This window comes from Stegodyphus dumicola, chromosome 2 (assembly GCF_044657685.1).
Source record: "Stegodyphus dumicola isolate Sdum_Otavi_A_Nest chromosome 2, ASM4465768v1".
NCBI classification, from domain to species: Eukaryota; Metazoa; Arthropoda; class Arachnida; order Araneae; family Eresidae; genus Stegodyphus; species Stegodyphus dumicola.
The window spans coordinates 146,336,015-146,399,712 of record NC_140769.1 but is presented as its reverse complement, the minus strand read 5'-3'; the positions used below and the strand labels follow the sequence as shown (position 1 = coordinate 146,399,712).

Below are 63,698 nucleotides of genomic sequence, written 5' to 3'. Positions count from 1 at the left end.
AATTTCCTTTTAACTGCTTCTCAACATCATTTAAGAGTTTTAGGTGCTTGGCAGTGACGGTAACTCCTTTGGCTACATTAAGTTTCTTAATTTTTTCCTTCTTCAGAATAGTACAGATCATCGATGTCGAACGGCCGTAAGTCTTCGCCAATTCTGTTACTCTTACATCATGCTTATGTTTATCTATGATTTCTTTCTTAATTTCAACGGTTATGGCTTCCTTCTTTTTCTTTGCAGGACTATCTGAGGCAACAATCTTTTTGGGAGCCATTGTAAAATAATCATTTTCACATTAAATGTAAAAAACAATTAACTCACAAGCGGACAAACACATAGATCAAAGAAAACTGAGTGATCTGACGAGGGGATACTGAGTCGAGCCGGATCGGGAAATGGAGCCACTCGTACCAACAGCCTGCGGGTCCTTGCTCGTTACTTGGGTCGATGCTCATATTTAGAGATGAATTTTTCGATTGTACTTTCTTTGTATCTCGAATTTCTCATATATAGATAGAGGTGCTCTTATCTTGAGGTTCCACTGTAAATAAACTGATCTCAAGCTGGATTAACCATTAAGCAAAATAGGCACATGCTTGGGGCACCAATGCTACAGAAAGATTGTTAGGGACCCAGGAAAAGGGGATAACACAAAAATTTCCTGCTACCAGTTTTACCGTGAAATGCTAATGAAAAGCTAATCCAGACAGAGAAAAGCTGATTTAGCTGACTGAGAGGTCAGTTAAAAATCAAGATAGAGAGAAAAGGAATAAAGAACATTTGGCTAAAGTAAGTGGCCTTGATTGATCTTATTTAAAACAAAACAAATATGGTGCAAATTTCGAAATTTGGCATCATTGGGAGGTTGGGGATTCTAATTTTGGAAATTTCAGGACAATAGATCATTTTAAATTTAGTAAGTTGACATGTATAAATCATAATTTACACAACATAATAATGAGGCATTTATGACATTAAGGGAATTAAAATTTACAAAAAATAAGATTTTTTTGTCTTAATAGACATTTTTTACACTATAGGTTATTTAAGCTGTTTGTTTTTTGTGCTGATACTGCCTCTTTAATTTTATATACAGATGTAATTTCTTGTTCAGTTCAAAATCCCATTGCTCAAGTCCTGTAACTGCTCTCAAGTATTCTTGTTAAACTGTCGGTCGAAATCTTTTCTTTCTAAACAATAACTTGATTACTTTCTTCATTATAATTTCTAGATTTGAAATCATGTTAAAGATTTCTGCGGATTTTTATCTTCTCTTTGGCATATGATTTCAAGTCTGAGATCCGAACCTCCAACATCCGGAATGATCTAAAATCCAGACCTTAACCTCTCGAAGCCGGCTGGTACAGCAGTTGTACCAGGAGAATGAATTTCTCAGACGCCGGCATTGCTACAACTGTCATACCATCCATGCCCTCCCCATTTTAGAGAATCTCCTATCTGTAGATCTTTGGGTGGTCCATTGTCGCTGCTCAGAGTAGCCGCTGGCTACGTAGTATTTCCCTCTTCTTATCAGTTTGGCAAAAACCGCAGTTTTCGTCTCGCGCCAATATACTTGAAAATTAAATAGAGGCCATCTCTTTCTCAATCTGTCTCATAATTTTAATGCTAATTTTTTTAGTACTGACTTTTGCTATGATTAAAACGTCAGCGATTTTGCACGCTCTTTAAGCTTACTATATTTAATGTTTTTTAATCATAACAAATAAGAATAGATTAATATTTTAGAAAAAAAACCGCTTTTATCATTTACTTCCTTTTCATACTTATGAATAATAAGATTTTATTTTGACATTTTTTTGTGGAGTGCATAAAACCCTTAAGAACTGTTAACTCTTTCAAATTGCTTCTATTATGCAGGCAATAAATAAGAGACAATTGTATGCATAATAGTTTTTGTGATTTTCATTCATTCAGTGATTGCTTTCAATGATTTTCATTGATTGTAAATTAAATAAAATCAATTTATCTTTAAACCCTCTTTTAGGATAAGATCTGCCAAAGAGTATTTAAATATCAGTAAAGCTCACGTTACTTCTAAATTGAATCAAAACATCAGTTACATTTTATAAAATTTCGGCCAGTTTTATTTGCTGAAATTCTTATACTCCTCAAGAGATAAAGAGAATTCAAACAAGTTGATAAAACAAAATATCTTTAAAAAAGGTTGTTATTTTATCTGTAATAAGGTGTATGTCAACTTACTATTAAATGTATGAAAATTAGGATTGGATTACGGAAAAGCACGCAAACGCTATCTGCTTAAGGGGATGGATTCTTTCGTGTAAACCTTTTTAAGAGAAAATTGCTCGCATTTACGTTCCTGGTGGAAAACTCCACATGTAATCAACCCGTTCTTCGGTATTGATTGGATTAATTTTGTTCGCTTACTGAATTACATCAAAGCACACAACAATTACCTGTATAAGCGGAGTTATGCCTTCGCGGAGGACTTTCTAAGAGAAGCTGGCTTGCATTTACGTTACACAAAAACCGTGAATCCAACTATTTAGCCGGGATTCAAACCCAAGCCAGCTACAAGTGTTCAGCCACCTTTACTGCTCTACTGAAGAGCCCGTAAAAATATTGATAAAGGAAAAGTATCGAAATTTAATTTACTAACCTATATTTCTCAATCGACAGTACATAAATTACGCATATGAGGGGGATTATTTGTGAATAAATAAACTGTATTGCACTTTTCTCCACTATTTCATATTACAATGGAATTATTGTATTTCAAAGTTATTTCTCATGAATTAATTTTGCTCTTTATGATTCTTGATATTTTCAAAGAGAAAATTCCACACTTTAAATAAAAAAATACACGAGAAGATACTTTATGCAAAATTTGGCGTAAACGGTTTTCTTAATTTTGCTTTGAAAATATTCCAGGGTAATCATTTTCATTACTGGAAGAAATATGAAAAACAGATTTACTACATTGTGTCAACAGCCAATATTTCCTTATTCTTTTGAAAACGTGAAAGATTACTCTTTCTAAAATAAATCAGAAAATATATTATGTGCAAATAGAATATTCGTTGAAAATGAAATAGACTTCAACTTTTGGATATAACGATGGTTTTAGACGAAATTTCTGCCTATGAAAAGAAATTGATGTATAATTAATTCTTCATGAACATTTAAAACTGTTCTCAAAATTCTTTTGATGATTGCATGTATAAGTCACGGATTTTTTTCTCTGCTAACATAAACAAAAGCCAATTTTACAAAGAAAAATTCTCGTTAAAGATATACCTTCTTTGCCTGATAGTCCAATGTAATATTTGTTAAAGTTAAATGATTAAACGCAACCAATGTATCTCGGATTTTGATTTTTATATTATAATAACAAAATTATCGAAAAAAGCAGATTTAAATCTCTGTTATTGTTATGTAAAGCTTTATTATTGCTGTAAGTTCATCTCAAAATCTAATTGTATTGAATCTCATTTTAATCATCTAATGGTAATAAATATTATTTCATTAAATTAGTCATTACCATTATTTTATTAATGAAAATATGTTATTAAAAATTGCATTCCAGCCTGCAGACTTACAAATCTAGTTCGTATTTACTATATTTTGTTAAATTTTGTTCTCGCTTTCTAATTTCTAATACGAAAATACGCGAATATAAATGAAGAGTGAAAACAAATTTAAAAATTCACAAATTATTAACGAGATTGATTAGAAATAGTGAGTGAAATATAAACATTGCATACATTTTGTTCTAAATAAAGTGTGCACTGGATATGCATCCAGTACTGCATATTTATTTAGAACTTCATTTAAATGAAAGCAAAATAATCATCGAAAAAATTGCAAATCTAGCAACCCCTCTACTATGGGACGTAAGCGTCTGACAAACATGTAAATTTTACTTCATCCATGGAGGGGAACTAACGACTTTTCTCATTAGGAAAATGTCAAAAAGGGGGCAAAATTGTTTCGGATCGCGCCGGTCTGAAGGTTATATTATGAGAATTTCGGCCCGGTTTTAGAAGGTTAAAGCCACCAATAAAAATTTGCTTAGCAATATGCTTTATGCATGCGTATTTGATTTTTTACCCCCCATAAGAAAGCATGTGGAGAATCTCGATTCTTAATTTCACTTCAGTACCAAATAAAATACCTAATTATTGAAGAAACAATTATTTTAGCATAAATTTGTGCGATCAATAATTTGGCTCCATAGTTGAATATCTCCTTTTTCGATTGATGGATTTTGTAAAGAAATGTGGAGAAGTGGTAATAAGTGAAGATGATATAACAGAAGTTTTTCATTGTGATGGCAATGTTCCAATCATCAGTCAATTAGCGAACGATTAAATCTGTAGTATGATTCTAGATTTAGAAAATACTGTTACTGATAATGAAGAAAGTAACGAGAGGATATTGAAAACAAAAAAATTTCGATTGACAAGTTAGTCAGAATTCTTGATGCAGCAACTACAGGACTTGAACAGTGGAACCTTGTAACTGAACAAGAAATTATGTCTGTCTACAGAATTTGAAGAGAAAGTATCACAAAAAAATGAAGCGGTTTAAACAATTTACATTCAAAGAAATGTTTATTAATAAAGTAAATAAATATTAAGGTTTTTTTTGGGGGGTAAATTTTGATACCCTTTAGATCATAGATGCTTCATTATTTAACAAATCACGATTTCATGTTTTTAATTTTATAATTTCTGCATGCCATCTCACTAGGTTTAAACTGATGATCTAATATCTGTAAAAAATCCCAAATCCGGATATCAGATTTTGTAGTGTATTTAATCAATAGCTGTATTTTTTCCAAATTCAGTTTAATTCCTTATAACTAAAACTATCTGATAATGAGGATTTTGAAATTGTAGGACCATTTCTTACACACAGACATTATTAGATTTGATTTAAAAAAAAAAAAAAAAAAAAAAAACTTTGAAATATTAACAGCTTAATAAATATTTTATTCAGGCATTTCAACACAAGAGATTTTAATGTTATTTACTATGGAAATATGTATATAATTTACTTTAAAAAACATATAAATCGTTTAATTAGACATAGTAACTTTTTTTAATTTAAAAAATAGCATAAGACATACACATTATTTATCTTATTGGTTAATAACATTCTAATTCTCCATAAGGGTCATTCAATTTGGAAATTTTACATAAAAATAATGACAAATATTTAATCACTTCCGCTGCAATGTAAGAACTGATTTGCAGGATTAAAAAAGACACCAAAGGAAGTTTAAAAACTTAATTTTTTAACAATAACTGTTATAATAAATGAAATCATTCTATATATTTTGAAAAATTTAATTTCATTTTCTGCTTCCACTGATGAAGACAGACATGACAATGAAGCATAGATTTTCAAGAGAAGATAACATCAAAAATCAAAGAGAAATGCAATTAAACTTAGTAAACTGAAAAGAAGCATCTAACTCCCATCTACGGAGAAAAAAGGAAAGCGAAAATGAAGTGCATTTCATTGCAATGCGATAAATATGACAACTTGTTTAATGTTAAGTAACTAAATGTTAAATGCAATAGAACATAAATAATTTTATCTAAGCTGCTGGGAATTCATCCCATCTAAAACAAACATGAACCAGTTTTCCTTAGAAAGTTTTCCAAAAAGCCATTCTTCCCAAGGCAAATAGTCCTCTAGTGCTTTTTTACAAAATTAACTAATCACATAACCCACGATATACAATTTTAGCATAAAATGGATTTTTAGATGTCTTCTGAAAAATATAGAATAATGTTTGAACATATAATTTTTATTAGCTGTTAGAGATATTAGCACATTTATTTCCCTTCTGACTTTAAAAAAAAAAAAAAAAAAGGTTACAATATATAAAGCTTCTTTTGTCTGATACAATAATAGTAATTACTGTATCAACTTTACCACATTTTTGTAACATTTGTAAGCCAGGTGAGTGCTTAAACAAACAGTGATAACAAATATATTAATTATATTATATATACTAGCACAAGCAATCAAATTATAATTTTCACTTTTTAAGTTCTTCATATCTTACACATCAATAACATATTCACAGTAAATTCTTTTTTCACACATTTTAAACCCAAATTTCTGAAAATATTGCTTTATTTTAACAAAGGTATCACTAGATTACTATTCTTTAATTACATATGTATCAATTGAAATTTTCCAAGGTCTTGAAAACTGCTACCGCAGTACATACTATACAGGACATTAAATTTAATGGAGAAAAAAAAAGGTTTCGAAAACTTTCAGATTTTATATTACGCCCGGGGAGCATTTTTTTTTTTTACACATATATACGTTTCGAAAACATTTGGGCTAAAAATGTTTAAAAATAGCATTTTTTAAGAATTTTGAGTCTTGTGCACTGTAGATAGAAATATTTAATTCTGTACAATGTGTTAACAATGCTCGGTTTGAAATCCTTGAGTTTCTTAATAGAAAATTTGATAAAATTTTAAAAATATGAAATAGATAATGAAACAATTTCAAAATTTAAGATTTGGGCTTACAGGTACCCATATTCAGATACAGGACTATGTTATTCAAAATTTGATTGCTCTAGGTATCATTTTTTCACATTGCAAAAAACATGCATACATTCATGCAGATTTTTTATTATTTAATTTATTTAATTACAATGCAGGGTGGTAAAATTTGGTAGCAGCAATCTGAAAAGTGGTACAGCTGTTTATAGTGATTCAACGTAAAATGCCGGTTTTAACACTAATATAACCCTTCTGGGCCAACACCTCTTCGGGCTAATAATAAAAATGAATCAGGAAAAATTACATGAAACAAGCTAAAGAAATAATGTAGAGTAAAAAATACATAATTATACAACGATATAAACATACAATGTATAGAGTAAAAAAATGATTAAAAGAAAATGCAGAACAGCAGATCAAAAACACATTTAACTTTATTTAACAAATATTAATCACTTTGTCACTAATAAATTAGAAAAAAAATCACCGAAAAAAACATAGAATAAATAAAGAAGGTATTAAAAGAGCCATTCAGTAAGTTTTGAAGATACATAAGTGCCGGAGGGGAGAAAAGAAAGCACTTCCCAAACTTTTAAAACATTTTTACCTTAAAATACAACTATACACAAACATTTTACTACATGAGCATGTTAATCAAGATATGCATGACGAGCACACTGGATTTACATCAATTAGTACCATTCTTTAAGCATTGCCCAGCAATTAGGATTAGCCTAGTCTGTTTGGTATTATTAACATTATATTTTAATTAGTTGATCAACTGATACTGATACTTGTCAATGGATGCCTATATGGAATTTAATAGCTTAATTCTTGCAACATCATATTTTTTTTTCTAATTTATTTTATAATTAAGCGTAAAGTACAATCTGTTAAAACAAATGTAAAAAATATATGTAGCTTGGCATCATTTACTAATGTAACTAGATAGAATAGCTTTATTTTAGTTACATCTAAAGAGCTGCCATTTACTAGTTTTGAATAGGATTCAAGTAACAATATTTACAATGCATTTTTCAGTCAGTCGTTTAATAATATAAATTACATTTAAGTATAACATTTCTAGCTGAGATATTTTCCGTTTATTAAAAGAGTGAAATTAAATATTTACAAATACAAAAGACAAAAATACATGTATTTTTCAAAGAAATGGAGTTATTACATACATGGGTTAGTATCAGTATTTTAACAGACATAACAAATTTCTTGAAGAAATGTCCCTATATTTATATATATATATGTGTGTGTGTAAGCTTATCTGTTAATAACCCCTACATTTAAATATATTGTAAAAAAAATTGGATTTAAATTAATCATTTTTCTTCCAATGTGAAAAAATTCAGTTACAATTTTCAAAATTTTATTAAGTCTGATTTTTCTCATCAATTAATCCTTATTTTTCATATTTAGATTTTAAATATATATACATATGTATTGGGAGTACAAATAAGTCTCTGCCATTTGAAAAAAAACTAACACCACCAGTAAGTTATAGTTAAAATTGTCTGATGTTGAACCTTATATCATAAGGTTCAACTCAACGTTTGCCGGGAATCAAACCGCTGACCTCTGGAATATGCGCCCAGCGTGCAGACCACCACCACCATGAAGGCATGCCAAGAAGGCGGGAGAAATACCTTCAAGTCACTGGTGATGAAAAATGGATCCACTATGATAACACAAGGAGGGAATTATGGAGACCACTTGGCCATGCTTCAACATCGATAGCCAAGTTGAATATTATGGAAAAAAAACATGCTGTATATATGGTGAGATAAACTTAGTGTCATGTATTTATAAGTTGCTCAAACCACTATTGGGACTCTCTGCCGGACATAATTGATGATAATGAGCTGAGCATTTAAAGAAAAATGTATCCACTACTACTCCACATATAACAGACTTATTCTTCAGCACGATAACGCTCATCCACATGTTGCCGCATCGATCATCATGTGTTCCTACGCAGTATCCGTATGCTGCCAGCAAGATGGGAAAAAGTAGTGGCTAGTGATGGACAATACTTTGAATAAAACATAACATACCATTCTTTCACAATAAATGCCAAATTTTTCATAAAAAACGGTGGAGACTTATTTGTACTCCTGATATATATATATATTTATATATACATGCAATTTGAAACATTTCCATTTTTTCTTCACTGTAGTACCTTTGTTTAACAATCAAACTTTTAAATTACCACTATTACATATATTTGAAAGAGAAAAACAAAAATTGAATGTTAACAATATTATAAAAGAGATAATAAAACAAAAATACCTCTAACATAAGAAGATGTAAAAGTTACACAACTTATGACTAGAAAGTATTTTATATCAATAGGAGAATCTTGGGCATCTACATCTACACAACAACAAAAATTAGTATGATTCTATATACAACATATATACATCAAACATTTAGTAGAAACTCATCAATCTGACAACACTAAAAATGTATTATGATTATTAAATAATTTCTTTTAAGATATAATTTCAACATTAAAATATTAATGTGTATTTTAAAATATTTTATGTGTATAATATATTTAATATAAAGCTATACAATAAAAAACACAGAAGATTATAGCTTTTTAAAACATGAAAGTTTTAAAAGAAAAATGTGAACGCTAAAAAACTCCAGTTTTGAAGAGCACGAAAATGATGATAAAATCCTACAGCAAATTTATCTTTTCTCTATTTTAAAAATTTTTTGGTACTTTCTGATTATGTCTGTTTTGACAGTGCAAAAAAACAAAAGTTACACAACCAGTGGTCTGAAACTTAAATTGCATGAATTAAAAAACAGCTAATGGTTCCTTTTTTTTAAGGAGAATAAAAAAAAAAGTTACTAACAAAATAAAAAACATGTTAACTAAATTTTGCTTGCTAAATATTTATCAAAACATACATAAAACAATAACAACACAACGGAAAAAATTCAAATTTGTTTTCTGTCTGAAAGTTTGATACCTGCAAGATATTTTTGTTTGTTATACTTTGTAATTGATATATTGATAGTTAAACAGACAATAAATAATGACAACCTAGCCTCTTTCTCTTCTTTAATAAATTTTTCTTCAATACATAAATTAAAATACATATATTTGTATGTTAATAATTATAAATTTTGTATGTAAATATAAAATTTAGTTGTATAATGTCTGCACACTGGAAAAAAATTACTAGAGATTATCATCATCACGGATGCCCATCAGTCAACCGGGTTCTTTTATTTTGTTAATTTTCAAGTCTGAAAAAAAGCTGTTCATGTATAATGTGTATTCCCAAACAAAAAGATTATTCTTAATGTAAAAAAACGTAACTGAAAACATTTATTTTCTGACAATTGCGAATAAGAGTTAATCAAATCTTTGAATATGATTTTTATCACATTATAAATTAACTAGCTTCATTTATACATACATTTTCTAGTGCAATATTTACATTCCTTTTTTTGATTATGATGAAAATAATATAAATTAATACTTCAAATAACTAAAAGTCTCGAAATCGTTTCAACAAGGAAAAAAAGATTGCCAGGTACATGAAGTGCAACAATGCAAAAAAGAAGTGTTTCATTGCCAATCCTTTTTGTTTTTTAAATTTTATTGATTGAATGCTAAAATACGGACTTCTAGCACGCTGCTATCTAATAATAGCATAAATGTTGATCTGACATTGATCTAATGATGATATGAATGTTGGTGACTTTTTGTTGGGGGGTGTAAATAATCAGAAAGTACCAATTTTACTCTTATTAAATAAAATAAACTGTACCTTTAATTAATATAAAAGTTGCCTTATTTAATAAAATAACAGTAAAAATTTATATCACAAACTAACAAACAAATGATATGCATTTCTGAATAAGCATATATTAGGAAATTATGCAAAATTTACAAAGCAATTTAACATTTTGAAATTTAATAAAAAAAAGTAGTATACATTATCTTTTTTCTACACACACTCAATACTACATGGGATTTTGATTAATGAATAAAACAATTTTCTCAAAATATATAAATTTGATTATAAATAAAACTTCATATTACACAATTATGAAAATGCATTAGATTCTGAACCCAACATCCAAGATTTATGATTTTAGTATATTAAATTTTAATCAATAAATTTATGTGAAAGAAAGAAACTGCTTTTGATATTTTACAAATGCATTAACATAACTGCCAACCTTGAAATATGAAAAATCGATCATTTCTAGGAGGTTTCTGCAGTGCAATATTCTGATATAAAACATATTTCTAAATTTTACATTCTTATACGCTTTATATAAGCAGAAGCTGTTTCATCGCTGTATGAAAAATGAAAAACTAAGTAAATAACAAAATGCCATTCGACAAGTAAAAAAAAGATTTGAATTTTCAGTTTGGCTAACTTCATCTTTGTACGCTTTCATATTGTGAAAGTCCCGACTGGGGACTTAAAACTTTTATTTACCAAAGTATGAAAATAAAATTAATAATTAATGTACATATTATTATGTGGATACACTTTATAATATGCATTTACATAAAGCAAAATTAAACATAGCTATTTACTGATTAAACATTGGTTGAATCTTCATAAAAAGTCCTCCAAATGTCTACAGTAGTTTTAGACAATTCAGATAAAATAAAATTTAATAAGAAACATTTTGCTGAATGGAACTAGCACATTTTAAGTTTCATTCATTACATACATTTTATTTACTGCTGGAAAACAATTTCCTTACAAAAGCTAAAAATTAAAAACCGGGAGTTTTTGCAATTGACCAGGAAATGTGACGAAAATTATCCGGTCTTCCAGTGAACTGGGACAGTTGGCAATTATGCATTAGCATTTTCATTTTGCAATGTTTGGAGCAATCAGCCAATTCAATTCAATTATGCAACACAATGTTACACATTTTACACGAAATTTTATAAAATAAGGATGACATGGTTCGTTGTGTTAAAATAGGCAATTTGACATTACAGCGACCTTCCCATCATTTACGATAGCATGATCCCATATAGAGAATTAGGTAATTTTAGCAAATTAGAGGATTCCAATCTTTTTTGGCAATAGTCATTACCATGGTTATATTTCTTGACTTGGGGGCAAAATGGCCTTGAGGGTTCTATTCTAAAGTAACAGTAACCCTGCCTGGTAATATTTGTTCAAAGCCAAGCAAATCTTTCATCTTCAGACTTTTTTCTAAGAAATTTATACAATACCTCAGAGCAAAAGCTCTTACTATATACACAAAATATCAAGATTCTTTTATCACATTTTGTTTTGGAATTACTTTAATACTGTCAAATATTATGAATTACAAAAATTGTATAAATTATGAAAAAAATAATTTATTATTTTTTAAATAATAATTTATTATTCAAAAAAATAATTTATTTTCTTTTAAAATATGTAAACAGATAACTGGCTTCAGTGCTTTTCTACTGGCAACATACAATATTCTTTTACATTAATATGGGAAGCAGAACAGTCATGTTGGAAGTTTATTAATATCTTACATTATATTAACAAATTTCCTGCATGATTGAGAATTACAAGAATTTTAGATCTGTAGCATAGGCAATCTGATGCATAACTCAATTGAATATATGTATCAACTACTTTAAAATACATCATGAATGGCAAACAATACATATTTTAAACATTTCAGTATGTGTAATGCAGTATATATATGCTTGAATATGAAATTTGAGATGGAAAGATTATATGGCTACAATATACAGAAAATTATTAAAATAAACAGCTTAAAGTTTTTACAGCTATATAGTTAGAAAGAGCGAAAATATCTTGGTAGAAGTCACCAAAAGACACACAAAACAATGATTACCAGACAAACCATATTTCACATCTTGCTGCCTTTCCAAGAGAATGCTATGAATGGGAAAAATAACTTTCCCGTAAAACAACTTATTTGATGTTAATAATACACTTTCACATATCATATTTTTTATATTTTAAAAAACAGTAACATTACCGCTTATTTTAAATTTCTTCATAAACTTCAACAATTTTGATATTTTTAAAATATGCATTTTGTATTTAATTGACATTTTTTAAAAAACGGTTATTTGATAATGTTAATTTTTAAATAACTTATGATAAAACTCCACAAATTATGAATCTTATAGCCAAATAATCAATGATCGAAGTAACATGAAACATGGTTACAGCTAAAATCCATATCTTATCCAACTAATTTAATATAAATACGTACAACCACAAATATAAATACTTTCATACCATTTTAATTAGGAAAAGGCAAAAGTTTGTTTATGTATTGTTTGTTATGTTTTTAATGCAAAAGTTCAGATATGAAATGTTCACAGCATTTCTGGAAATTATTTAATTAGAGCCGAATCCCTAATTTGAATACTTGGACAGTATCCCTCACTGTAAGACAATATGCCCAATGTAAAATTTAAAACTAGGCAAAACAGCAACCTTACTTCAGTGTAGATATTTTTAGGAATTTTTTTTTCAGGAAAACTAAAATTCTACAGATATTTTTCTTTGTTTTGTTTGTTTTTGATTAAGAGTGACCTGTGTCTGATTCTTTCAGTATGTATAGAGTTATTGAAATGTAATATAACATATTAAAAAAGCTCTAAATTATGTTTTTTTGGCTTTATTTTAAATTGTTGACTAAATCAAAAGCAAGATGTTTGGCAACATTTCTGCAGGAGCTTGGCAAATTGTATAATGTATTTTAAACTTACTTAGTTTTATTCTTATAACTTACTTATTTACATCATTTAACAAAAATATTTTATAGTATTTTGATTATATTAATGGAATTGCTGATCATACTAAGTAATGTATTTTCCATGTTTTTTTATATAAAAGGTTTAAATAATTCAATAGCAATATCTGAAAGATAACATTAACTGTGATCACATTAAGCAGTATCTACTGTGCAACAATTTTAAAAATTTTGTTTTAATATTGACATTACCTTATAAGTATACTATGCAAAAAAAAAGGGGAACTGTTCTATATATCCCATTCTATTGGGCCAATTGGCGAAATTCAAATTGCGTTTTTCATGTCTCGAAAGAGTGAGGATATATATTATATTTATATATAGCATTGTTCAAACATACATATTTTGATGCAAAATCAGGCTTTTTCTGAAATCAAATGCTAAGTTTTTTCCATATTTCAATTCTACAACTCAAATTACGCCTAGATATTAAATTTTGTAATTTTTGGTGAGAAATTTAAAAATTAATCTTGGCGCGTTTTTTTTCAGTTTGCACCAAGAATAATTCATTTTGCAAACTTCTTAATTTATAGCAACATATTTTCCTTTAATTTTTTTCGTTGTACATGGGGGGGGGGTCGTCGTCACATCTTAAGAAATTTTTAATAAAAAATTATAATTTTTTGCAGCTATAATTAGAAATACATTTACTTTAAGATAACGGCAAAAATTTTATTGATTATAATAAAAAAAATTTCAAAAAATTTATAAAAAATAATTTAAAATATAAATTTTAAAAATAAATTATAAAAAATGTACAAATTATATTTGGATTAAGCCTAAATTTCAAATTCTACAAGAAGGAATCAAGTTTAATAAAAAAAGAGAGATTAATAAATTGAGGAGCTAAAATTTTTAAATACTCGTGCGATTTTTACAAAACTTGGCAGTTTGACATAATTTGATTTGTAGATTCGAAATATGGAATAAAACTGGTATGTCATTTCACACATACACACACACAAGGAAAAAAAAAACAGATTTTTGCGGCAAAATACCTATATTAGAACAACACTACATATAAATTTAATACATAGCCTAAGACATGAAAAACGCAAGTTGAATTTCGTCAACTGGCCCAGTAGAATGAGAGATTATAGAACTATCTCATTCTTTTTTTTTTTTTTGCAGTGTACGTAAGTGCTACTTCACAGAGTTTAAAAAATTAGCATTGCGAACCATTACTAAAATATTTCCCCAATTCGTAATAAGAGGGGGCTAGGACATCCAAGATTTTGTATTACAGCTGCATTGGAGTTTTTTTGAAATACAGTGTGAACAATATAGCAAAAATAAGCATAATGACTGAAGTAGAGTAATTATTTATAACAGAACAATTAGGATTTAGTAGAATTTACTGCATATCGACATCTGTGCCATTATTGTAAAAAGGCATATTAACATTTTCAAAATTTTAAGAAAAGTATTTCATGACATACATTTTATGTGATCCTGCCACATTAAAGAATGTTTCAGATAAAATAAATCTAAAAATCAGTTGCAATGCAATCCTTCAGATTAAAATTCAACACTTGAAAACTGTAAAACTGATACTTTTCCGGTATGAAATATGGAAGTACACTGAAACTGAATATTGCTTTTGCAATGAAAAATATTTATAATCATTTCTGATCCATACAGATTAATGATGATGTCCATATAATCAATGATCGAACATATATAAACATAAGCTATAGCTGCCAATTTTGAAATCCTAAATATTGAAAGAAACTGGGAAGTTTTTACGCTGCACAACGACATCATTTAAAAGGAACTCCAAACTGACTTTATAATGCATGATTGAGCTTATTAAATTATTTGTAATACAGATCTGAAGTATAACATATTTGCATTTAATTTGATTTATAAATTTTATGTCTTTGGCTGATATCATTTTCTAATTTCCTAACACTTTTTACTGAGAAAATTCTGAGTACTGAAGGAAAACTTTAATTTTTCATCAAAGTACGTTTAAATATGATGAAAATAAAAGTAATTAACATACATAGCACTTGTGGGGATAAATTTGGTAATGTACCATATAGTGAAGTAAAATAAAATTAAATGCAAATATTAACTGATTACGCATTACCTCAATCTTCGTATAAAAACCTATAAAAAATATGTACAACAGATTAAGACAACTAAGATCAAACAAAATTTAATACAATCAATGAAATGTAACAAAATATAATCCAGATCGAATAAACCTTAATAATATTCTAAAAATCATTAGAAGTGGGAGAATGGAATCCGCCTAGTTGGTTTAACATGGAAGGTTCATCAATTGAATAAATTTTATTTATCACTCGAAATTTTCCTTAGTAACTCATGGTAGTTGAAAGGGGGGGGGGAAAGGAGTTAAAAAACCATCTTATAATTAGCAGAAAAATATCATTAGCAATTTACCTTGAAAATTATAATCTTTTAATTTAGAGAAAAGCTTGCATAAATTAAATTAGTATTTAAAATAGAAAGAACATATTTAAATAACGAAAGAATAAACATCATTAGAATTATAAATGGCACTAAAAAACAATAGTTGTAAGAGAATCATAATGATATCATAAGTTCAAACTTGTATTGTACCATGTTTATACATTTCAGAAAATGTACAATTAAATTAAGTACTGTTCTAGTTAAAAATAACTCCCAAACAGTACCAATATAAATACCAGCAAAATACAACACAGAAAGACGAATACTTTCTTGTGAAAGCGGCTATCTCAGCCAGGCACCAAAATCAGATTAGTCATCAGACTTGCCAGATTTAACTCTCGGATTTTTTAACCTGCAACAGATTCGATTATGATGTTGATCGCGTAATTAACATCATTTCAGTATTTGTTTTCCATAATTCATTCTACCAAAAACTATAAAAAACACAAATTTATATAATTTTCTCTACATATATTAAACAACTTGTATTACATAGATATTGGACGAATTGCTGATTTATCATTTACCATGGTCAATTTTGTTTCGTTTATTCGTATTGAATTTAAAAATGCAGGGTGAAAAGCTACAAGAAACTATATAAATTAATAAAGAAAAAGGTCTCTGTGGTGAAAACTTGTTTCATGGGTTCAGTATTCTTTCTTTCTTTTTTTGCTTTATATAAGAACTAACTTTCATCATATTGTGCAACAGACAGTTAAAATATGATTAAGAATGCATTCATTTTAACTACTTGAGAATAATACGTTGCTTGTTTCTGAAATAAAAATAATAAAAAAAAAAAAAAAAAAAAAAACACTTAAAAGGTAAAATATAAATAAATTGTCCAAATCAATGAGCATTTGTCAATGAAATGTCATACACAAAATTTTGCCAAAATATTGGATTTTTGGAAGAATATGCAGAGAAATGAACAAATATATCTTCAAAAGTTGAAGATAGATGCTGATTCCTTTCAATTCTGGTATGGATTTCTAAGAATTTTTACCAATTCTTTCTAAAAAGCCTATATGGCCATTCATAGTGTTTTTATTAAATAGGGCACAACTGCACTGCTCACATTAAGGCAAAAATAAAGTTCATGAGTTTGAATCAGGCAATTTTGCTGGGGTGGAAAGTCAAGCTGGTTGTAAACATTTAAAGTTTGTAATTTGAGGATAAAAGCACTGCAGCAATTGAGTAAGAGCATTAATCTTGGATTCACTTATAGTATTATATAAATTCTTTCATCTTGGGCAAAAAATATTTTAGTGAACTGAGAGAATTCAAAAGGTTGTCATGTGATGTTATCAGGCGAATTATAATTTTGGGCCACCGTGGTAAACATGAGGAATTGAAAATTAGTGCAAATACACTTGATAATAATAAAATGAGATAGTAAAACTGAAATAAAATAATAATTGTAAGATCAGTAGAGTCCTTAACCTGCTCTATCAGGCACATAAGAGGTGCCAAAACTTTCAATCGAGATGATAAAACAACATGTAAATGAAAGAAGTAAATTATGTTCAGATTGCTAACATGCTCATCAAAGCTAGGAACTAGAAAAGATCACTTTTCACCATTTCACACTGAATCATATATACACTTTTGTAGATTCAACATCTGGAGCACATGCACAGAAAATTGAACTTCTGCGTTGTGGCTGAATGGTGAAACAATTTTCAACATTTCACACTGAATCATAAATACAACTTTGTCGACTCAACATATGGCACATACACACAGAAAATGGAAGGATTCTGCATAGTGGTTGAATGGTGAAACAAAAGACAAAGCTGAAAAGATCCTGAACACTGGATTCATATTTAGAACTTACATGGGGCACCTGTTTGTTGATGACTTTTGGTAATATTTAATGACAAGAAAAAAAAAAAAAATGTTCTTCAAAATAGCAATGGAAATCAATTAATCTCTACATATAATAAAAGAGTCTGTGTGTCTTTTGTCCGTGCTGCGAGTAAGCTAATAAACCCAGCCTTATGAAATTTGGTATGCAGGTGCATCTAGACAACAGTGCACCTTGAAGTGATTTTTTTCAAAACTTGTATCAGATTCTTTTTTTATTTTATCTGATTTTATCGCATCATTTTGATTAGTTCCATTCATTTAGAAATGTGGTTTTGGCAACAGTTTTTTATTCAATTGTATACTGCACTGCTGACTGTTGAAAATCAGCACTGTTGCCACTTGGAAAAATGAAGGCGATAATTCTGTGCAGTTTTAGATTTAATGTTTCTCTTGGATACTGGACGTTTGTTGAGAGATGACAACAGGTAGTTGGTTAATTTATTTATTAGGATAATTAATATTTGTATTAAGGGATATTGCTTATTTCATTGTAATTTTGTTATACGTTATACATTAAGAAAAAAATTTTTTTTGTTTTGTTTTTTAATGAAGTTGTTTTGCAGAATAAAATTCTGCGCTGATTTTAAATTTAACGTTTGATGTTCCCTTCAAGCACTTTTATGGTACATTTAAAAGCCAGACGATGGCTGGCCACATAGCTGCTAGTTTAATATAAATATAACCAGAAACATATACAGTCAAAAGTCGTTAATCTGGACTCGTCGGGACTTCGGCGATTCTGGATTATCGATCATCAGTTTAAATCTGGTAAGATGGCATGCAGAAATTATAAAATTAAAAATATGAAACCGTAATTTATAAAATAAAGAACAATTAAGATCTAAAGGGTATCAAAATTTACAAAAAAAAAAAAAAAAAAAAAAAAGCTTAATATTTATTTGTTTACTTTATTAAACATTTCTTTTAATGTAAGTTGTTTAAGTTGATTCGTTTTTTATGTGATAATACATTCTCTTTAATTCTATAAACAGATATAATTTCTTGTTCAGTTACAAAGTTCTGCTGTTCAAGTCCTATAATTGCTGTGTCTACCGACTAATTTGTCAATCGAAATTTTTTCGTTTTCAATAACCTCTGTCACTTTCTTCGCTATCGGAAGCGAATTATAATGACGAGGAATTTGATTTAAATCATATCAAAGACAGAGTACATCGAGATGAAATACTGCATTTAGTAAGGAATTATAAGCCAAATAAAATAAAAACATCTGCCCTGAAGATAAGGATAGTGCTGACAGATCAACTTCCAATTCATTGCGCGCCGCGGCGTTAAAGATAAACAAAGGATATGCCTTTACCTATTTTTTGTATAATGAACTTCGAAACATACTTTCGCTTTGTAGATCCTTTACATATTAATAAATATATATCAGAAATTCTATTTGACATAATCGAAAGTTCAAGCTTACTTTTATAAAATTGCTCTAACAGTCTGCAAAAAATAATAAGCCGGATCCAATTCGAAGATTAAGGAACAACGCAATCTGCAACATTAACTAAAATAAATAATTAGATAATTTTAGCTTAGCTTATACTATCCGTTATACATTAAATGTGCACTCGTAAACGTATTTTGCGCACGCACACAAGCATATTCGCAGCCGTAAAGGTCTTACACGCGTCATCGCGACGCATGCGCAGAAAATTTGTAGCTTTGAAGTCCGGATTATGGGTGTCCGAATTAACGACTTTTGACTGTATATAGGTACTTTCACAGCATTTTAATTATGAAAAGGTAAAAATTTGTTTACAAACCACGCATAACATTTCTGGAAATTATTTGGCCATGCCGAACCCTTAATCTTAATACTTGGAGGGCACCATGCCAACGGAAAATAGGCAAAAAAAAGCATTGCTATTTTTAAATCTATTTTGATCTTATTTGCGGATTTTAAACAAATTTGATTTATATAGGATGAGAGAAAATATTTGTTTCTATAACAACAGGAATTGCAGAGTTATGGCAAAGTTAAATGTTAGCCCTCCCACACTCATAAATGTTTTTCATTTTCTTTAAGGTTACTATAGTGTTTTCTAATTTTCATCAAATTAATTAAAAATTTTGCCAAATTGACTGCTTTAACAAGGAAGTATGGCTTCTTCTTTATTACCTCCATGGAGAAGTTCCGCAAGTGCATAATATGTGAATACATATCGGCTTTCATGTGAAACCCATCAGAATTTCATGAATATCTTCCTCTATCTTCAATGAAAGATTCAGCTTCACATCTTTATACAAAGAGATGTTAATTACAATGACTTTAGAAACACTACTAAAAAATATGGGTACTTTTCCATTTTGCCGGCACAAACAATAAAGTCACCAATAATGGTACAACTAATGCCAAACGGAATATCTTCACTGGTAACCTTTTACGCTTCATTTTCAAAACAAGTCGCAGCCATTTCTTATCAGATTGATTGTTTCTTTCAATACTGGCATACAATTACATAGAATTTTTACAAAAGACAGTTAAATTTTATGCCCTAAAACCATTTGCTTTAATTAAGTCCATTAGGATGCAATCACACCGCTCACCCGAAAATATAGGAAAGGCAAAATTACGGGTTAAATTCATCAATTCTAATGAGAATGCACTAGTGAAGTAAAGCACTGCAGTTTTACATAATTTTTGAGTAAGCTATTCATACGAATTGAAATAATTCTTGCATTTAAACTTGTATTCCAAATTAAGATTTAACTTGAAATTAATGTAGATAATTACTGTGAGAATTATATTTTTGTAGTGTAGTTTACATGAGATGAGATCACTTTGGGTCACGTGATACGAACCGGCGAATCAGGATGTTGAACTATGAAAGCATAGTAAATTCTTAAATTAATGTCTTTTTACAAAATTTTAAATCATATTAATATGTTTATGCATTCAAAATAAAAAATTCTTAGAACTAAAATTTTTTATGTGTATACTGTATGCTGTCACCAACAAAGTCTGCTTGGCGAGATTTGTGCCATAGAAACAGAAATGTACCAAAATATAGTATAAAAAAACAAAAACATAACAATCAAATAAAAATTACAGTAAACTTCCTAAATTTTAAGTCTGGCATTCATTTGGCAATATTTAGCTTATTTTTTAAGATTAATAATTTCACAGAAAAAATAAAAAGAATTTTATAAAAAAACAATGTTACAGACTTTATTCTGTGTTGTGTCATCAAAAAGAAATATTAAATGAGGAAATACTAACTGGCATTATGCAAACAGACATATCATACATTAACCATATGACAAGTTTGGAACATAAAAGGTCCATTTATGTAACATAAGCATTTGATCTCTATTCCGCATATAATGTTAGTGAGTAATAGTTCCTTTAACTATGCAAACTAACTAAAAAGCATTAACTGGCTGATCTTAGAACATGGTAACAGGTGATTTAGTGATTGCTTTTACAATGATAAAGTATATATTTTTAACCAGTTTTTATTAACTTAATAAAATGTTTCATAATCTAAATTTTATTTATTTTTCACTCATTTTAATGTTTGTATTATGAATTTCATCTTGATAATTTTGAACAGCTTGAGTATAGGACCCCATTGGCGATTTTTTGGCTTGGAGACCAGAAATGTCGCCAAGCCACGGAAAAGCCGTTAAAATTGAAAACACAAGTTAGAAAGCACGTTTTAACCAAAAAAATTTTAGAATATATGTTTAAACAGCAAATTTGAAGGTACATAAGTAAGTAGGGGCATATTTTAAAATATATTGGCAAGTTAAATTGTAAATTTATTATATTTTATTGCATATTGTAAAAGCAGTTAAAATTGAAAATAGATGTTAGAATGCACATTTTAACAAGAAAAATTTTAAATACAAATTTAGAATATATATTTAAACAGTGAAACTGAAAATAAATAAATAAATGGAGGCATACTTTTAGCAGCCATATTAAAAATACAAATTACAAGTTGTAAAATTAAAAATAGGAGCTCAGAATAAATGTTTAAATTAAAAATATGAAAATAGGAGTTAAGAATGCATGTTTAAATTAAAAGTAAAGAAAAGTTTGAAAATACACAAGTACATGGAGGCATATTTTTTAAGCAGCAATATTGAAAATGCAAATTTTAAGTTATAAAACTGAAAACAAGAGTTCAGAATACATATTTAAATTAAAAATAAAAGAAATGCTGGAAATTTAGTAAAGTTTACAAAATCATGGTAAATTTACAAAGAAATCCTATGCTCTGCCCAATTTATGTCCCTTACAATTTCTAGAACTTTGTTGAATACATCAATATTTTCTCCTTCGAAGAAAATGACACTTTCCATAAAACATGCGGGAATGCGACAGGGTTGCTGAAGTGGAGTACTCTAGAATTTACTGGGTTACCAGAAAAACAACCATCCAAAAAGTGCGCCAAGCCAAAAATCGCCAATGGGGTCCTATACTCAAGCTGTACCGATAATTTAAGCAGAATTAAGCAGTATTTATTATTTTTTTATTCCAATTTTTTTTAATTTATTCAATTATTTTATATATAGATAAATATTTTATTCTTGCAAAGGGATATATGCACAATGAATATGTACAAATATGCATATAATGGATGTATGTACTTTTTTTTTAACAATTAGGCATTTTGGTACTTTTCCGTTTTGCCGGCGCAAGCGATAAAGTCGCCAATAATGGTACAACCCATGCCAAACGAAATATTCTCGCTGGTAACCTTTTACGCCTCATTTTCAAAACAAGTCGCAGCTTTTTCTTATCAGATTGATTGTTTCTTTCAATACTGGCATATCATTACATAGAATTTTTATCAGATAGTTTAGTTCAGTTTTATGTTTAAGGCAATTTTCGGTAATTAAGTTAATTAGGATGCAATCACAGCACTTACCCGAAGCCAAAAAATATAGAAAAGGTAAAGTCAAGGGTTAAATTCATCACTTCTAATGAGAATGCATTAGCGAAGTAAAGCACTGCAGTTTTACATAATTTCTGAGTAAGCTATTCGTACAAATTGAAATATTTCTTGCATTTAAACTTGTGTTCCAAATTAAGATTTAACTTGAAATTAATGTGGATAATTACTAAGAGCATTAGATTTTTGTAGAGTAGTTTACGTGAGATGAGATCGCTTGGGGTCACGTGATATGAACCGGCGAATCATGATGTTCAACAAAGAAAGCATAGTAAATTCTTAATGTCTTTTTACGAATTTGTTGTCTTTATTTATTGGCTTTTTATAAAATTTTAAGCGATATTAAAATGTTTATGCCTTCTTTTTTAAAAAGAATTCTTAGAACTAACATTTTTTTAATATTTTTTATGTGTATACTGTATGTTGTCGCCAATAAAGTCTGCTTGGCGAGATTTGCGCCGGCGAAACGGAAAAGTACCGGCATTTTTATATATGTTCTGAAAAATTCTGATATATTTCAACTAATTTAAGCATTTTTCAACATTTGATTGTGCATTTTTTATCTCTGTTTCAAAGGTAAAGCTTTTTTGTTCAGCAGTAACAGTACGAAAATGGCTCTAAATTTTCACCAAGTTACCATAAACCAAAGATTCAGCCATTAATCACATAAAAAATTTCCACAACACACATAACATCAACAAAAATCAGATCTAACAAGTTTCAAACTCAGTTTGTAAAAATAACAAATGCTATGCTAAAAATGATTATTCACACGGTAACAAACAGCATGGTGAAAGCCTCATTATACATTTTGAATGACCTTGGCAGCAGACTGAATAGTGAACACTAGAACAGAAAAATGAGCTTTAATTATTTCAGATGATTCTTCATCCTGGGGATATTGCTCCAAGTTCAAAAATTCATCTAACAGACCAGGAAAAATATCACCTGTAGATAAAAAACTTTCACTAGGAGACATAACAATATGCTTTTTGTATATATTTCGGGGTAAGCCGTTGGGATCCAGGAATGCTCTTTCCAAGAGAAGCAACTGATCGTTGATTCGCCGAACCGTCATGGGATCGGATAAATCTACAGATTCTTGCGCAGCATGAAATTTCATGGCAGCATCTGAAAAATTTTTTATGGCTTGCTCTAAATAATTCAAATCCAAACCATTCTGCTCCATACTAGGTTTCATCTTCGAATATAAACTGACATAGAAATCTTGGAGTACCTGTGCATAGTCAAATAAATTAAAAGGTAAAAATAGAGAATCCACCAAGTCCCGTAACAGTTCCCCCAAAACTTTTGTTACAGAAGCATGATATTTAAAAGATGGATCAATAAACCTTTTTACAAATTCAAAATTATCAAACTCAGTGTGATGTAAGGGATACGATGAACTGGACATAGTGGAATCATGGACATATGACACATCAATGGCTGGAATGCCTGCATGAACAAAAAAAGGAGCATAACTTCCCCTCATGTCCATCTCTCTGATTTTAGGACGTTTTAACTGCATTGCGTTTTTTATATAGCTGTCTAAAAGACTGGAATGATTGTTGGTGGGAGGTTTTATGATAAAATCATCATAATCTTCAACTGGAATGACCTGCGAGTATTTTGGATATAATAAATTAGATATATTTCTTTTGTTCGGAAAAGTTACAAGCCAAGCATCATACACTGTTTTCAAACCTTCTGCTCTTTCATTATCATTCGGATTTAAAACTTCTTTTGTAGCATTAAAAATAGCATTATATAGTAGTGGTGATGCTACAACTCGAATGGATGCATTCCCAGCAACCAAAATATCAGCATTTATATAAGCAACAGCTCTACCATGAAGAAGTTTCAAATTATCTTCCAGCCACTCGGTGGAGCCGATCATATTATGCTCTTCGGCACCCCAGCTACAGAACATTATTGTCCTCCTAGGTCTCCAACCTTCTTTTAACAAACGACCATACACCCTCGAAAGTTCCAATAATGCTGCCGTTCCACCAGCTGCATCGACTGCACCATACGCCCAGGCATCCCTGTGGCCGCCAATTAAAACATAACGATCAGGTTCAGTTTTCCCTCGAATTGTTCCTATAACATTATATACAGTTTTATTAATGAGCTGATTGTAAACCTGCATTTGTATACTCCAGTTTGGATCTTTAAATGATGGCCCAATTTTATAAGTGAAATTAAATCCTCCTTGCCATTCTTTTGGAGCTTCCTTACCATCCATCGAACTTAAAATCTTATATGCATCAGCATAACTAACAGGCTGCACAACTATTCTAGGAAGAAGAGCAGAATTCACAGACAAACGATTTGCACCACGGCGTGACGGATAACTCGGAGTTAATGGATCTCCGGCTCCGTTCCAAAGAACAGAATCTGTGCGAGCTGCGTTCGGTGGAAGCCACCATGTTTGTGGATAGGAATCGGATTTTAAAATTGGAGGGTTATAATTCTCAGGATCTGGGTATAAAATTAAACCTACTGCTTTCACCTGTTGAGCATTCCACACTATTTCATCAGCAGGCAATTTCCAATGCCTTGCTATCAAAATCTTCCCCTCTACTGATATACCTTGCTCTCTTAAATACTGAAAATCCGATGTCTGGCCATAATTGACATACAAAAGCTGTCCTGTTACATTTCCCTTTGAAGAATAAGCACTGAATGGAGGATTGAGTGATTTTTTCCGAACTGCCTCAAAGATCATAATGTTGTTAAGCTGCTTATCAATAATTCTTATGACATTAGACTTTTCTTTGTCTGGATAACTCAGGAGTACATCATATTCCGTTATTTCAGCAGTATCAATACCATGTTTGAGCCATTCGTTTTTAATATTCTTCGCAAAATGTCTGTCAGTTGAACTACCAGCAACATGTGGCTCTAGACTGTATGTTTTAATAAAATTCTCAATTTCTTCATTGCTTATCATTTGCGAAATTTTCTTACGAACATATGGATTTGCTTCTTGAACAGAATGTAAAGCCACTGCTAATGAAGGAACGCATTCACTGTGTTCCGAATGTGCGAAGTAACCAACAATTAAACCTAAAAGAGCACCTAGTAATCCAATTCCTATGCCACCCACAACAAGATTTCTATTCGAAACTACTCGTATATCTTCTGTAGTTCTTTGATATATTTCAACATCACCCGCTTCTTGATCACCCCATGTTACCTGTTCAGCTTCCATACCGTCTTCGTTACGATAGGGCCGATACTGTGCTGTCATTTTCATCCGGCTATATTCTTAAGAGAATAGTATCGATTTATACTGAGATAATAGACCATAACTAGAATTGATATATCCACAGATCTGATGACAGTATAACAAAGAAAACAACACTGGATGGAGTATTAGTACAAGAATACGCCTAATTTAAAAAATCGATCATTTGAAACTAATGTCAGAAATTTTACCACAAGAACACTCCGGTAAACAATCTTTTCCTATTGGTTAACACTATTGCCTCTGTCTTTTCCTTTCCTTTCTTTTTCTTTTAACTCATGAAAATAATACTACAAAGATATGTGTTAACGGAAAATAATTCTAAGCAGAAAACAATGTAAAAGCTTAAAATGATTGAGAAAAGAATATTAGTAGAATAAATTCATCTAATCTTTATTTTAGAGCTCGCGAAAGAAAAGTGAAAAGACGATAACTTAAAAATTGAAAATCGAAATAATTATGCTATATGAAAAACATTAGCAACATTTTGCATAAACAAGTGTTAAAACTCTCTTTTATGTTGCAGTTTCTTTAATCAGTACATCGGTAACACTTGGATTAGGTATTCGACCCAAGGCATTAAATTGCGGCAAATATAGTTTAACTTTAGCGAAATGGCAACGCTAGGATTTGTTGCTGTTGGAAAAACGTGACAGGCGTCTCAAGACCAGAAGAGGAAAATGCGTATCTTCACTGTCATTGGCTGTATACCACGTGACACTCCCGAAACGTTTTTGGTTTTAGGCGCTATTTCTGGTTTTTCGCCAACTGCAATTGTGTTTCTCGCCAATTGTTAGCGGTTTGTTTAAATCAAGGATATTGCTTTTTTTTTATTATCAAAATGGATATGTTTAAATGTAAATCTTGCAGTTCATCTTTTTATGCGAAAAGATATTTGAAAGCGCATGAGAAGCGTATGCACAAAGAATACACGAATTTAAATAATAAAGTTGCACCATTTTCGTGTACGTATTGTACGAAGCAATTTTGTACAAAAAATTCTTTAGCTAAACATAGGATACGTATCCATAATATAAGGCGAAGTAATATTAAATGCGGCGAAGACGAATGCCGGGAACTATTTCCTACTACAGGAGATTTAAGATCTCACTTAGAGACTTGCCATAATTACAGCAATATGACCAAATGTATAAAACTGGAGTTTCAAAAAAAGCAAGGTATGCAATGAACTTTTTATTATTTTGTTTTCCTAGTTCAATTATAAATAAGCAAAATATATTGCGTAACTTCTGTATATAGCCCTTAATCTTTTTACATTAAAATTAATTAGCTTCATTAGAGCTAGTTCAGCAATACATTTGTTAGAAGAAACACCATATATATGGTATTATTAATTTAAGCTGTTTCAGCACACAAATATGCATTTATTTGAAAAAATTAACAAATTAATTACTTTGAAACATATAATTTCAGAACACTATAGTTTTAAAAATTAAGATTATTTTTCTGTGTGGCTGCAATCTGCATATTTTTATTTACTAATCAGATGCCCTTATTATGAAAATTTATACATTTATTTATTTATTAGACTTTTATTCATGGCTATCGGATGAAGAAAGAAAAACAAAGACTCATTTTGTGGTAGATTCATCTGGGCAGAAACATAAAAATTACACCAGGACGCTGTTTTGCTGTAATAGAAGTGGGACATACAAAGCAAAAGGCAAAGGTGAAAGACAGCTAAAAGCACAAGGGACTTCCAAAACAGGTTTCTCTTGCACAGCTACTGTCATACTAAAAGATTTTGGCAATCGTTTTGAAGCTGTATATTTTAAAGAACATTACAAGTATGAAAAATCCCTTTGTCATCTCCCTATTCCTAAACAAGAAAAGCAAAGTATAGCAGGCAAGTTATGTGTTAGACCGTATTTTGATTGTATTAATTTCTCTTAAATAAAACTATAATTACTTATGCAGTTGGAGCCTTTCTAGCTGTCATTAATATACAGGTGGTTCAAAATTCCAAAAGTGAATGAATTTTAATATTAATGAAGTTGATAACAAAAATCATTCATGGAAAATTCAGATTGGGAGAGAAACACGTGAGTGTGAAATTTAAAATTAGTCTTAACAGCAGACTTAATTTGCATAGATTTTAAATAAAATTATCAGCTTCTGAAGGAATTAACACATTTATAATTCTAATATCTTAATTTGTTATATTTCATTACTGTTTTATCTGAATGGTTCAATGTTTGTGTTTCTCTGTCAACTGCTTTTAATATAAATTTGGATAATTCTCTTGAAGAAGAGGGACCTTGAAAATGCTGAAGTTTGATTCAAAATCTAGATGAAACTAAGATTAATATTTTGCCTGATTTAAAATTATGATAAATTGTTTTCTCTTGTATTTATGAACAGCATATTAAATATTTATATAAAAGTGATTAATTATCTATATTTAAGTAACCTGAGATTTGTAACAATTTTTTTCTTATTATTAAATTAAGTATCATATTTCTTACTAATCTACTGTATAGGCATATTTGTAAATTTAAAGATACTTTTTTTATTCCATTAGTTTTTAGTATATAAGATACATCTGTCATGATATTTACATTTTTCAGTAACTATATTACACTAATGAGCTAATAGTCAGTTTAGAGTTTTTGCCAGTAATCTATTGTCACATTTGTGAACAGGTGGTGTGGCTACACCGGACGTTGCCAGAGCGGACACGTACAATTTCGCGACCAGAGCAGACACTTCGAAACTCATCGTGGTTAGAGCTGCACATCTTTTCCCCATCTTAGAACAGATAAAGGGTGCAGATAAATAAGTAAATAAATACTTTTAAAAATTGCAAATATAATTTAAAACAGTATTTTAAGTGCCAAATCTCTTTTACCGATGTTTTCTGTTTTTGCACTCGATTATCGAATTACAATGATAAATACATTTTTGCCAATCATATTTAATTATTTATATGTATTTAAATTGTTATGATATTATAGTGCGAATGCATTTTAAACATAGCGAAATGTAATAAAAATAAAAACTTTTGTGTAAATATAAAATGTAATAAAAATAAAAATTTCAGGGATTTTGTGAAAAACTGTATTTTAGAGTCAAATATTAGAACAGGTGCAGTTACCATAAAATTAATTAGCTGCATTAATTTAAGTAAAAATAAATATTAGAAGTAAAATATACAAAACAGATACTAGTAAATAAATACTAGCTATCCTTTATTATAAAGGCATAAATATAATTTACAATTTAGTCCAACCTAGTTACAAAACTTAAAGATTTTAGACATTTTTCTAAATTGTTTGATGTTTCGAATTCTTTTAGGATGTTTTTAATTCTTTCATCCAATTTTACATATGCTTTTTTCCTTGTTATTTCAGGGTCGCCTAATTCTCTGGCTTTCAAATTAAAAGACACTTTTTTGTGTTTCTTCTTTTAGTATTTTAACTAATAAGTGCACAATAGGCTGGTTTCTGCCAGTGATTGTGTTTAATTTAGAATTCCACCTTTCAACAGAATTATTTGTCTTATGATGCTGTCCATGTACATTCCGTATTTTAATGGGCATATTTTGATTTTCCATTCACTACTCGACAAAAGAATCAATGAATGTGGTAAGTTTGTCAATGCTAAAAGCTTTTTCCTATACAATGCTCTAAGTATCATCTACATGTTCTATTGGCAAGTAAGCTAAGGCAGAAATCATTCTACAGACATGTCTTATATCTTCGTTCTCTTTATATTCCTTTATTACACCCATTTCTCCCCATTCATCTTATGTCACAAACATTGATTAAAATGAAAGTTACAACCGAATATAGTCGAACTGGGAAATTCTAACATACAGCTATTGATGGCTGCGGCTTCAAAATCAAATTTTATAATGTCCGGCTTCTACTTAGGGTACCAACATTTCACTTCCTGAAACACTGCAACTTACGTTGCTTGTGTCTTATAAGGCAGAAATTCAAAAAGCACTGGATAAATATTGGTCTCAGTTGCTGTACTCCTTAAGTTGATGTTCAAATTTCAAAACACTTACTATTTTATATATTGTTGAAAGAATTGATTAGGGCAATGAAATGTTCATTAAAAAAAAATTTCAGTTGCAAGCTGATATTCTAATATCATACCATTGTTTGCATGGAATTCATATTTAGTAGGTATAAAATAATATAAAATTTTCTTTTCAAGTTCATATAAATGAAAAACTTTATTTTGCATATAGTATATATAATTTTTATCTCCTAATTATCTTTTTAAATTATTTCAGGTAAATTATTGCAGGGGGTGGAAGAGAAACGAATTTTGCAAGATGCAAGATTCTCTTCGAGAGATGATATTGAAACAAAACAGTTAATAACGAGAAAAGACCTGCATAACATTAAAAGGGATTTTGGTCTGAGCATTAATTCTAAAGGATTAATTTTAACAGATGATGAGACAAGTGTTTGGTCCTGGGTTAATACGATGTCGCAAATGGAATTCAACCCCGTTCTGATGTATAAACGTCAAGGAGAAAAATATGCAAATATAAACGAAAATGATTTCATGTTCGCAATAATGACAGAATTTCAAAAAAAAATGTTGATAGAATTTGGTAATGATAGAATCTGTATTGATTCTACACATGGAATTTCTGCTTATGGATTTGAACTTGTAACATTGCTTGTCGTTGATAAGTATGAAGAGGGCATACCAGTTGCTTTCTTAATATCATCAACAGTATCAGAAAAAAATTTTGGTAAACTTTTTTAACTGCATCAAAAAGATCATTGATATCAAGCCAAAGGTTTTCATGAGCGATGATGCTCCCATGTTCTATAATGCATGGGAGCATACATTTGGTTCTTGCCAAAAATTATTATGTGCTTGGCATGTGGACAGAGCATGGAAAGGTCATTTGAATTCTGTGCCAAAACATAAAAGACAAGCAGTGTACAAAACTTTAAAAACTTTAATGTATGAATTAGATGAAGAAATGTTCAACAAAATGTTAGAAACATTTTCTGAGCAACTATGTGAAGATGAAGACACGCGAGAATTCCATAAATATTTTATGACATACTATTTTGAAAGAGCCAAAATGTGGGCATACTGTTTCAGAAAAGGGGCTAAAATCAACACCAATATGTATGTTGAAACATTTCATCGGAAATTAAAATATATTTATTTAGATGGGAAGAAAACCAAACGGGTTGATAAATGTATCATCGAGTTAATTAATCTTGTCAATGATCAAAAGTTTGACACTTACATAAAATATAAGAAAGGAAAAATAACAAAGAAGACAACAAAAACATTTCAACGTCATAAAGCTGCTGAGCTTTTAAATGCTAACTGTGTAAAAAAAAATGATGTATGGGAAGTTTCATCAGAACTGGGAGAAAATTCTTATAAAATTATCAGAGATTATGTTTGTAATGATTTATGCCTCATAACTTGTAGACTTTGTTCATGCTGTTTAAAAGCTTATAAATGTACATGCCATGATTATTCTATTTTAAATAATATGTGTAAACATATACATTTTGTAATCATGTCTGAAAAAAAGACAGAACCTTATATAGGCCCTCTAAACAGAATACCTACTAGGAATAATTATGAATCTTTAACAGTAAGTAAAACATGCATTAGTGAACTTATTCAATCTTCATTTTCAATTTCTGAAAAATTAAACTGCATTGAAAATATGGACATTAATCTTGCTACACAAATAAAAAAGCATTTAAATGCAATTGAACATTTATTAGAAGTTCCTTTGTTAGATAAAGCACATGCTTCAATTTCAAAAGAACCAACAAATAAAAAAATTGTTCCTCAAAAGAGATTTTATTCAGTTAAAAAACGAAAAGTGTGTAAAAAAGTACAGTTTGGAAATCCTTCAACAGCAGAAAAAAATAATACCAAACCTATTTTATTAAATCAATTAATTGTTAATTCAGATCCCAGCTATGATCATTTGTATTGCAGTGAATTGAATGCCAAAAGTTTAAAAGTCACTAAATAATGTTTAAGAAAATTATGCTATTTAAGTATTTTTAAAATTTGTGTATTTATAACAAATTATTTGATTTTTATGTAACTAATCTGGATGTCTCATTTTAATTTAATTATGTATCTTATTATAAATTTAATAAAATTGTTATAACTGTTCTACTGTATATCTAAGCTATGCATTTATCCTATACTTAAAATCTACGCATACATTAAATCTATTTATAAAGTCATGCTTTATAATAACTATTCTACTGTAAATGTGAATTACACATTTATCATATACATAATCATTGTCCAGTTAGGTGATAGGATTGTTGATGTTTCTTTAAATAATGAGTCCAGATAAGCAGGATGGTATGAACAATTTATTAGGAGAATAGGCACAATACTATTACACACAGAACAAAAATGGCTGAAAACAAATCAAGGAGAATAGGGATATTTAGCAATTCACTTCTCATGAAATAAATTCTAAAGTTTCCTAAATCACTCTCTCAGGATAAACACTAACTTGTAATTCAGCTAACTGCAAAGTCTGGCACCTGATTCACAAGCTCTCTTGTTCTCAGACCCGTATTTATACTCTGCAGGATGTGTTATGCAAGATAAATGCAAAGTTCGTTATGACACGAAAAACTATTTTCGAAGCCCTGTGACCAATTCATCCAGAAGTTTCTAGAGCCATGCTGCAACAGGCATCTCAAGATAGATAATGCAAAATGCTTATCTTTACTGTCATTGACTATATCACATGACAGTCCTGAAACGTTTTTGGCTCTATTTCTAGTTCTCCTCCAACTGCGTATCTCGTCAATTGTTAGCAGTTTGTTTAAATCAAAGAGCTTGCACTTTGCTTTTATTACTGAGATGGATATTTAAACATATCCATATTATATAAATATTTAAACATAATGCAAATCTTGCAGTGCATCTTTCTATGTGATGAGATATTTAAAAGCACATAAACGTATGCACAAAGATACCGTCGCTAAAGTTACGCCATATTCGTCATCAATTTTAAGCAAACACAGAATATGCATTCATAACGTAATGTGAAAAAAATATTAAATTCAGTGAAGTAGGATGTCTAGAACTGTTTCTCACCACAGGAGATTTAAGATCTCACTTTTAAGTTAGTTTTAAGTCACTTTAAGATTAAGATTAAAGACTCGCCATAATTATAATAACATGATAAAATGTATCAAACTTAGAGTTCCATAAAAAACAAGGTTTGTAATGATCTTTTCCTTATTTTGTTCAATTATATTAATTATTATTAGTTCAATTATAAATAAGAAAAATATATTACGTGACTTCTGTATATAGCCCTTAAACTTTTTATATTCAAATTAAATAGCTTAATGAATACGGTGTTATTCATTAAAGCTATTTCAGCACACACATTTATTTGAAAAAACATATACAGTCAAAAGTCGTTAATTCGGACACCCATAATCCGGAATGATCTATAATCCGGACCTCAAAGCGACAACCTTTCTGCGCATGCGTCGCATTGACGCATGCGCGTAAGACCTTTACCGCTGCGAATTTGCGCGTGCGCAAAATACGTTTACGAATGCGCGTTTAACGTATAACGGACGGGATAAGCTAAGCTCAAATTATCTAATTATCTATTTCAGTTAATGTTGCAGTTTGCGTTGTTCCTTAATCTTCGAATTGGATCCGGCTTATTATTTTTTGCAGACTGTTAGAGCAATTTTATAGAAGTAAGCTTGAACTTTGGATTATGTCAAATAGAATTTTCGATATATATTTACTAATATGTAAAGGATATACAAAGCGAAAGTATCTTTCGGAGTCCATTACACAAAAAGTGGAATTGCTGCAAAAAATGGATAAAGGCATATATTTTGTTTATCTAAACTTTGACGCTTGTTTATCTAAACTTTAACGTTTGTTTATCTAAACTTTGTTTATCTTTAACAGGGCGTGCAATGAATTCACTATCCTTATCTTTAAGGGCAGATGTTTTTATTTTATTTGGCTTATAATTGCTTACTCTATGTAGTATTTCATCTCGATGTACTCCATCTTTGATATGATTTAAATCAAATGCCTCGTCATTATAATTCGCTTCCGATAGCGAAGAAAGTGACAGAGGTTATTGAAAACGAAAAAATTTCGATTGACAAATTAGTCGGTATTCTCGACACAGCAATTATAGGACGTGAACAGCGGAACTTTGTAACTGAACAAGAAATTATGTCTGTTTATTTATAGAATTAAAGAGAATGTATTATCACATAAAAAACGAATCAACTTAAACAACTTACATTGAAAGAAATGTTTAATAAAGTAAACAAATAAATATTAAGCTTTTTTTTTTTTTTTTTTTTTTTTTTTTTTGTAAATTTTGATACCCTTTAGATCATAATTGTTCTTTATTTCGTAAATTACGGTTTTATATTTTTAATTTTATAATTTCTGCATGCCATTTTACCAGATTTAAACTGATGATCTATAATCCGGAATCGCCGAAGTCCCGACGAGTCCGGATTAACGACTTTTGACTGTATATGGTATTATTAATTTAAGCTGTTTCAGCACACAAATATACATTTATTTGAAAAAATTAGCATACATTAATTACTATAAAACTTATAATTTCAGAACACTATAGTTTTAACAACTAAGATTATTTTTCTGTGTGGGTGCAATTTGTATATTTTTATTCTGTCTTATAAAAATTTAACAAAAAATGCAACTTATTTTTTTTATCTACTGCCATGTATAATTTGTTGTACTACTTGTTCCTTAATATGGAAAAGTTGTTATAAAAGTGCACAGTATGGCTCATAATTTGATTTCAATGTCTCACTTTAACTTTTTCTTTTTTTTTTTGTCTTTTGACCAGGAAAATTTATTATGAATTATTATTATTGTTTTACATATATTATTATTAGTTACTGATGAAGATCAATAATGGTTTTGGTTTGGTTTATTTAATTACGGCTATCTGCCTAAGGGAAGAGATGCCTTCGTGGAGGACTTTCTAAGGGAAACTGGCTCGTATACACGTTACACATGGGAAAAACCATGAAAACGCCCATGCAGCCAGCCCGTTCGCAGGATTCGAACCTCGGACCGAACTACCAGTGTTCAGTGTCTTAACGGCTCGGCCTCTGGTGGGCTATATGAAATAACGAAAATTTGCTATCTTTGCTTTATTTCCAGCATAAATGCAAGTGTTTATTTTAGGAAAATAAAGCTGAATAAAATTTGTATATTTTTGCTAATTTTTTGAAAGATAATTTTAACTATTTCATTTGTATTATGGAGAATAACAAGAATGAAACAAGTAAAAACCTTTCATCAGATAACAAATAAGCGAAGATGCCAAATTTGAATATTAAGCGATAAAAAATTTAGAGAGCACACTACTCATACTTATCTCAGATGTTAAAAATCTGTTGGTTTATATAAAAAGTTGACTAATTCTTAATACAGAATACTATAACAATGCAAGCACTGACATAGTTTTCATAACCCTACATTTAAAAAACATTATAATTTAAAGATATAGCTTTTCCTGAAAATACACCATAAAGTACCACATTTAACCAATTTGTTACAAGCTTGATACCATGTGAGCAAACTTCAAACTGCATATCAGTTAGATTAAAAATGAAGAACAAGAACTGAATATGAATAAGGTACTAAATTTTTAAAAGTCTATAATATAAACAGGCTAAATGAAATAATGCATAAGTGTATATTTAAGTATTTATGGTATTAATTTTAGAAAAACACCTATTGACTCAGGAAAGTTTCGTGAAATTTAAACCAAGTACTGAAGTTGCATTCATGCCAAAATGAAACCACACTTTTTATATGCTCATATTTTATTGTGGAATGTAAATACAAGTAATCAGGAATACAATGAATTCACAATATTAAAAAATCACAGGTGGACATGAAGAATAATCTTACGAACACTCTATAAAACTGCTTTTAATTTTTATACAACATATGAAATTACCTTGAATTATAGAAGAAAGGTAGTTGAACAAATATGAAAATGAGATTTCATAACGAGGATAACTTCATGCAAAATTAAGAAAGCAGCTGCTAGAAATATTGATACTCTTCTGTTATGAGGATTGATTGTATGTATGTATATACATGTGCATGTCTATTTGTGTGTGTATGCATACATATATATATGCACATGCAAAATATATATACCAATTGTGGCCAATGTGTGGCTCGCGAGCCTTATACGGCTCTTGCAGGCAATTTGTGCGGCTCATGCATATAAAATATATGTATGAAATATGGTAAACTAAAACTATTCAGTGTCCAAAAGGAAGTAATTAATTAGTTTAGACTCTTTTTACAAAGTTATCAGGGATTTCTTTCTATTTAAAACCTCCTCCACTACTTCTATAATGATGTAAATATGAACTTGTGGCTTTTAGAAAATTTAGATGCAGCTCTCGAACATTCCTGAATTCAAACGTGCTTACTGAAATGAAGTTTGGCCAACTCTGATATATACATTTCTGAATCTGGTTCTGATAACAGAACAGGGCCAAAATATCTTGTGAAAGAATATATATTGAAATGCCTCACATTATTTATTAAGTGAAATGGATTTGAAAAAAAAAAAAAAAAGGTACAAAAGTTGTATCTTCAAAATAAACAATATGTTAATATGTAATTCCTTAACATCAGAAAACATACTGACAAATTATCAATAACATAAATGATATTCTAATGGAAATTATACACTTATAACTATTAAACCAGTCTGCAGTTATAAAATATAGCAATTTTAATTTTGACATCAGTTGCAAAAGTATTGCATAGCAGAAATATACTTTAATTCACAATGGCATTATATAATATTTCTGTCATTGCAACTTACTTATTATAATACAAACCCAGTTATTTCAAATCAATTTCTATATAATTCCTGTGTACTATAGTACTTCAAATATACTGTTTGGTATGCCTGTTCACACTTGAATTCTTAATTTTGTTTTATAATTCTTTAGTTATGACCGGAGAAATGCATGCAAATAATTCCATATGTTATAAAATGCGTTATATATTCCATTTTAATGTGATCATATCTTTACTTTGAACATCAAAATATGATTTTAGTCTTTGAAATATATTCATCTCATAAAGTGGTAAACAGCACATCGCAAACTAATGAACTACAATATAATATAAACAGTGTTAAATAAACAAAATGTTGTATTAACATTTGGGCCTGACTCTGGCTCACTTTGAAAAAACTGACACCACTTCTGAACCTTAAATTTTTAAGCAAACTGTTGCTCCTTTTAATATTCCCCATCTTACTAATGAATTATTTTGGTAATTCATCACAAACGATGCAACTAGCAATTATGATATGGCGTTTTTATTTTGGCGATTCTAAATATTAAATTTTCGCCAAAAGTGGTAAACTTACACAGCTAAGTTCTAGTGTTAATGCTGACGTCCAAAAGAAAGAAAACCACGTGACCTGTAATAACCAATCAGCATTAGGTTACGCATTTTCCTCTTCCGGTCTTGAGACGCCTGTAAAACGTGTGTTGTGTTTATTTTGGAAGCTTGCTAATAAGAATTTACTAATGTAATGTATTTTAATTATAATTAATATTATTTAATTGGATCGTTTAAATTTTTTGATGTGTTTATTTTGCGTTGGCTTATACTCATCATTTTTCAAAATATTGTTTCTTACTAATTCAGAAGTCAAACAACAAAAGTCAGCGTTAATTTACAAACTTTTCACAGGACTACGATGGTTCGGTAAAACCATCGAAACTAGTCCTGTGAAAATTTTGTAAATTAACGCTGATTTTTGTTGTTTGACTTCTGAATTAGTATTTATTCGGCGTGTTATTGTATCTTAATTATATTGTTTCTTATAAAAGTTCTGAGTATAAATAATTGTATGTGAAATTGGTTAAAAAATACAACGTTAAATAAGGATAAGGATACATTTGAGGTAAAACTCTCGATTTGGAGAGCAACCGACACATGTTCCACTTTATCTGCGTCCACCACGGCCAAGCAGTAAGATCGCTGAACAATAGTAGTTCGACTTGGATTTCGGATCCTGTCTGACTTAGAGTTTCTGTGGTATTCCATACGTATATTGTAAATACGTAGTTTTCATTTAAAAAGTCTTGCACAAAGACACACCTTTCTTTCGGCAGGTAGATAGTCCTAGTGTGTTTGTCTAGATCAATTTGATAGTTTGGATTCTGATACATCTAGCTCGGACTCTTATTCTTAGGAAATTCATAACATTCTTTGCTTGTGGGCTTAAATAAAGCATATTAAAATAACATCAACCTAAATAAGGTACATTAAAATTTCTCATTAAGAAAAGGGAATTTTACATTCCGAAAAGAGATGTCCATAAATCTTCAACAGCTAACTATGCGGACTATCTTGCATTTGGAATTTTGATGAAGTTGGCCTATGGGTAAGGTGACCGGATTTTAACATTGGTAAAGCGGGACACCATTGAATGGGGAGTGTCTTTATTAAAAATTTGGTTTACATGAAGCAACTGAAATTTTCATAGAACGCAAAAATAGTATTGTAATATATTTTTAATTTCAACATAAGTACAATTTACAAATATTGTACTTTAAAAAATTATGTATAGTATTATTTTATTATTTGGCATATTTCTCATTTGAGTGATTTTTTTTTATTAAATTATTGCTGTTGTTTAAAAGGTCATGAAGCTTTTCACAAGAACTTGTTAAATTATATTTCACATATAAAACGGCTTTCAAAGTGTCAACACTTAATTGTGATTTTTCTGATGTCCACACTTTATTTACCATAGGAGAAGACATGTTCAATCGCAGTATTAGTTCCTGGTAAGGACAGAGCATATTCCTCATTTTTTAGCGCATTATTGTAGGGAACATGGTTTGTTTCAAAATGATGAAATATTTCTAACCATTTGTTTTCTATTGTGATTTTTGCCCATGTGCAAGATTTAACCTTTTCCTTATCAATATATTTTTTTAATAATGATACCTCATTAGAAGTATCACTTTCGGAAATATTGCTGTATCGGAAATTTTAAGTAATATGATTGAATGATTTTTCCACATCATTCCAATTAAGTTCTTGTTTTAATGTAACCCAATGAAAATGTCTTCTAAATAATCTATGCAGCTACTATAGAACTTTTTAACGTGATTCATGATATCTGCACAATTTATTGCACCTTGTTCTTCTAGCTGGTTTATACTGTTACGAATTTGGTATTTAAAAAGCTAATGTTAGTTCAATTACAAATTAAATGGTTTTATTTCCCCCGCAGTGCAGCGCGTGACGAATATTAAAAGAAGAAAGCTAAGCCGGAAAATTAAAAATACAAGAGCGCGTGCATTAAATAAATAAATATCTCTTTTTGATTTCGAGAAAGTACTGGAAAATTCTAGCGCGTGATTTTAAAATCTTATAAAAGGAGGAAAACATCTCAGTTGTAGTAGTTGCTTAGTTTGTTGTTGTTTAGAAAACTGCTCTTGTTGATTGTAGCGAATTCGCGGATTAGCGTTCTTTAGCTGTTTTGAATTACGTTCTATTGGATATTTGAGTAGTTAAAAGATAACTACTGTGAGATATTGTAATACTGCATCATAATTTCAGAAAATTTAAGCATTTTGTTGTGATAATAATAAATTTTTGTTCATTTTTCATCGGACTTGTGCATTCCTTTCATAACGAACCCGTACGCACGCAACAATACTATTATGGAAAGTTAATTGGAGAAAATTATTTTCTAACTGCTCTTGACACTAAAATTTTAAATTATTAACTTCATTTGCTACTTCGATTAATGAAATTTTGTGACCTGCAATAAGTTTTATAGCATTTTAAAAAAGAGCTACTTGATTGTGTATGGACTCTAAGCAAATTTTTGAAGATTTTTTTTTCAACGCGCACAGTGTATATAGACATATAAAAGGACGTATAAAAGACATATAAAAGGGATTATTTGAAAAGGAATTTCTATGTTTTTTTTTTTTTTTTTTTCATTCTTTGCTGTATGCTAATCTCCTTATTCTGTATTAGTTTTAAATTTTTACCTTGAAATCTTGCCTAAAATCGAACACACCAAGACTCTAGTACCAAGATTCTAGGACAACTGAGAGACTTTGTTTCTCTGCATGTCATCGGTCAGTTCATTGACAACAGAAAGGTGGGTCCACATCTGTGTTTCATTTCCTGTTTTCTCTTTCTTCTTCTCTCTCTCTCTTTTTTTTTGGGAGGGGGAGGGGATGTTTGGTTATTAACTAACAAATTGTTGGGGTGATTTTCTGAAGGTCAAGGGTAATTTTATCAGTTATCTGTTTGGTTTTTCACTAGAGCAGTTTTTCGCTTTCATTCAAAGTTTCGTTAGCGCTACGTTTAGTAGTTTTGAGTTGTAGATGTTTATTTAATTTTATTTTACAATTTCTAATTTATAATTGTAGATATAATATTAGTTTATTTATTCGGATTTTTAATTATTTTCCAAATGGATCGGAGAGGGCTCACACGAATTGCTTCAGATAGTGAATCTGATACGGATCCCGGTGCATGTGCAAAACATACAATATTGGGTTGTGCTTTTTCAAAGGTGGTGTTATGTTACGTAAGAATAGAAAATATCAAATTAATAAATCAAATTTACTTTGTACTTACGTTCAGTCTGATTGCCAGGTAGATCTTCACAAATCCAATAATGTAAAGCTATTAGAACAAACTTTATTACAACCTATTTACAAAATATATACATCACCAAAAATTTTGTTACAGTTCTGCATTTGTTTTTGCATGGGACCGTTTTTTCTGTTAATTAGTTCTCAACTGTTTATTTTTATCTCAAAAACATTTGCATTGCTTGAGCGCTGTTGTAGTCAGTGCCCTCTGCCTATCAGCTCGTGGTTTCGTAGCAATCTCCCCACCTTGAGTATGTTGGAATTGCACTCAACATCACAGAACAAATCTCTTTGGCTTATGTATTATTCGCCCACTCCTGGAAGTAACTGGTGGAGATTTCAGGTCTGCTTTGACTCTTCCATTCGGAATAGACTGCAAAACCGTCATTTTCTTTGCTTGCTCACTCATTTCTAAAGGATAAATATTCTGCAAGGGTCTTACTATGTCACCATTCCTTGTTTTTACTTGAATACCACGAACATGTCTATCCTTCCCTAGATACAGCTTAATTATTCTTCCTAGCTGCCAATCAATCCGTTTGCTGTTTTCATTCCCAACCAAAACTATATCTCCTAATTTCACTTGTTCCTTGATTTTACTGGCTTTCTTAGAATTTTTAAGTTGTCCTAAGTATTCAGCTCTGAATCTTTTTCTTAAATCTTCTCCAAGTTTCTGAAAATACTGCCAACATTTATTCAACTCTGTTCCATTTATGTGATCAAATTCAATCGTTGAACCTTCTACATTGTCCCTTAAAAACTTATTTGGATTTAAAGGCATTAAATTTTGAATGTCTTCCAATATGTATGTCAAAGGACGGGAATTGATAACATTTTCAACTTCATATAACACAGTGAGTAATTCTTCATAATCTAAGCTTGTCCTGCCTAAAATACTCTTCAACATGTCCTTTATAATTCTAATCAGCCTTCCCACCATGCCGATGTAGGAGGATTAAATTTCCATTTAATTTTCTTAATCGTGGCTTTTCCCTCCACTTCCTTCCAATAAGTTTTCTGGAAAAGGTTATTAGTTCCCATAAAATTAGTACCATTGTCTGAATATATAATACTTGGTTTTCCTCTCCGAGCTATTTTCTCAGGCTTTGCATAAAATTTCAATGTGTACTGCCCGATAAACGGTGCATGTAAATATCACTATCCATGCCTTCTTCTAGCTTCGAAGGTATAAAGGTCCAGCCAAATCGACATCCGTAACTTGGAAAACTGCAGAGTCTGTTACTCTCTCCTCTGGTAATAGTATGGGGTTTACGTCAAAATTGGTTACTTTAAATCATTTACAGACCACAGTTTTTATTACATGACGAACTGTATGCCAGCATTTGAGAATCCAAAATTGTTCTTTCAGAATTGCCATTAAGGCTTGAATACCTGCATGAGAATTTTCCTCGTGTTTTTCCTTGATTAACAGGTTGGTAATAACATGGTTGGGAGGAAGAATTATCGGAAATTGAAAATTTCTACTGTCTTTTCTCTGAGAGATCTTTGTCGTAGTTCATATCAGTCTTTTCTTATCCACAAAAGGTTGCAATAATATGATTGTTTGTCTTCATGAGATTCAAAATTTTCTTCTTGTGTTAATTTTAAAAGAATATTTTCTGCTTCTGCATATTCCGCAAAAGTGATGTTACTGAAGATACGATCTTTAGGTAAATTTCTGGCATTTTTGCCGAATCATTTTATCCAAGCTATCATCCTTACTATCTTTTTATATGAAGAATATCTGTTGTAGAATAAATCCCTTGTATTTATAATGCTGGTAGCTGTTATGGCACATTTTCTTTTCTCCAAATTTATTACAGATTTGTCGGATTGCACTAGTTCATAATAAGTGTCCATCCTTAAGTTTTCCTTCAGCCATTCCGGCTCGTTCCACCACTGACCCTTCACTAATTGTCATACTGTACATCCTCTTGAAGCTATATCTGCTGGGTTTTGTGACCTGGAATGTGATACCAATCATGTATGCTACTTAGTTTTCTAATTTCATTTACTCTATTGGCCACGAATGTAGCCCAAACAGCTTCTCATTTAATCCAACAAAGAGCATTTCTGGAATCTGTCCAGCAAAATGTTTTAATATCAATTAGATGCAAGTCTCTTCTTACCAATGCTGCTAGTCGAGCACCAATTAGGCAAGCTAATAATTCTAAGCAAGTTATTGTTCTCACTCTCATTGGAGCTATTCTGGACTTAGCTTGCATTAACTGACAATGTACACCTTCATTATTTTCTATTCTAATCAATATGCATGTAGCATAGGCCATTTTGCTGGCATCATAGAATACGTGCAGATTCCATTTATCAGGTTCATAAATTTGAGAGCATTTTGCAATCCAATGAGGAATTTTAATATCTTTCAATACAAAAATTTGACTATGCCATAAATTAAACTTCTTCAGAATCTTCTCTGGCACATTTTGATCCCACGAGAGTTTTGATCTGCAACATTCTTGTAATAATAATTTTGGCAGCAGTGTCAAAGGCCAAGAGAATCCAAGCGGGTCGAAAATCGCTTATGCTAAGGATAAAATTTTCCTTTTCGTTACTAATGGGACTTTAGAAGGAAATTTTTTTTATGTCACAGCAGAGGGTATCTTCCTTTATCTCCCATACAAGGCCCAGTACAGAAATACAATTTGTTGTATTTTCACTTGCCCTCAAAGAAGGTTCGTTTTCTGAGAATAATCCAGGATCATCATTTTTTTCAGGTGTATTGTACTGCCAGTCCCGAAGCTCAAATTAAGCATCTGACATTATCTGTTTTTCCATATTCATAAACTTCTTTAAAACTGTCGAAACTGGTCACGCAATTATCGGCGTAAAATCATTCTTTCAATTTGCTGGCCGTTTCTTGAATTTCCTCCTCCACATTATCCGAGTGATATGCTATAGTAGCACCTAATAAAAAAGGGCTTGAAGTTACTCCAAATGGTACAATGTCTATAGATCACTAAGTTATTTGGATCACCATCTTCATACCACAAGAACCTCAAATAATCTCTATCTTGTGAATTCAAATTTATCTGCAAAAAGGCTTGATGTAAACCAGCTGTTACTCTGTATCTTTTCAATTAAAATTGTAAAAGTATAGAAGGTATTAGTTCTAACAGATTGGGACCCTTTTTTAAGCAAGAATTGAGAGAAACAAAATTCTTTTCATGTGCTGAAGCGTCGAATACCGGTCTGATTTTAGTAGTGGAAGAATGATTTATTACTGGATGATGCGGTAAATAGAGTCCGACTTGATCTTGCAATCTTGCAATGGAACTTCTTCTATAATACCTTGTAGACTCCAGTCCTTAAAAACTTGATAATCATTCAAGTGACCATTAGCAACAAGTTTACCAACAGTAATCAAAAGTCTTTTTTCAGAGAGTTCTCCAACCACGGCAGCGATACTGTTATCTACCATCTTCATCTTGTTTTATGGTTTCGCGAAATTTATACAACGTAGCTGCTCGCAAGTCTTGTTTTAGAAGGCTTTTTGGAGGATTGGTGACACCAATAGCTTCAAGCTTTCAAAGATCGGCAACTGCACTTTCATTAATGAACAAGAATAAAACAGAAATAGTATCTTCATGTGTAAATATATATACACCTTTGATAATTTTCCTATTACCGTCCACCATAAATAAGTTTCAGTTGCAGTTAATCCACATTTAAATTTCCTCACTCTGCCAGTCATCAGCTTCCCAGCAATATCTGCCCCAATAAGAAGTTATATTTTTGTAGGTTGCAGTAGAGGATCTTCCTCCTTATTGTAATCACTCAGCCATATTCCTTGTCATCTAAGTTCTTTCATCCACATTTTCTTTGTCACACTTATCAAACGATCCTGGACCAATTCATCTTTGTCAGTTCATTACCATCCACTTATGAATGTTATTAGTCAACTCTATTTGCAGGAAATAAACTGGGACACTTATGCAGGTTTAACAATAACATGAGCTATATTTTCATTTTGTAAATACACATCTTTTCACAAAGTATTGTTTTTATTCACAATTGCATCAAACGCACAAGTACTGCATTGCACCTTTCACTTCATAACAAACAAAAAAAAAAAAAAAAAAAAAAAACTCTCGTAATACAGAAAAACCCATTTCAAATTTTTTCACACTAGCATGCCGTCCTTCTCGCACCAACCACACTTCTTCTTCTCGTTGCCAGATTTTTTCCTCTCTCCTTTCAGATAGACTGTTTTTTTTTCACACGAGCATGCCGTCCTTCTGGCATCAAGCACACTTTTTCTCGTTGCCAGATTCTCTCCTTTCAACTTGAGGTTGTTGGCTTAACTGTTCTTCCGGCAGGGCTTAGTCGGTAGCTTCCCCTTACCAAGTATGTGCATGACATGCCAAGAATGAAATTTGTCCTTTCTTTGGGACGTATTTCATTAATCAATATCCAAGCAAATTTTCTGTACACTACTTTTACACAATACCAACCTCGTACAGTATTAAATAAAACAAAACAGAACAAACAATAAATGATTACAACCATACAAGTAAAAAAAAAAAAAAAAAAAAAAATCAAATTATATTACTCGTATCATATCTGATCCAGACGTGAAAGTGCTTCAGCACTTTGTTGCTGGATCCCTGGCCTATGACTAATCCGCAAGTTCCATTTCTGCAATGCCAAGGCCCACCTCGTCAATTTGGGACTTCGAGGACTAGTTTTGTTCAAATATCTGAGAGGGTTGTGATCCATTATAATTTCTACCTGAGCCCCATAGATCCATTTATCAAATTTATTTAGGCCAAATAGCTTCCTTCTCAATGCTTGCCCAATTTCTCTGAGTTTGAGAGAGGTTTTGGCTTGCAAATGCAATAGGACAATAGTTACCACTCTCTTCTATCTGTGTTAAACAGCAGCCTATGGCCAAATTGGATGCATCACAATGGATCTGAAATGGCTTTCCAATATTTTTTTGTGTGGCTAGAGATGTCACTTGGCACAAAGTATCCTTTAATTTGTTAAAAAAGCATGTTCCAACTTCCCCCCCTCCCCCCGCAGAACAATATTGGCATGTCTCTTCTTAGTCAACTCTGCCAATGGGGCCGATGTTTCTGCATAATTGGGAATATAAGATCGATAAAATCCCATTAATCTTAAAACCGATCTCGCATCTTTTTTTGTGACGGGCGTGATGAGTTTTCTAATTGTTTTGACCCTTTCTTCATCAGGACCACGCTTGCCTCCTCCAATTATATGCCCCAAATATTTGATTTTTTTAGCTGAAAAACCCCATTTGTTCAAACGTACAGAAATTCCTAATTTTTCTAAAGTGTGCAGAACCAGAGAAATGTGTTTCAAGTGTTCCTCAAATGTTTTCGAGAAAATCTATATATGCTTGAGCATAATCACTATGACTCTGCAAAGCACAATTCACTTACTTCTGGAATGTCCCCGAGGCTCCTGATAAGCCGAAAGGCATTGTTCTCCACTGGTACACTCCATTACATGTTGCAAATGCAGTCAAAGGTTTGGTCTTTTCATCCATTCGGATTTGCCAATACCCTTTTCGAAGGTCGATGCTTGTCAGCCAGTTGGCTGCTCCCGCCACAAAAATCAATTCCTACATGCAGCGCCGGACTTAGCATTTTTCCTAAACGGAGAAAAACTTAAAACTGCTGCTCTCACTTATCTTTAAGTTTCTCTAGCAAATTTCAATTTTTTTTTAATAAACATAGAAATAGGTAGGGTTTGAGATAAAATGTAAAATCCATTTTATAGGAAGAAATTCTGTGCCATTTTTGTTATAAAAGAAATATACATAACAAATTGTTTAGTTTCTTTACTTACGGCAAAACATAAGAGGGCTATCTGCCTAAGAAGAGAGATGTCTTCACTAAGGTCTTTTGAAGAGTAATTGGCTTGTATGCAAATAACGCATGAGTGAAACGACGGAAACGCCCATGGAGCCAGCAAATTCGCCGGGATTCTAACCCCTGACCGAACTACGAGTGTTCAGAGTTTACCGCTCAGCCGCTGGAGGCCCGACATACGGTGTATTTAATTATGGCAAAGCACACTAGGGCTATCTGCCTAAGGGGAGGGAGGCCTTCATGGAGGATTTTCTAAGGGAAACTGGCTCGTATACACGTTACACATGGGGAAAACCACGAAAACACTCATGCAGCCAGTCCGTTCGCGGGATTCGAACCTCAGACCGAACTACCAGTGTTCAGCGACTTTACGCTCGGCCACTGGTGGGCAGAGGCCCGACATACATATCGAAAGTTACATGGATAAAAACCTCTCGAACCTTCCTAATGCAGCTGTCTCTCCGGTGCAATGAAATAATCAAATTTACATTTTCCCTGAAATAAGCATTTTTTCAATATTTGCAGTAATAGTTACTCATACTAATAAAGGATACTAATAGAAAATGATTCAATATAAAACACTAAAATAGTTCAGCACAGTACAAAAATGGGAATCACACATTATTAAATAATTAAAAATTTCATGTAAACAAATATAAGCAAATTACAAATCACTGATGCAATGGATTGAATAATTTTATACCAATTTCTCTATACTAACAGTAACTTTAACCTAGCACTTTAAAATTTGCAGTAACGCCTTTATGTAAACTACTCAAGAACTCCATTCGTCCTCACACAGCTCGATAACATAATAAACCAGCTCGATAACATATATTTATATATTCAAAATATTTACACATTCACACTATTTTTGCACTGCAATAATCAAATTTACATAGAAATTCTCTGAAATATGCAGTTATGAAATATTTGCAACAATAATAATAATAATTTGAAATCTAGCCAAACTAATGGAAAATTTATTCAGTCCTAAATGCTAAAGCAGTTCAGCATAGTACAAAAAATAGGAATGACACATTACTAATTAATATCTGAAACAAATATATACACTGAAACAAATATATACAAGTTACAAATCACGAATGCAATGGATTCAGTAATTAACACACCAATTTCTTGGAATTAACAGAGATTTTAACCTAGCACTTTAAAATTTCATTTCACTATAATGCCTTTATGTAGACTACTCAAGAACTCTGCTATCGTCCTCACACAACCCGATAACAGTATAAATATTTACATATTCACACAAAAGAAAGAGCTCTTGGTTTGTATATTATGGCAAAGTACTCGAAGGATATCTGCCTCAGCCAACTTGTTCGCCTGCGATTGAACCTAGTGTACAGCGGTTTTCAATTCGGTCACTAGTAGGAGCAAATTTTCAAGATAAACTGGCTCGTACTCACGTTACATATGAGGAAAAGCTACGAAAACTGTCATGCAGCTAAATCATTCTCCTTAATTTGAAACTTCGGTCAAATTACCAATGTTTAATGACTTTACTGCTTGATCGCTGGTGAACTCACAGCTCTTGAAATTAGTCTTATGAGATGCTGTGTATTGAACAATATATTAAAGAAGATAGAAGGTACAATATAAGTAAACGCAAAAGTGTGCTGAATATAGGTTTACATATCTGGTAAGTGAATTACATTTATCTGTATGCAATCATGAAACATTATATCACAAAAATATAAAGGAAGAAGAAAATGTAATCAAAATATTAGGAGCATTTGCTATTATTTCCGGTATGGCTGGAAATTTTTATAAAAATTGTAAATGAGCTATACTATTAATCACGTTAACTTGTATTATAAATAGTGACAGTTAGAGATATTATTAGCATAACTCAGCGTCATCTCTCTTTAAAAATAGTTTTATTGAAACCTAAACCTAAACTGAAAAATAAGATGCATACTAACGATTCATCAACACGAAGACGTTAGAAACAGCTTCTGTTAACTAGAGTTATGATGCAGAACCTTCTAAAAATTATCATTTAAATACAAATTGGATGAATACAATACAACTATATACAAATTCTAATGTATAGCAAAAATAAATATATAATGCAACTTTAAAAAGAAATGGGTGAACAGGACATTAAAAATTTTAAGCGATGAATAGAAGGAAGTTAGAAATTTTTTGTATAATTATGAACATGTTTCATATGTTCATAATGATTAATTAAACGTGTATGTATTTAATTAAATTAAATGTGTTTCATTGCATATCGGTGAGAGAAGTATTGGAAAACAAAATAATTTTTTTAACATTTCTTATATTTCTTGAAATATGGAGTCTGTAAGAAAATCTGTAAGTGATTAAAAATTGGAAAAGTAAATAACGGCTTAATATGACATATATTATAACAATATTTGTATGAATTTAGAACCGTTTAACAAGCGAATTTTGGGATTCAATGAAAAGAATTTTAAAATTAGATTAGAACTATTTACCTAAAATGTTGAATTTGAAATTTAAGATCTAAGAAAATTCATAAATATTTATCTAAAAAAAAAAATTAAACTGCGATACAAATTAATGTTAGTACTGTAGTATCTTCTCTTAAATCCGATATTTGATAGGTTGATTTAATATATATAGATATATATATCAATTTCTTGTAGGTTCATTAATTTATCTGGTTTACATACGTCAAAACTGATATATTAAACATTACCTCCAAAGTGAAGTTAAAAGTGGACAAGTAATGTTAAAACTAAATAGGAGAAAATTCAAATTAAACTTGGTTATTACACTTCTTAAAATTACATCAGTAAATATGGATGGTAATTTTAAGAAACATGATAACTCGGTTTAATTTCAATTTTTTCCTATTTAGTTTTTGACATTAATTGACCACTTTTAATTTCAAGAATTGGGAGACAATATTTTAGTACATTAACTATCGCTTTAACTACTTAAGTCCCAGATTTCTTCTTTATATAATAATTGTCAAAAATAACACATAGCAGCTAAATGTTGCAACTTGAAAATTTTTTAATTCCTGTGGAGCATAAACAAGTTCTGACTCATCATTCTTTATTATAAAAATATAATATGAGTATAAAAGAAAGTAATTCACTCGTAATTCATAGTTTCTTCTTTATGTGTCACCCTTTGTACATTAAAGTGAGGGACTGAAAAGTTGACCATTATTAGTTGTCGAGGAGAATTGCATGGAGGTAGGAAATAACCTCCTTAGAGAATTGAGGAGGGCTTCAATTAATTCCGCGAAGTTGGTATACGATTGGGCAAGACATTTTGAAGTGAGCTTGCATAAAAGGGGCAATAATCCCTTTTGGGAAGGCAAGGGAACGGCAGTGAAAAATCAAATGAAGTTGGTCAACACCCCCCCTAGACCTATTATATTTAGGCTGTGCTGAGTTGGCAGAGGCGCGAGACTCGAGGACAAGGTCGTCTGACCTTGTCAGTTACGCCTGCAGTTCCTCGATTGTCCTCTCTCTGATTTTATCTTTACAGTCGTATTCGGATGTACTTAGCTTTCTTTTAAATGTTTGTTTCATTAAAATGTTTCTTAGTAATTAATTATAAATATTCTTAAAAGTGGTCTTTAAAATTACTAATATTGTATCAAAAATTAGACAACATTTCAAATATGATCCAGTAACCCGCTTGAATTTGCTGTCTGCAGAAGTTGCCGCCCGGGGCACAGACTCTGGCTTGCCCCCCTCTAGATCCGGGACTGCCTACATGTCTTTCATGGGAAATGTTGGAGTTTTGGTCACAGCATTCAATAATTTAAAATCTATACACATTCTAACTGTAGCATTCTTTTTCGTCACACAAACTATAGGATGAGCAATTTCTGACTCAGAAGGTTCAATTAATCCTAATTCTAGCAACTCACATAGCTGCTCATCTACTGTTTTGTGGTATGCCATGAATATTCCATAGCAGTGGGGTTTCTTCCTAAGAGCAATAGGAATGAGTTCGATCTCGTGTGTACGTACTCGTGCTGGTTGCACTGGACATGTAAATAATGTTTGATATTCCCTCAGTACCCCTAAAAGTTTACTCCTTTGGACCGAATCTAAATTGGACATTTCTAATCCTTCCAGAGATTCAGAAAAACTCTTCTCCCTTCTTGACAGGTGTAGATTCAATTTCCCCAAAGTCTTCTTCCTCCTCCAAGATAACATTTACTACTTGGGATCTAGCTACATAAGGTCTAATCTTATTCTGATGAACATGTCTTTTGGTTCCATCGGGCATTTGTACTACAAAAGAGTGAGAACTTCTCTGTTCCAATATATTTGCAGGACCCTGCCACGTAGCTTGTTATTAGAATCGAGAATCAAGACTATCACCTTAACTCCCACCTTAAATGTTTTTATGGTAGACCTTAAATTATGATAGTGTGCTGTCCTCTCTTGCTGAATTTCAGCTGTGGACTTTGCCTGCTCTGCTGCTTTCTCAAACCTAGCCTTTAGATTTTGTAAATATGTATATAAACAGGAGTTGCATCTAATTGTAAATTTTCATGTTTCCCTGTCCATGATGATTTTAATATCGACAGAGGTCCCTGAGGTATGCTGCTGAACATGAGTTGAAATTCAAGCCACCCAGTTGTTGAGTTGGGTACTTCTCTATACGCCACAACACATAAGGAATTTGCAAATGTCACTCTCTATCTTCTTCTCTGATGACATGATGTAATATTCTTTTTAAAGTACCATTAAACCGTTCAACTAATCCATTAGATTGAGGATATCCAGGGGTCAAAAACTCAGGACTGGCCCCTATTCGTCTCTCAAATTCTTGAATCAAATCTGCTTTAAAATTTGTTTCATTGTCACATGCAATTACATTTGGAATACCCATTCTTGAAAAAATATGTAATAAGTCCTCGTAAGTCGACTTGGCGGAGAGGCTAGTTAGAGGTATTGCTTCTGCCCATCTTGTATGCTGATCAACTAAGCATAATATATACTTATGACCCTTAGAACTGGGAGGATCAATCAGACCTATCACGTCAATGTTTACAATTTGGAAGGGCAGATCTGGCCTCGTTACTGGGGTGATTGGTGTCCTATCAACAGTTTTAATTGGTCTAGTCAACTGGCACTCTTTACATGCCTCGCAAAATTTCTGAATGTCTAACCTCAAACCTTCCCAATAGAAAGAGTATTTAATTCTCTCCATAGTCTTCTTTACCCCCATGTGGCCACTAAGCACTGAGCAATGTGCTAACTGCAAGACTTCCTCCCTTCGACGTTTAGGTACAACTAATTGCCCCACACTTTCCCCAAGAATTTTATCCTTATGAAAGAGAAAGTTATCCACTGTATAATAATTCCCCTTTCCTTTCTGAGCATTCTCCCATGCTCCTACCAGAGATTCACAAGTCTCCTGCTCTCTTCTAAATACATCCGCTGTACATAGTCTTCCTGGCTGAGGTTCTTGGCTTTCACTTTATTCCACCTTTCCTTTTTCATCGAGAGTCCTTCCCATACTAGTGTTTCCTTATAGTTTCCCTGTGTTTACCTTCACAGACTTTTCCTTTTCCCTAACCTCTGGGATATTTGTGGTTTCTTCAGGTAAGTTTTCCACCACTTCACCTGTGTCATGTAACCGACCTCTTAACATGGTGAATACTTCCAGAGGAAGCAACACATCCTTTGCCAACGATTCTGCAACTGCACACAAAATCTCTTGATGTGTGACATTGGCACTTTCTCCTACAGCAATACTCAGTGCAATGTTCACCAAAGGGCATTTAACAGCTGGACCAAATATACCCTTCAAATATATATTCGATCCTTCTTCCTAGTTGGAGACTTTTGGTTAACTCTTTCTTAACCACCGTAATTTCTGTTCCTGAATCAACGAGGGCCTTCCCTATTGTTCCATTCACACTAATAGGAACCCTTTTCAACTTACACAGCTTATAGTTGTTTACATCCCCTGACTTCCTCAAAGGATCCACATGAGCTACCACAACTTTGTCCTCTAGGATATCATTATCCTGTCCTTTCTTTACTCTGGCTTTATCCTTTTCCGCATTTCTGTTATACTGGCCTAGAATCTTTAATCTGAGGACAGTGCCTTTTAAAACGTGAAGCTGAACCACATACAAAACATGTTAAACCTTTAACGTTCCCTGTGTTTTTACCTATGGTTTCTGACCCATGCCGACTGCCTCGTCTCTCTTCGACCTTAGGTTTCTCACCTACTGCCTGATTTAAAATCTTAGTTTCACAAGCTTCCCTACGTATGTTGCAGGACTTCCCATTAGCCGCAAAGAATATGTCACACTCCTTTCCACGCGCTCTTGGCTTAAACCATGACTGCAGTTTCCGTATCAAGGGTCTTTTAGATTTTATCCGCTACCACCAACTGATTAAGACCTTCAAAGTCTGGCACACCCCCTTGATTTCATATAATTTTCCCACATGGGCAGTAACTCTAGTAGAAAACTGGCCAAAGGTCTCTTCTGAACTTCGTTTTGCTTTTCTGAAATTCTCCAGGCATACCTGAGGTAAAGGTTTAAATTCTTTCAACACAGTTTCCTTTATTTCCTCATAATTCCCATACTTATCTTCGCTTATCAATGTTAATAAATTTGCCGCTTTATCTCCCAAAAGGTAAATCAAAATTTTGTCCTTATACTCTTCAGGGACACTTTCATTGACATAAGCTCTTTCTAAAGTGGAGAAGAAATAGTCCCAGCCATCTGCTCTACTTGGAACCTTTACTGTAAATAATCTGATCTCCTTACATAAAATTATACATCAAGTTAAATCCTTAATTTCTGTTGAATCATAAACATATGGTAACTGCATTAAATATGCACAACATCCAAATATTCAATAAAATAAAAAAAGCATGTATGTTTACATATAAGCATTTGAGAATTAATGCAATCATATCTCGTAAATAAGACACAAGCATTACTTAAATTAATGATCTTTCACTCATATAATAAAAGATAAATGCACTTGCAAGGTAATTCAATGATAATCACACTGATTCATATGATAATTGCCGTGTTATAAAATACTTGTTAAAGTGTACCGTTACATTAACAGCAAATTTTTCATAAAAAAATCATAAAAAAATACACTTAAACAAGAGAACCTGGTAGAAGATAACTATTACACTTAATATGCTTCCCAGCATTCGTAAAGAATTCACTTGAGCTTTTTCCGAGTTGACAAATATACATCTGACCAGCTGCCACCACTGTCAAAATGATCCTGGACCAATTCATCTTTGTCGGTTTGTTTCCATCCACTTATTAATGTTATTAGTCTATTTGCAGGAAATAAACTGGGATACTTATGCACGTTTAACAATAACATGCGCTGTATTTTCATTTTGTAAATACACTATATGTTTTCACAAAGTATTGTTTTTATTCACAATTGCATCTAATGCACAAGTACTGCATTGCACCTTTCAGTTCTTAACATGGTGGGAAAAAAAACATGACCATTAAAATGGACAACCCCATCCTTTCAAACAGGGAACACAACAGACAATATAGTGACCACCCGTTCTGAAAAGGTTAAAGTTATCATACGGTTAACGTTATGAAAATAGATGTGGAGAAACCTGATCACATTATGTGGCACCTAATCTATATCTCTGAGCAGTAAATGCTGCCAGACTTGTCAATTAGTCACTGGCAACTGTTAAAACTGCCAACTACCATAATAAATAAATTTAAATTTAGTATATATTTTATCTTCTTTTTGTTCTTTAATAAATGAGCTTTTTTTTTTTTTTTTTTTTTTTTTTTTTAATAGAACATGAAGAGCACAGCTTCTGGATCTAAAATCCATGCCAAAATAAAAGATGCAGGTAAAAAAATAACTGACTAAAACATTATATATGTAGATATACGCTGTAATTCATTTAGTTACTAGAATTTTGTTTGTTATCTACGTTACTTAAGACAAAGTGTTAGTCACATTATTGACAAAGTGACATTATTTCCATTTTGAATTCAACATAATTGAGACTCATCCTTTTATACTGGAAACAAAGAATCACAATAACTTTCAGTCTGAAGTAAACTAATCACTACTATAATTGTACATATAGTCCAAAAAATGCGTATACAATTTGAATGATTTATATGTATATTTTATAGCTTTTTAAAGAGACAACTTCAAAAATGCATCATTAGGATGCATCTAAATTTGGATCAAGTAACACCTCCCATCCCATGGGAAGGGGGGGATTGACGAGAGCGCTCTGTGCAGGCTAGGATCTGTACTTAGGCAGTCCCAGCCATGGGGTATTTATGAACTTGTCAGCTCCCATGGTCCATGGGGTGGAGCCTATCTTTACTCGTCATGGGCTGGGAGGTATAGGCCCCGGGTAACTAGGGTATCAGTAGCCGCATAGCGCCTGGGTCATTGAGCATCCAGTCCCCGCTGTCCTCAGTATTCTGTGTAAAGCCTGAAGGGAGGGGCAACCCACATAGTACTGCCAGGTAGCCAAAAAAAAGGCCAGTCATCGCTCCTAGTTCTCAAAACCCACCCCACCGTGGTCTCTACTCTCTGTGACAGTGGTCTTCGCTGATTAGTTCAGTGGTGGGTCTCTAGAGGGAGCCTAAATTTGTTGATGTCTCTGGGGATGTGGGACCCTGGACTCAGCAGAACTGTCTGTTGTCATCTTCGGGTGACACTGACTGGTTTGCCAGTCCCTGGAATGCCATTAAGTTGGCACAGATAGGTATTAAATTAATTAATTGTCTTGTAGAATGATGCCTTTTCTGTTAAGAAGGGCTGAATACTCTGTTTGTTGATAATAATGCTGCAGTTATTTTTTGGTGGTGCCATTTTGAGGTGCAGATCCTAGCACCTCAAAATGTATTATGCTCAGAGTATTAGTATTCCACTGAACGAGAGGTTTCCAATAAGGTCAAAGGAATCAATAGCAAAATACGTATGGCCAGTTAATCAACATAACCAAGATCGCATCGAGTACAAAAGAATGACTCATAAAATTAATAATTTATTGATAAAGCTATAATATGGAGTTAGAAATAAATCATATAAAAGTAATGTAACGAAAAATATACTAAAATTAATTAATATGTGTAAAAAATCAATAGATTTTTTTAAAATATACTGTAAAGTTTTATATGCAGTAAGTGTAATATAAAAAGGTAAAATGCAAGAAAACGCTATAGAAAAATGCAGAGAATGCAAAATTAGAAGGAATAGGTTGAATACAGTCAAAAGTCTTTAATCCGGACTCGTCGGGACTTCGGCGATTCCGGATTATCGATTTTTCCGGATTATAGATCATCAGTTTAAATCTGGTAAGATGGCATGCAGAAATTATAAAATTAAAAATATGAAACCGTAATTTATAAAATAATGAGTAATTATGATCTAAAGGGTATCAAAATTAACAAAAAAAAAAAAAGCTTAATATTTATTTGTTTACTTTATTAAACATTTCTTTCAACGCGCGCATGCGTAAAGCATACATTATGCATAGCCAAAATTAGAAAACTGCAACCAGAAAACTATTTGATTTGTATTCGTGATATTTATAATAACGAGGAATTTGATTTAAATAATATCAAAGACGGAGTACATCGAGATAAAATACTACATTTAGTAAGGAATTAAAAGCCGAATAAAATAAAAACAACTGCCCTGAAGATAACGATAGTGTTGACAGATCAACTTCCAGTTCATTGTGCGCCTCGACGTCCCCCCCCCCGCGCAGAGCAGCGTGAAATTGATAAACAGATTTCGGAACGGTTAGATAAACAAAGGATATATCTTTATCCATTTTTTGTAGCAATTCCACTTTTTGTTTGATGGACATCGAAACATACTTTCGTTTTGTAGATCCTTTGGGAGCTCCAGCATCGGAAATTCTATTTGACATAATCGAAAGTTCAAGCTTACTTTTATAAAATTGCTCTTACAGTCTGCAAAAAATAATAAGCCGGATCCAATTCGAAGATTAAGGAACAACGCAATCATCAACATTAACTGAAATAGATAATTAGATAATTTTAACTTATACCGTCCATTATACATTAAACGCGCACACGAAAACGTATTCTGCGCGTGCTTCAACGCGGCGCATGTGCAGAAAGGTTTTAGCTTTGAGGTCCGGATTATAGATCATTCCGGATTATGGGTGTCCGAATTAACAACTTTTGACTGTATTTTTGAATGAAATGATATAAAAATTAAATTAGGCAGTTTTATGCCAAATATTAAAAAAAATTGCAACAGTATATAAAACACAACCATGACATTAATTAAAATCAAACTTCTGGGCAATTACAATCTGCGATTTTTGTTTCTGAAATCTTGTTTATATTTGTAAAATTAATTAGAATGCAAAAAATAATTAAACATAAATCTAATAAACCATTTTTTCAAAACATTTGTTCATGGCCCATTTTCAAATTCTGCTTACATATGCAGTCCCAGAAGAAATGGAAGAAAATTCAAGATAAATTATATTTAAAGTTTAATTTGAGCAATGCATTGCATAAAGATGACTATAAATGTATTTCTACAATTCAAAATATAAAAAAAAAATCAACTGAAATTTTTTAGATATAAATCTTAAAATGTGTGAGCGTAGGCAAAAATGCCTGTCCCTTTCAAGTTTCATGTTATTCAATCTTTTTGTTTTGTAATCTAATTAATTTTTTTAAATAAAGAGTTTTAAATATGCACTATTAGTGTGTTATACTCATCATAAAATTTAATTACAGGAGTTTTTTTTCTTTACCAAATCAATAGAAAAATAATTTGTCTTCCACTTCATGTCAAGCCTGTTACCTCGAGATTATTTTACCCAAAATTAGTCTGTAAATCTGTCTAAAAGGGGCAGTACATATTTAGTGACATAGATAAACTAGTCAAGCTAAGTTTGACTACTTTGAATATGTACTGCCCTCCCCCCTTTAGGCAGATTTACAAACTAATTGGGGATAAAATATTCTCGAGGTATTTCGACTCGACATGAAGGTGAAAGACAAATTATTTTTATTGATTTGCTAAATTTTTATGAAAAAAATTTTCAATTGAATTTAATATTTTAAATTGTAGAAATATATTTGTAGTCCACTTTATGCAATGCATTGCTCAAATTAAACTTTAAGTATTAATTTATCTTGAATTTTCATTCTTTTCTTCTAGGACAGCATATGTAAGCAAAATTTGAAAATCGGTCTCATATTCTTAATCTAATTATTATAGTTATTTAAGTTGCTTATTATTTAATTTATTTGTTATTTAAATTATTTATATGCAATTATTTGTATTACAGTTGTATGCTGTATGTTATAGAGAGAAATATAAAGGAGTTGGTGAAAAAACTGTTTCTTAAAAGAAAGAAGGAATAATTTTCTTCATCTTTCCTTTAAGAACAAGGTTGGAAATCCCTGCACTAGACAGTCAGCAGTACCTTTTTAAGATGTAAATCTGGCTTTGGGGTAAATAATGGGGTCTGTTTAGGAGAGAGTCATGATCTTTTATATTTGGAATTATTATAAAGGGGCCATTTCAAGTTTTAAATTGCTTGTGATTCAGAAATGCGTTTGTTACATGGTTCTATTAATATGTGTAGGAACTGTAGTAGATTGGCTTAGTTTTTATCTTGCAGATTTTGTAAAACCCAAGCTCTTTGCCTATTAACTTTATCAATCTGTTTCAAATATTCCTGAATGGTCAACCAAAGTGTATTAAGCATATATATCTGATAACTTTTCAGTCATTTGATGAGGGTTTAATTCCATTTCTGCTTCTAAAATATCAACAAACACTGTTCTTCCTGAATGAGACTCTATTTCTGCTACAGTTGCCTTTTGTTTGTGTGTCTTAATTTGTTGTAGTTCTGTTTTGTTGAGTTTATGGTTGTGATTCTGTAATAACCTCTCCACACCTTTATTGTTAACTTCTAGCCAATGTTTTCCCTTGAGACACTATATCAGCAGTCACCAACCAGTGGGTGGTCCGTGAAAACTTTTTGGTGGTCCGCAGAAAAATTGATACATTATATATATTTTTATGAAGATTCAGTTTAAAAAAGGACGAGTAACAAAACCTATTATAGGATATGGATGATACTTTTTTTTTAAATTATTTTTTTTTAATTTTAGCTACTACTTTTAGCAAAATTCCTTCTGAATTTAGTGACTCTTTAGCTACTTTTGCAGGTGTATCTAGCAACATTTGAAAGTGAGAGTTGGCATCCATGGATATGCTGCTGTTATCAATAATAGCATGAACTTTAATTCTCTTTCCTTTTGAATTACAAACATATGTTATTGTAGTCATTAATAATACAGTTTTCTCCGTGTCAATAGGCAACTTGATGGATTTTCATGAGAACCATCTGCATTCTTGTTTATAATTGCATCACTGGAAGTTTCCATTTTTGTTTTGTTTAACTATTGATTGATGGCACCATTGCTGAGTAAGCAATGATTACAATAATTACAAATTGGTGGCATAACACTTTCAGTTTATTGATATTGCTTTGTGTTTGCCAGTTTGTTCTTGCTTTTCATGAAGTTCCTTTACAGTGATATTGAAATGTGATGCTTTCTGTACAAGAAGGTAAGATTTTTATACTTTTCATATAATTTTTCAGTGTGAACGAAATATGTGTATCAGTGAGATGTTACATGTTTTAATTGTTACTCATAATCAGGGGCGTAGCCTGAATTTCCATAAAGGCATGCTGCTGAACACCAAATGTTTCGAAAATTATATTGACAAATGAAAATTAGAATTACATGTATTGGAAAATTGAATGTTGTTTTTGCGTATTAATATGTTGTTTTTAAGGTCTAAATTAAGGTTTTTTTTTTAAATTCATATTAGTGGTCCGTCAAATATAAAATTATATATGTAGTGGTCTGTGAAGTTCTAAATGTTGATGACCGCTGCACTATATCATGCATAACAAAAAGGGCCCTTCAAAGTCTCTGCCTGTGACTCAATCTGGCCGTAATTTCATCCAGGCTGAACTGATGGTTCTATTAAGTCACTTGCTTCCATGCTTTTATTAATGATAATCAAAGAATGGAAAATATTAAAATATTTTTGTAAGTTTTGAGTGTTAACCTTTTAACAGTTTTAAGATTAAGCAGTTCTTTATTCCCAAATACATGTGTAATTATAAATTTGTCACTTGTGTCTGTCAGTAAAATTAACTGCTATAAATTTGTAATGTAAGCTATAATCATGTACACCCAGTGCAGTCTAACTAGAATGCGAACTGAACTCTTTAAATGACCATCAAAAGGTTATTTATTTGGCATTTATTTGTACTTTTGTAAAATCATGTATTGTTGACTTGAGTGTTCATAACTTGAGACAGTGTTCATCATTTCAGTTTTTTTTTTGTTTTTTTTGTTGAGATAATTTGTTTGGAAGAGAGATGTTAGTGATCTGAGCTTCCACAGTGTATGCATAAAGTTTTCAAAACTGCTGTTTATGTTATAACTGTATTGTAATGTAATATCTGTAATGTAATGCAAAATGTTTAAGATTATTATAAGCTTATATTTTTGAAAATTATTTTCATTAACAGCATCTAGAAAAGAGCTTAAGAAGAGAAAACAACAGAAAAAGAGGCGTTTGATCATCCGAAATTTGTCATTTGAGGTAATTTTTGCCTTCTTTCTGATGAATCAGTATTAAAAATTGTCATAAAATCTGTATGGATTTTCTTATACCCTTGTAGACAGGCATCTGCTTTTAATTCTATTATGTTACCTGATGCATATTTGTATGGAATGCAGGTATGCATCGGTGAAAACTTAAGACTCTAGCTAAGGAGACAGTCACAAAGAACTGACTTTTAAGTTATGTGTGTAGATTTGTCCAGTTAAACTGGATAAAATGATAATTTTTTTTTTATCACTTCAACCATTTGACCTTCAATATCTCTGACCTTGTCTTTGATTTGGAATTTCACAAAAGAATTACTTTCATTTTCTGGACACTCTGTTCCTCAAAAACTTTGATACTTTCTGATTATTTGCATTCTTACCGAAAATTTGCAAAAAAGTATTTATGAAGCAAAGCAGTATATTGAAAAAGCGTTGTGGCACATGCCTATTTTGGCCGGTGGCAGTTTTGAAGTGTATGGATGCAAAGAATTTGCAATTCTCTTATTTTTTTTTTTTTTTTTTTTATTTATTTAAGCAAAAACAGATGGCTATGTACATAGGAAGAACAACAGCACACACACACACACACAAGGAAAAAAAAAAAAAAAAGATGTCTAGAAAAAGATAAGATGTTGAAGGTTCATTATAAATGCTTCCTATTTAAAAAATTTTATTGATTAATTGATCTTTTATGGAATGATTTCCATCAACCATTTAAAACCAAATTATTAACAAACTCAAAGATTCATAGTGCACCGCTATTTTGAAAATGGCTTTTTTCCTTTCACGTATTAGCTTGTTATTCACACATTGCTTGAAAATGGCTTATGCCTTTTGCCATTAGGTAAGGTGAAGCATTTCTCTGGAAGCGTAAAACATTTGGCTGCTCTTTCTCACTCATTATGGGTTAATTTTATTTAAATCTAAAACCAAACAAAAAAAGATAATAAGAAAACTCAAAGTCTTTGTTGTTTTTAAATAATTCACTGTGTAGAATTCCATTCATCCTTCTACCCCTATTATACTTCTTTTTGCCAAATTTGCCCTCATCAATCTCCACAACCATACCAGGACTACCAGTCATTTCACTCTCGTTCACACGTACATCCTTACACACTTCTTTACAAAAACTCCTTCAGTCAGCCACAGTTTTACTCAACAGACATTCACTTCATTCAGAAGCAGATTCGTTCCAGCTTCTTATACTCACAAATAAGTAAAAATTAAAAATATCAATTATACTCATCATGCTTTCTTCAAACTATGTACTCTTCCTTACAGACCTCTTACAATGAAGAGCATTTGCACCTTTCTCAGGCCCAATCATAGCCAGCCGATTGCTCCTTTCGCTCAACCAGATGCATATTTTTTGTACAGACTGGACATTTGTACCAAGTGGGGTTATTTATCCTTCCAGGCATACCTCTTTGTGTAAGTGATGGGACAACAATTAATTAGAACCAACCAGCTAATGAAAAAACCCAAGGTTAATTAACAGCATTAATATTCCAATAATTTAAAATACATGATTTATGTTACATGATACACATATTACAAATCACGTAGCCCTCGATCATTAAACTATCAAATTAAAATTGACAAAAACATAGGCACGTTGTAGAATCGTTAGGTTATTTCAAAGCGGGAGATTTGAAAAATGAGCAATGCTCTCGCCGGCACTCGAATCACGGACCTCTCGAATACTCGTGGAGCTTCTGACCACTTCACCACGAAGGCAGGCTAAGAAAGTGGGAGAAATACCTTGTATACTCCCCCTTTTTAAAGAGTGACTGGGGATTAAGGGACCCAAATTGGTGGTGGAAAATCATCATCCACCACCTTTTTTATTTCGGGCACCACTGAAGAGAAATTAGGTTATTTTGGAAGCAGGAGATGTGAAAATAAGCTATGCCCTCGCCAGGACTCGAACCACAGACCTCTTGAATGTGCTTTAAGCATGCTTACCACTACACCACGAAGCCATGCTGAGAAGGCGGAAGAGATATCTTATAATGTAACCAAAAAAGGGCTGCCATAACATTGAGGAAACAGAGTCGATTCTTAGTTACTAGAAAACGGATACCAACATCAATATTTGGCACCAAATCAAAGGGCACCATTTTTTACACTGGAACCATTTCTTTGAAGCAAAACAATTGGATGAAAACTGATATTCACGGAATGGTTTGACATGTGCAATGGTAGAAACAACACCGAAAATAAGATGTGTGTGTACTAACACTTGCAACCATATCACTGCATCGGTGGGTCAGGCAAAAGTGCTTCTAGGTATCAATAGAAAACTACAATAATGTTGTTAGTTGGTGTTTGTAGAAGGTGAATTTGATCTCACAGAGAAAAAAATGTTGGTTATTGGTGATACATTAGACTGAATGTGATCATGTTTGTCTATGGCTATTTTGATAACATCAAGCAAACAATAGCATTAATTGATGAAAAAATATCTTTCACAATAGAGATGGAATTTGACTAATATAATACAAAAATATCAAAAAACTTATCTCTTTCACAGCATTTTAATTAGAAAAAAGGAAAAGCAAGCTTGTTTATAAAATGTTCATAACTTTTCTGAAAATAATTTTATCAATGCTGTACACCAGATCTTGATTTTTGGAAGGTATCTTTCATTGGAAGAGAAAATGCCAATTTTAAATTTTAAATTAAGTAACTTTAGTTTGTTGTTGATGTTTTTACGCAATTATTTTTCAGGAAAATTCTGTGAAACTTTTTTTTTGTTTTTAAAGAAGAAAGATTTGTATTTGATGGCCTTCAAGATCAATTAAGTTATTCACAATCTGCATCAAACTATGCCTTTTTGCTTAATTTTAAATGGTTGATGGAAATCAAAATTAAGTTATCTGACAATTTAACCCATTGCTTGGTGATATTTTTCTGTCACTTGGTAATTTTTATGATATACTTTTATCTTATTGGGCAAATTTTTCTTTTGTTTGGTGACATAACCCCTCACTTGGCGGCATTTCTGTGTTGCTCGGCATTTTTTGTCATCTATTTTTTAGCCTAAAGGATGTTAGCTCAGAAGGGCTATTAATTTCATTTCGGCATTTTGCATTGAAAACTTGAAGATGTCGGTTCACTTTTCAAATTGTTGCTATCAAATATTATCGCTCTGTATTATATTTGAAGAAATTAAATAACGAAGAATCTGCATAAATGTATGTATGTATCTCACACTGTGATAAAACAACAGTACCTAGAGCCATTCAGTTTTGAATAATGTAATCTTGCCCCGAATATGGGCATCTAAAAGCCTTATTTGGAATTTGTTTTATTATCTATTTCATATTTTGTAAATCTTTAATGAATTTTTGATTAACAAACTCAAAGATTTTAAAGTTAGCAGTGGCAAAACTGTACCGAACAAAACATTTTTATCTCCATCCGAAGATAAGCTCATTTTAAAATTGTTTTGCGGCATTGCAATTGAATTGAATTTTATGGTTTAATTGCGAAAAACATGATGTTTAATAAATAAAGGTTAGACAGGACATGTTAAAAAAAGTCCCTTTGGGTGTAATGTAAAATATGAAAGCTTTCAGATTTAATTTTTTTTTTTTTTCCCATTTGTGACTTTAGTTAAAAAAATTATTGTGTAATATTTTGATCATATTAACTAAACTATTGATCACAATAAATGATATGTTTTCTATAT

At 31.3% G+C, this 63,698-nt stretch overlaps 3 protein-coding genes and 1 pseudogene across 6 annotated transcripts in view; 3 read left to right on the top strand and 1 right to left on the bottom strand.

The window, feature by feature from the left end:
• Positions 1 to 6,931: 6,931 nt before the first annotated feature.
• On the bottom strand, positions 6,932 to 26,035 carry LOC118203160 (N-acetylated-alpha-linked acidic dipeptidase 2-like). The gene has a single exon (XM_085811203.1). The coding sequence runs from the start codon at positions 25,794 to 25,796 to the stop codon at positions 23,340 to 23,342; it is 2,457 nt and encodes an 818-aa protein (XP_085667329.1). The 5' UTR covers positions 25,797 to 26,035; the 3' UTR covers positions 6,932 to 23,339.
• Positions 26,036 to 26,597: 562 nt separating this feature from the next.
• LOC146998597 (uncharacterized) lies at positions 26,598 to 30,188 on the top strand. Its single transcript, XM_085811202.1, has 3 exons — positions 26,598 to 26,965; positions 27,337 to 28,587; positions 30,052 to 30,188. The coding sequence occupies exons 1-2, from the start codon at positions 26,629 to 26,631 to the stop codon at positions 27,699 to 27,701; spliced, it is 702 nt and encodes a 233-aa protein (XP_085667328.1). The 5' UTR covers positions 26,598 to 26,628; the 3' UTR covers positions 27,702 to 28,587; positions 30,052 to 30,188.
• On the top strand, positions 29,311 to 31,942 carry LOC146998596 (uncharacterized; annotated as a pseudogene).
• A 5,346-nt stretch (positions 31,943 to 37,288) lies between these two features.
• The window catches only part of LOC118203161 (RNA-binding protein 28), a 127,681-nt gene continuing 101,271 nt past the window's right edge, over positions 37,289 to 63,698 (top strand). For 2 of the 4 annotated variants that reach the window (XM_085811199.1, XM_085811198.1), the window contains exons 1-3: positions 37,290 to 37,386; positions 54,141 to 54,195; positions 59,923 to 59,996. In XM_085811199.1, the coding sequence (XP_085667325.1) occupies positions 54,144 to 54,195; positions 59,923 to 59,996 (126 nt within the window). In that variant the 5' untranslated portion in view covers positions 37,290 to 37,386; positions 54,141 to 54,143. Of the gene's footprint in view, positions 37,387 to 54,140; positions 54,196 to 59,922; positions 59,997 to 63,698 lie in introns of all 4 variants that reach the window. The other 2 variants (XM_085811201.1, XM_085811200.1) reach the window with 2 other exon arrangements.

Bases quoted from the DNA above. Each gene is read 5' to 3' on its own strand.
- LOC118203160 (XM_085811203.1), bottom strand. From the start codon at position 25,796: ATGAAAATGACAGCACAGTATCGGCCCTATCGTAACGAAGACGGTATG.
- LOC146998597 (XM_085811202.1), top strand. From the start codon at position 26,629: ATGGATATGTTTAAATGTAAATCTTGCAGTTCATCTTTTTATGCGAAA. The intron at 26,966-27,336 runs GTATGCAATGAA...TTTATTTATTAG, and splicing joins GGAGTTTCAAAAAAAGCAAG to ACTTTTATTCATGGCTATCG.